We start from the raw sequence: 64,110 nt of genomic DNA, 5'->3' as shown, positions 1-64,110 counted from the left end.
TCATCATAATAACATGGATTTGTGTGGATTTAATACATTTTTCATTTTCATCTCCACACGTGTAAACAGAGGCAAGAACGTGTTAAAAGGGCAAAAGATTGTAGGAAATCAAGTTCATTACCCCTTGGTGATAAAAATCTTAAAAATTTTGCATACAGAACAATCATGGGTTTTGTGTTTTTTTTTAAGATTTATTTATTTTTAGAGATAGAGCCGAATGAGGAGGGGAGGGGCAGAGGGAGAAGGAGAGGGAGAGAGAAGCAGATCTGCACTGAGCTTAGAACCTGATGCAGGGTTCGATCCCCCAACCCTGACATCACAACCTCAGCCAAAATCAAGAGTCAGATGCTTAACCGACTGCACCAGCCAGGTATCCCCAAAGCAGTAGTTTTAAACAGTAACTGGGGGGGGGGGGGTACCTGGGTGGCTCAGCCTGTTAAGGATCTGCTTTCGGCTCAGGTCACGATCCGAGGGTCCTAGGATGGAGCCCCACATCGGGGTCCCTACTTCTCCCTCTGCCCCACCCCCTGCTTGTGCTCTCTCTCTCTCTCTCTCTCTGTCTCTCTTTCTCTCTCTCTCTGTCAAATGAATAAATAAAATCTGTAAAAAAAAAAAAAAACAAAAACAAAAATAAAACCATAAAATGCTTCAAACAGGAATAGGTCATAGAGACCTTTGAGCCAGCAAGGAGACAGAGGACATGAATGTCACCGGTGGCTCCGATGACATGCTGATGACACAGGTGGGCAGCGGCGTCTCCGAGGGATGGAAGAGGAACCAGAGGAAAGACAAGGAAGCTCTAGAACGTCCTCCTGCAGAGCCGCGCGTGCACGGCTGCGCACAGCAGGGGTGTTTGTAGTGAAGACCTGACACATCCCACGTGCCCATCACCGGCCGAGGGTTGCGCCTCCTTGCCTGGAAGAGCAGGTGGGCACCAGGCTGTGCGAGGCCAGTTAGAGGTATTAATGCACCAGGTGTCCTTTGGATGACCGGGGTGCGCCCATCACGGAGCAGCGTGTGTCCCCAGGGAAATGCAAGCCAAATAGTCGCTGGACGCAGAGAACTTAATATAGGGAATTAGCCAAAGAGGCACTACTGGACGACTAAGGAGGCAAAAGGGGAAACTGAGGTCCCAGACCCAACAGCTACGGCCCCTCAGGCTGCAGAGGCAAAGGGGATGAGTAAGAGGTAGCAGAACTCAGGGGTTCGGAGGAGCAGCCCCCACCCTAGGCTTCCGGGGAATGCGACACAGCCCGGGTGTCCCCGGACCTGCTCAGGCTGGAGCTGCCACCAGGTCGCAGGCGCATCTCAGTGGGGAGGCGACACCATCAGCCACGGCAAGTAGACGCCAGTCTCCTGCTGGTACCCGACGGGCAGAGGCTCCGAGGGAGGCGGGGGAGGTGTGTGTCTGCACAGCAGGGTACAGAGGGTGGGTGCGGGGAGACAGACCTGGGGGCACCGGCCCCCGTGGGATTACGGGCCCGTGTGGACACGGAGGAGGGACAGCAGAGTGGCCGGCTGCAGGGCAGGGGGCCGGGTGGCACAGGGCAGCCAGGGAAGCTTGTATGTGTCTGCTCTATGGCATTTGTGGTCCTGCAGATTCTTCTCCAGCACCAGCACGCGGCGGTGCAGTACTTCAAAGCCACAAAAAAGTCCCTTTAAAAAACATTTGTTCCCCAGGATGGGGTAACCCCGTGATGGGAATTAAGGAGCACACTTGTAACGGGCACCGGGCGTTGGATGCAAGTGACAGGTCACTAAATTCCACCCCTGAAACTAACACTACGCTATGCGTTAACGAACTTGAATTTGTTTGCTTATTAATTATTTTTTTTAAAGAAAGTAGGTGCTTTTAAAAAAAATTATTTATTCCTGAGAGACACAGAGAGAGGCAGAGACACAGGCAGAGGGAGAAGCAGGCTCCCCGCGGGGAGCCCCATACAGGACTGGACCCCAGGACCCTGGGATCACCACCCAAGCCCAAGGCAGACGCTCAACCACTGAGCCACCCAGGTGCCCCCAAACTAACTTGAATTTAAATAAAATCTTGAAAGAAAAAGCAAAACCAACACCATTTGTTGCGGAGCTGTGCATGGAACCAGCACATGACATCCAGGCACCCCGAGAAAGCAGCGAAAGCAGACTCACAGCAGCCCCGCCTCTGTGGACAGAGGGTCCAGCCAGCCTGCATGTTCCCCTTCTGGAGACTTCCTTTGGAAACCTGCCCTGAGAGAGCACCCCGGAAGGAACGCACCCTGTCCCCTCCACCCCGAACCCCCACACCCCCACCGCAGCCCCTGGGGTGGCTCAGGCCAGCCTTGCCTCCTCCCTCCTCGCCCTCCAGAACGTGCCTGCTTGGTTGCCTTGGCAACGCGGGGCTGGGAATGGGGTGAGCGGCTCCCTGAAGCCGCCCAGGAGGTGAGGCTGCTGGGCCACTGAGATGCTCCCAGCTCCTGCCTTAGATGCCCAAGCACGGGTGTCCCCCGGGGAGGGGGGGATCCAATTTTATCACCCGGTGGGCCGCGCTGAACCTCTTTATTGACACGCTTCTGCTGCTGGGGATGGAGTCTGTGCCTGCCTTTGTCTTCTGCTTCAGAGGGCTTCCTCCCTCCCTGTCCTCCTCCCTCCCCCTGGCCCTCCCTCCTCCCTCCCTGTCCTCCTCCCTCCTCCCGCCCCTCCTCCGTTCCTTCTCTCTCCTCCTTTCCTCATTCTGTCTCTTGCTCTTCTGTTTTTTTCCCCACAAGAAAAGGCCTGCCTTACCATCCCCGCCGCCCCACAAAAGAACCCCCAGTACCCGTGTTTGACATTCATACGTGGGTCCGCACGTTTCCAGCCTCCGTAATCACGCAGGCATCTTCAGGATGGATCGTTTTCTTGAATAACTCTGAAGCCTCGGCCGCCAGCACGTCAGAGCCGGCAGCTGGCCGTGAACCCTGGGCGCAGACCTCCCCGCAGCTCCTCTGAGCCCCCCGCCCCTGGGCGTCCCGGGTCCCTAAGGACACAGCCTGGGGGGTGGGAGTCCGGGCAAGGCCAGCAGGGCGGAGAACGAGGCCCGCTCGCCAGGTGCCAGGCTGGGAGGTGCGCGGGCTCAAGCCGAGCCCATTCCTCCCGGGAAAGCACCAGTGAAGGAACACAGTGGATGCCTTAGGAGGACAGAGGGGCCTGTGTTCTTTTTTTTTTTTTTTAAGCTTTAATTTATTTATTCATGAGAGACAGAGAGAGAAGCAGAGGCACAGGCAGAGGGAGAAGCAGGCTCCCTGCGGGGAGCCCGATGCGGAACTCGATCCCAGGACCCCGGGGTCACGTCCTGAGCCAAAGGCAGACGCTTAACCGCTGGGGGCCTGTGCTCTAAGTGGGGAGGTCCTGGGGACTCGCCACCAAGGCTGCAGTTTTCCAAATGTCTCTCCCTCCCCCATCCCAGCTCATCAAGTCTGCAAACCCCGAAAATTCTAGTCAGTTGAAGAAATTCCCTATTTACCTTACTCCTTAAAGACCCCTTTGGATGTACACAGCTCCTAAAGAGGCTTCTGCCCTGGGGTGGAACAGACTTCTGAAACCCACCCACCTCGCACCCCGAATTCCAGGGACGCTCCAGACACCTGTCGCACTGTCGGGTGTCAGGGACAGGGTGACGCGGCACGCTGTGGGAAGGCTAAGTGTCTCCCCACGCAAGCCGGGGCCCCTCAGAGTCCAGATGGGCTCTGGCACCCAGCGTGTGTGAGCCCCCGAATATCTAAGGACGATGAGAAATGCCTCCGAACTTGTGGTTTATATTTAAAGTTCAGATGGAACAAAGTAATGCTTTTAACACACACACAAAACGATTACATTATTCACTTGGTAAATACAGAATTGATTTTAAAATATGAGACAAGCCACGCAGTCGGCAGTGTGGCCGAGCGACCGCCTGCAAGTGTGGGGCTGCGGGATGCCTGAGGGCACCCTATGCCCCATCCTGCTGGCCCCCGAGGCAGGCTGTGTGGTCTCGAAGGTGGAGTCCTTTATGCCTCTGAGGTGGGGTCAAAGGCCCTAAGCACCTGCCTGCACCCCTGTTAGGGTCCCTCCCAGCCCCCCCTGTGGCGGGGGGGCTCCGGGTGGAAGGGTCAGCCCTTCAGCCCTTCAGTCCCTTGTCTGGCTGGTGTGATGTCACATTCTGGCTGCGGTTGCCTTCATCCCCGAGGCCGGGCTGCCATGTGCCCTCTGAGCAGAAATACACACAAGGGACAGATTCCGCGCCCGCAGGTGCAGAGCCTGTGAGCACGGACGGGACGGCTCTTCCCACGAACCCCACTCGGCCGGGCCCGCAGGCCCCGCACGCCGCTGTCAGCGCTGGGTCCCGGACTCCTCCCAGGTAGCGGCGGCGGGGCAGTGGCCAGACAGGCCCTGAGGGACCAGGACAGTGAGTCTGTGGAACTAGAGTTCCGCCCTCCTGGCCTAGAACGAGCGGTCGCATCCTCCCACCCTGAGGAGAGTGGGGATCCCCTGAATGCAGCCTCTCGGTCCAGCTGGACGTCACCGACCCCGTGGTGATCCTGGGGCTCGTTGCTTGGCTCATGAAGCGAGGGGACAACCTGCTTTCGGGTCCAGCTGTCTCCCACCTGCTGCCCCCGTCCCGTGGCCCCCCCGACAGTTGTCGGTTTTCAGAGGCCCACTGCAGAACTCCTTCCCTTTGTTTAGGGAACCCCATAGCATGAGGGTGGGTGGGAGTTGGCACCCATATCTCACTGCAGGACCCCGCAAGTCTGGACCCTTGTTCCCCCCCACAATCCCTGGCAGTTCGGGGGTAAGTATGTGACCTGGGCTTGGTCAACCAGTTGTCCCACCCGAGGCTCCCTCCAGCCCACAAAGGGTGCAAACTAGCAAAGCGCCCCTTCCTCTAGATAGCGCAGTCCCGAGCCCGGTGCGTGGCCTAGAGCGTAGTTCTGGAACAGGTGGCATTGAAACCCGGGAGGCAGCAACAGGTCTTCTGCAGCTGGTAGCCTCCAGGGCCCAGTGGTGGGGACAGCATCCCCCATCCAAGCACGGCGATCGCATCTCCTTGCCAGGGCTATGCCCACGGTGTGGATGTGGCTATGGTCTGAGCCCCAGGCCCCTTGGCCCTTACCCCCAACTTCACTCAGCTCGAGTGTCCAGCCACCTTTGATTCTCTGAGACCTTCTAGTAACTTCCAGGTAAGCTCCTTTTTTGACTAAGGCAGCAAGGGTCACTTTCTAGTGTTTGTGCCCAAGAACGGTGGCAGGCGACCCACCAGGCAGACCACGGATCTCTAGCCCGAGCCTCTGCCCACACTGTTCCCCCTGCAGGCAATGCTGTTCCTCCCTTGCCCGGAGCGTGACTACTGCCTCCTTAGGCCTCACTTGTGCTGGAGGCCTCGGCAGACCCCACAGCTCTGGGGGCGGGGAGGGCAGGCTCTCCCAGGAACCCCCCAGGTGCAGCACACACCATGCTCCATCAGGGCACCTGTCTGGCCCAGGTGAGGCCACAAGCTCTCAGGGCAGGGTTAGGGGTAATGGGGGTGGATTTCCACCCTGTCTCGGGGCCTCGGAGGCCCAGCATGTTCCCGATCCAGGATGCGATCCAGGACCCATCTCGGTGCCCCCGGTTGCAGGACCCGACCCAACTGGATGGTCTGTGGCCAGATCCACGCTAGTGTTTTCCTGGCCAGGGGGTGGCGGGGGGACTTCTGGGCAGGACAGACCAGGCGAAAGTTCACTGCACTTTGTCCCCAACTAGGAAGAGGCAGGAGCCTGGTTTGCCTGCAGCACTTCCAACACCGTGACTTCCCTCTGTTGTCAGAATTTGCCTGGTTCCTGCCAGGCTCCTCAACGTGGGCACCTGACTCGGGAACCACCCACCCCCCACCCCAGGCTCAGGAAGCAAACCCTGGAAAGTGAAGGAGGAAAAAGAGAAAAAATAAGTAGAAAACAGTAAAGACCAGAAGAAGTTACGTGCCGTTAGTGGTGTTTGAAACTGCTGTTGTATATTGTCCAATATGTGACTGTTGGGGCCCCAGAGAGGATGCCAACCTTTAAACTACTGTGGGATATTACAGACATCGGCTGACATTGCTTATATTGCAAAAGAAGATGACAACTAACACCAAACAAAATCTTTTAAAAAGGGCAAAAAAAAAAAAAAATAAAGATGCCATACATGGATCAGATTTATTTCATGTTACGTAAACGCACGTGGATTAAATTGCTCCTCAGAAGGGCAAGCTCGGATTAATTTTTTTTCCAAATCCGAAGATATTCTGCTTCTAAGACACACCTAAAAATAAAATGACCCAAGAAAGTTAAAAATAAAAATAAGGCAAAGAGATATATTTGGCGAACGTGAAGGGAGAGGAAGCAGGAATAAAAATGTTCCAAAAGAGGCAAAAGAGGATTCAGGGGAAAAAGCGTTATTAAAAAAAAGGTCAAAAGATACAATTTTACATTTCTGAAAGATTCAGGGTAAACGGGGCTCTGGATCTTTCTCACCCCTTGTGGTCTTGTGGCCCTTGTGGTCTTGCAGACAACTTATTACTTGTCTCTCATATGTATGTTGCAATTCTAACCTCGTTTGGGCATTCAATTTTGCCTTTGAAATAGTTTGCTGGATTCTTTAAAAATAAAACTAAGGGGCACCTGAGGGGCTCAGGTTGGTGAAGCATCGGACTCTTGGTTGCGGCTCAGGTCACCATCTCAGGTCGTAAGACTGAGCCACGTGTCAGGCTCTGCGCTCAGTGCAGAGTCTGCTGGAGATTCTCTTCGGCTTCCCCTCCTGCCTGCACATGCTCTCTTTCTCGAAAATATATCAATAAAATCTTTTTTTTTTTGAATCTTAAAAAAAAATAAAGTTAAATGTTCTGGTCGATTCCATTGTGCCTTTCGAGTTTGTGTCACGCTTAGAAAGGCCTTCCTCACATCAAGTTTCCAAGGATAGAATCCGTGCTTTCTTCTAATAATTGTAGAGTTTAATAGTTTACACATCGATTTCTGATGCATCCGGAATTTATTTTGGTGTGACGAGTAAGGTAAAGCACAGATGAGCAACTGTTCCTATCCCTCCATCGCTGACCCGGGCCGTTGGCTCTCATGCTAAATTCCTATGTGACTTTTACCCTCCTTCTGGAATCTGTGCGTTGCTCATGCATGATGGATCTCTGCGCCTCAATAAATCATAACTCATAAAGCAAAGATTTTAGAAACATAAGGACAATTTTACGGTTATAAAGTCGCCTTTGTGACTATATCTCAAGCTCTTTACCTACAAGGACCATACAGAGGAGCATGTATAAGAAGTGACCACACGCGAGCTACAAAGAGAACATCATGGAATTCCCACGACCAGAAATCCCAGAGTCACATTCTCTGACCACAGTGGGAATGTCCTCGTACAAGGTGAGATCGGTAATCAAGGTCAAACAAAAAAAAACATCTGCTAAGAAAAACTAACTCCGTATATTACACTATTTAGAAAATACACGGAGAGTCCTAACAGGAAAATTACTCTTTTCTGTTTTTTTTTCCTTTCCAGATGAGCTTTACATTTATTTCATCAAGTTCTAAAAAGTGATGATGAAGGCTGTATTAAACCTAAAAATGTATGGGAAGAAGTCACATTTTTTAATGTTCACTGTGCATCCAGTAGGGGATATCTCACTCTGGGGTTTCTCTTCTTTTTTTCTTTTAGGATTTTATTTATTCATGAGAGACACAGAGAGAGAGGCAGAGACACAGGCAGACGGAGAAGCAGGCTCCCTGCAGGAAGCCTGATGCAGGACTCGATCTTGGGACCTCGGGATCACAACCTGAGCCAAAGGCAGACGCTCAACCACTGAGCCACCCAGGTGCCCCTTATTCTGGATTTTCTCCCTTCGAACATATTTTGCATCTCCCAGTAAAGCCTTATAATTTTTTTTTCATGTAGGTCAGTACATTTTATAAAGCTAGCATAACTCCAGCACCAAATGCTTACTCAGGCAATGCAAAAAAGGGAAATTCTATATTCATCACATTCACAAAAATAGAAACAAAAGTCCTAAATAAAAGTCTAGCAAAAAAGAATGAAGTGGTATATAATCCAAACCAACTAGAGCTTATCATGGGAATTTTATCAGAGAGTTTTTTTATGAATAAAGTTAATAGTATCCCCTCCTTGTTGCATCATGTGAAAATAATTGTCATTTCCCCCCCCCCCCACTAAATTTAGGGGATGTATTGGGGTATCTGGCCCTGGGACATATGTATAGTTTAATCTATTTTACCTGTGGGCAACTCAGGGAAATAGTTATTTTCTCCCCAACTCAGGGAAATAGTTATTTTCTCCGGAAAGACTGACCCTCAGGTAAAAAGAAAATAAGGCATCCACGTGGCTGTGGGTTGGAAGAAATCTGACATATTATGAAGCTGCCACTACAGTGAATGCTGTTTCAAATATAAGCTGTGAATGAGAAGGCCCCAGAGAGGAGGTTCTGAATGCCAGGTACCAGGTTGCTATCAGGCTGCTTCTTCCTGGCCACCTGAGTGCTCTCATCCATCAGGGACACCCTGATGCCACCTCTGGACCGCTCCAGATCGAGCTCTGCTGATAGACCAATCTCTCGCTGTCTTTGTCCGCCTCCCCAGTGAGCACAGCTGGACCCTGACAGCCAGGGCCTTGTCAGACCAGATGATGTCTTGGGAGACCTGCCTCTGCTGCCCCTGGTGGTCATGCCTCCCATGGGGACATAGTGAGGTTGGCAGCCACCTAGGCCGAGGCTGGTGTAGACATCATATGAGTCAAAGAAGCCACCTCCCTCACCTGACATGCTCCCTCCCTGTCTGTGTCCACTTTCGCTGCTTCCAGATGCCCCTGATCCAAAGGCCTCCTTCACTGCTGACTGCTGCCTATTTTAGGGGAATTTTCATGCAAGGTCATCAAAGACACTCCCTTTTCTTTGCCGAGCCCCAAGTCATCCACAGGTCCCCTTTTAAAGGCTGAGAAAAAGATTTGGAACCCCAAGAGAATTAGGCAGAGCATTTGTCAACAAAGGCCTTTCGTTTTCTACTGTTTGCTGTGAAGACAACTATGTCCCACACCAATTCCGGATTCTCTACTGGGGAGTTTCCGTCTGTGTTACAGACTTCTCGGGCTGTCGACACAGAACACCGCAGGCTAGGCGTCCTGGACATACATTAGGTGACTGTGGTTTATTTCTCACAGCCCTGGAGGCAAGAAACCTGAGATCAAGGTGCCAGCGGGTTGATGTATGGCAGGGCCAGTCTTCCTGGCTTACAAACGGCCACCTCCTCCCTGTGTCCTCGCATGGACCTTCTGTGTGCACACGAACAGAGAGAGCGCTCCCAGGTGTCTCTTCCTTCTCTTATATGGACACCAGTCCTACCCAATTTGAGCCCTACCCTTACAACCTCATTAAACTTCAATTACCTCCCCACAGGTCCTATCTCCAAATGCTGTCACATGGGGCATTATGGCTTTGATATAGGAATTGGAGTGGGGGGGACACTAGTCCATTACACCATCCTTTGGCTTGTTTGATAAAACTTAACAGAAGTGAGGAGCCTCCCAACACACCAATTCTTGTAGCAGGAGCTTCAGACAGAAAGAGTTTCATTCATGGAAAAAAAAAAATATGTGGCCACCACCAGGTCACTTGTCTCTCATCTACACCCTTTTTATGTATCAGTGCTGGTTTTCATCCATTTTCATACAGCCCAACCTCTCATCTGCGCGTCTCTTATCCACCCTCCTCTGCCAGGCTCTGTGCCCAGAAGGCTGACTTCTAGGGGCCGCCTCACTGGGCTTCCTTGTCCTCTGGCTTCTGATTGGATCCAGCCAAAGGGAGCCCCTGGCCAAGATCCTGGGAGGGCAGGAGGGAGAGGTTGGAGTGTTGGTGCTCCTCTGCTCTTCATACCTGGCGTGGCTCTGCAGGAGCTGGTTGCCCTGTGGCTGCAGCTCCAACCAGAACCCTTTGGAACCCCACATCATAATGGGCTCCCCATCCTCCTGTTTCTGAAAACAGTCCCTTCACCCACCCCTCTTCAGCTGGCTGAGACCATTGCCAGCGGTGCTGGATCTCTGCAAGCTCCTTTACTCTCTTGCCTTTATCTCGCCCCTTTAGGGCCCCCGCTATGCTCAAAACTGCAGCTGGTTAGCACACGGCAGCCTGACCTTGGAGAGGATAATGTCAGAATTCTTGTACACCAGCATCATGTCCCCAGCCCACCCCGATCCATGCACGCTGTCTCTGCCGGGCACAAGCAGAGACCCTCTCTAGGCTCCGGGAGTAGAGGCTGCCTCATAAGGGGAAGTGAAAGTCATGTCACTTACAGGTCATGTCAAGTCAGCGAGGGTACAGGGCCCTTATTCAGGGGCTGGGGCCGGGGTGGCAGTGGACACAGTGGTCCCTCTCTCAGGGTGAGGAAGCAAGACAACAGAAATTCACCCCTCGAGCCAGGCAGCCTCGCTCTAGAATGCCAAGTCCACAGGGAGAGAGAGAGAGAGTGCAGAGGAAACAAAAGTCCCAAATGAGGGGCTTGGCACAATGGCTTGGGCATGGAGGATGGCCCTCTACTGCAACGCTCACACCACCTGCAGGGTGGGGAGCCCGTCCCTCTATTCTCACCCATGGTCCTTCACCAGATCCCCCTCCGCAGAGTGCACAGCAGCCTCGCAGCAACATTCACAGGAGGCTCGATTCAGTGTCTGATCACGGAGGTGAAACTATTTCTTTATATGAGAAATCCATTTTTCAGGAATGGAAATGCATTCCCCTTCCCTTCCTCCTCTTTTTATTTCTTGATTCTTTTACTTTTTTGTTCTGATTACATTTTGCCACCTTCGGCCCCTTCAACCTCTCTTGACGTCTGTTTGGATAGCACTTGGGGGAGCCCGCGGGTGGGAGAAACACCTGAAATGCAGAAACCTGGATCTCTTCCCCATAATTACTATCAGTCCAGCATTCCTGGCCTCTTGGTCAGTCTTCCAGGGAGGTTAAAATAATTTGTACGTCTGAGAACACATTTTACTTGCCTATAACGGCTCCAGCAGCCGCCACACATTTCCTCCCCCGCTGTCATAACAACAGTGCATCTGTTGACAGAGAGATAGATGGAAGGTCTTAAGGCATGGATCGCCCCCATCCTGAGACACCCACAAAGTGTCTTCTCTCCTTTTTTTTAAATCCAATATTTTAATTTATTTTAAACTCCAAGCTTAATTCCTCATATCCATGCACTAAACGGCCATGCCAGTTTACATAGCTCTTCTCTTCTATCTCCTTCCTTTGTCTTGCTGACCGCAGAGTCCAGATTCAGGGCCTCCTTTCCAGCCCCGAAATGCTCATGGTCAGGACCCCTTTGGGAATCTGAAGAAAGATATGGGTTCCCTTTCCAGGAATATGAACCCACAAAACTAAGCTGCCATTCCATCTCAGGGGTTCACGGGACTACGATGAAGTCTCTCCATGGGCCACCTAGGGCCATATTTTGTCGAGCTATAGTCAGATTATAACTTGTATCAGAATCCCTTGAGGTGCTGGTGAGGACAAGCATGTTCATCAAAGCAACTGAAGACCTATTGAATCAGAATCTTTGGGATGGATGCCAGGAATCCATATGTTTAATAAGCAACCGGCCGTCTCTATTCACAAAGAACTATGAGAAGCATTGCTGGGGACCTACCTAACCCCAATGCCTGAATTAATCTGATTATTTCTGGAACTATTACAATTATTTTGCTCCCAACTGACCTCTGCAGGCCAGTGCTACGTCTTATGAGTCAATACATTCATGACCTCCTCTGAGCCTGACCTTAGCTGTAGGTGGAGAAGTTGGATCATCCAATGTTTTGTCCTCATTATTCCCAAGATCAATTACTTTAGTGTATTTTAATGCCAGCTCTTATTGATGAGGTGTTTGCTCTTGAAAAAAAGAACACACCACTTGGACAGCTTTCCTTGGAGCTTTTATATTCAAGCTACAACAGTAAAAAAAAAAAAAAAAAAAAGACAGTCAAGTTTTCATGTGAGATTGTGGAGCTACCAAGACTCGTTTTCATTAAAAGTTAAGTCTTGTTTTCAGTAACACCAAATACCATTACCTTCTAAACCATACTCATCCTATTGCAAGAAGTGGTATTGGTAGATTACTTCAAATGAGAAATTTAACCAGAATATCGAGGAATAAAGAAAACACACTGAAACAGGACTCTTCAGATTTTTTTTTCCCATCAGCCTACCAAAGTAGCAGAACAGAATAAACACATCTTTTAGAGACCTGAGATCTAAAGGTGCTGCTACAAGAGGGGAATTTCTCTCAAGCTCGGTGTTTCACTATAAAAAAACATAGAAAATTTTGCATCCCTCGGTATAACTTCCCTATATTAAAAAATCACAGGTTCCCCCTCAAATTTGCAAGTTAAACAAATAGGGAGCGCTTTCACGTCCCATGAATGTGCTTCGTATTTATTTAGACTTTACACACCTCACACCTCAAGGCACATTGCTCGTGGACCAGTTTAAGAAATTTGGTCTTAAATCCGTTACATTTACGGACATTTAAAATATAATTTCTGTGTACACCTCCTTACCTATTCACCATTATACTTACTTCCACCCAAATTGTGACCTGGACCATAAACCACTATAGCAGCCGTCATTCCCATGATTTTAGTGATGAAGTGACTCCACGGCGGCCCCACCTCTGAGACTAGAGCCAGGCACATTCTTGGCATTCAGCAAATACTTTCTCATGGGTAACAAAACAAATAAACGAATTGCCAATTCACTTTCGGACCATCTGGGTGCTGGCTGACATTCACCGTCAAACCCAACGTGACTCAGAGGCTTTGTTTTAAGCGCATCTAGAATATATCATTAACAATGGCAGGGCTCGCCGAAGCTCTGGTTTTTCCAGCTCAGAGTGGGCTTTATTTCAGCTGTAGCAGGGATAGCCACCACCTTCTGTTCTCTCACATTATAATTGCTTGAGCGACTCAGTTATGGATTCTATTAACATTGCTGTCCCTGATAAGCTATATTCTTCATGGACGTGATAAATTTCTACCCAAGCTGACCTCTTTTGTGCACCGGGGCACTGTTGATGCCAAATGCAGAAAGGCTACTGGAGATCTGTTCGCAAGCAATATTTCTATTAAAACTGGAAATTGGGCAGCCCCGGTGGCTTAGCGGTTTAGCCCCGCCTTCAGCCCAGGGTGTGATCCTGGAGACCCAGGATCGAGTCCCGCATCGGGCTCCCTGCATGGAGCCTGCTTCTCCCTCTGCCTGTGTCTCTGCTGCTGCTGCTCTCTCTCTCTCTCTCTCTCTCTCATGAATAAATAAATAAAATCTTTTTAAAAAATTGGAAATTGCTCAATGGATCCATGCAAGCCCTTCTGTCGCGGGGGCTGCTTGTGGATACAAAGGAAAGCAGCTGATATGGTTCACCCATCCGTTCTCTGAATACGGAGTTAACAATTTTCAGCCACCCGTTCAATAAGCAGGCTTTACCTGGGAGGAGGGACTCTAGGTGAAGATAATGTGCAATCCTTACCTTCTAGGCAACCAGTCTAGTAGGTGAGCCCACTTGAACAATGAACGTGAGATGCTTCTAGAACAGCAACGGTGTACCGACGATAACAGAAGAACTTCGTCTCCTACCTTCTTGCAGAATGGTACTTCTCTCCGCTGTCCACACACCCTTGCTCTTGGCGCTTGTGCCCTCCCGATTTCTAGTTTCGAGCCCTCCTGCCTGCATCACCTCACCCCTCTAGACCTTCTGAAGAGCTGCAGGAGCTCTCTTTTCTCTTCCTGCTGCTGGAGACTACTACACGCTCTTAATTCATTTCTATTTTTCAAAAGATTTGCAATCTGTTTGGTATGAAGGAAACAGATTGGATGCAAGGAACCGTGTAAAGCAAGATGCTAGAGAAACGAGCTCTGAGATATTTTAGGTACCAGTAATGGCAGGGGAGCGTTTACTGAGTACTCGGGCTGGGCTAGGCCTCTCCCAGCATGCCACGTGGGTGACTTCGTGTGCTTCTCACAAGAGCCACGTGAGGAGGACGTCACAGTTATGCCGATGCTACAGTTGAGGTACCATCCAGGACAGAGAGAGCCCCTTCACCGCAGGTGTGAAGGAGCAGTCCACTGGAAAGCGCTGGCTGGCCCCCTGCGAGGCCACTTGGCAGCCACCTTCCTCCTGTGTCTTGTGTGTCTACTCTGCTTCTTGGATCGTTTCCTCACTGAATCCTCAAAACACCTACAGGAAGTAGGAATGATTGTGCACTTTTTGCAGGTGACAAAAACGAGGTGTAGCGTAGTTAGAAAAACTCCCCCACGATCGCAGAGCCATCGGGTAGAAAGAAAGTCAGGATTCCAATGCAGGTGTATCTGTCTCCAGAGCCCGTGCTCCAGAGTACTCTGCACTGGGATTGGGTGTGTGTGCATGTGTGCGCGTGCTCCCATGTGCACCTGCACCTTCATAATTACAGAACCATGCTACAAGCTAATGCAGTTTCTGGCCATCGATAATCCGTGACCCGCACAGTGTGCACCAGGGACATGTCAGGGTGCACTTTCCCCCTGCTTGCTGATCATAGAATTAATGTTCCCTGGGATTCCATCATTGATCTGGAATGCTGACCTGCAAAGGCTTAGTCCATTAAGACGGGGGAGGAAAAAGCCAACTTGTGTCACTTCTCAAATGTTCAGGGCTGGGAAATACTTGGGCTGATCTGAAGCTCATGTCTCATCCCCCAGACTCTCCCTTCTGCCCTCCCTATGTCCCTGTTTAGAAAATAAGATTCTCTGAGTACAAAGGAACCCAATTTTCTTAAGACAGCTACGACTGAAACTAGTTACAAGGCCAAGCAGAATGGAGCAGGGTCATTTCTTCTCACCGTATCTGCTCAAACCCCGAGATGGCCTAGGTTGGAGCTCTTTGAATGACAACATATTTTACTGAAGGGATTTTCAAGGGCCTTTGGGTTCTTCAAAATTTCAAAGGCTTTCACTTCATCCTCACACATCCCCCAAAAAGAAGGTTGGATTGGCGGTCTTCAGGACCACCCTCAAGGTCAATGGCTTCTAGGGGGACTGCCGGGACTCAGCAGGCAGCCGTGCCTGAGGCTGTGGTTTATTACAGCACAAAGATGCAGAGCGATGAGCAAAGGGAGAAGGAGCACGGGGTGACGTCCAGGGGGAGCCAGGTGCAAGCTTCCAAGAGTCCTGGGTCACCCCGAATTCCTCCAGCAACAACTGTGACAACGTGGGTGAAGTCTTCCAGGGACGCTCATCAGACACTCAGCGTCGGGGACTTCACTGGGGGCTGGTCCCGTGGGCACCTTCCAGCCTCCCAGGAGAAGAGCAGGTGTTCAGCCTCAACCATGCTGTCTACACACAGTGTGGGTACAGCCGGCCATGCTCGTCAGTCCTGGGGATGCTGGGGAACCCCCAAAACTCCCAGACACCAGCCAAGGGCCATCTCCCAAGTTGGCCTTCCTTCCTAGGGACAGCAGTCAGACTTGCAGCATTAACTCTCTTGCACAGTGACCATGGCTGCCTTTGCCTCTTAGGTAAGAATCCGGGCCTGTGAGGGCCCCAGGGAAGATCTACACGGCCCGCACTTGACCCTCCCCTTGTGGCAGAGCCATTGCTGAGGGAGACAGAAACAGCCCTGTAATCTCCCCAATGGCGGCTTTATGAAGCCCACACTCATTTTGGCCGGACCTCAGCCAATAGCACACCCCTTTACACACGCCACACACACACACACACGCACACACAGACAGACCACATCACTGACAAAAAACACATCCACATACCATGCACATCTCTCACACACACAAACACACACATACGCACACACTACATATACCGTTCACCACACACACTCATACACACCATAAGCATCACACACCACACATATATATGCACACATACCCACACATCACACACAAAACCCCCACATGCCATGCATATCACACATACACAAAACAAACACACACACATCATACACACAAAAACCTCACATACCATGCATCTCACATACACTCACACACACACACAAGAAACACACACACACCACACACACACATACACACCACCTACAATACACATACCCAATTCAGGTATTGGCATAAAAATTAAGAGCAGAAAAAACATTATTTTTTCATTGTAGATGACTGACTTTCAACTGTTCGGGAAGGTAAGCGCTGTAACAAAATAATCATTTTATAGTCATGTGATCACACTCAGGACTTCATGATTTTTTGCAGATTTCAGTAGACAAAATCAGGAGTCTGTCGGAGAAGGAATTGGAATATGCAAATTCCCTGATGTGGTTGCTCCACATGTGGGGAGCATGAAGGAGACAGAGCACATAAATGGCGCTTATTCTCCCATTGAAAGTGGAGACTATGACCTTTTATTCTCTTATAAGCTGATGGAACCCATATTCAGATGAAATCTGCTGTAACCATTTGCTGAAATAATTACAGACCAGAAGACTGATCCAGCCACTTGTGAAGTGATATTTTAGTGACCCCCAAGCAGAGCACAAAATGACCGGGTAGGGCGATGGGATGAGTGACGTAAGATGATGTGATGGAAGGTAAGACCACAAGAGCTGTTACTAATGTTTCCTATTCTCCAGGTGCAGCAATGGGTCTCTGTGACTTAGGAGACAGGTGCTATTCCATGTCCACTTCACAGATAGGAGGGTAAAAGCTGGCCCTCATCCCACATCATCTTACCGGGCAGACTGGAGCCCAGAGCTCGCCAACTCCCGGGGCAATGGTATTAAAAACAAAGTCAAACATCCCTTTCAGAAAAGCAGGAGACCAAATCAAATATACCTAAAATATGTCCCTACGCCTAAGTCTTCCCAGTAAATGAATAGACCGTTTGGTTGTGACAAATACTTGGAGTTTTCAGGAACAGAGTTTTGCTGTGTTGTGTTGATGAAGTGTCACTCGACAATATCACAGATATTGTCCGTTGGAGGGTCTCTATTCGCATACTAGCTGGACCTATTTTTGAGCAGGCGAAGCTTTAGAGAAGCCTTCCTAAGTAATGACTCGGTGCTGTGACAGCAGGTTGACATAGCAGGATGCTCTCCGTTGGTTTGCACAGCTTCTCCATCACTTTTATGGAGTTACACATGCTCAGGGACCTCAACTCTGGATCATCCTGAGCTTTCCAGCTGTGCCATTGTCCACGAAGCCCATCTGCTTGCCTGCACATGGACTGTGCTTCTGGCTGCATGCACTGGCTTGCAGAAGACCTGTCAGGCCTGGGGAGCAGCAGGCCCAGGAACCTGGTGATCACCTGTCAGTCCCTTCTTTCTGGCTTCTTGCTCCTGACTGAGCTTTCTGTTCGTCTCAAGACCCTCATTAAAGTTTGCCCAATTGTATCAGACAGTTTTGTCCCAAGATTGTTTACAGATGGTCCAAGAACCGAGGGAAGGCTCCAGATCTCTTCCAAGTGGAGTTTGTGTTTCTTCCTGGTGCTGGCTCTGACCCTGCTTCCTGAGGAACCAGAGCAGCGGAAAGTGGATGAGCAAGCATCACAACCCTGGCTCTGGCTTCCTACGTGCCCTGGGAGACAAAAGGAGGATGGCCCTGCAGGTGGCCACACCACCCCAAGCATCCCTGGTGATCCTTGGGCAGGTGAGATGTGGTCCATCACAGGAAGGTCCTGGGAAGTCATTCTTTATAGGACCTGAGGCTCCTTATTCTCATCTGCTGAACTGTCTGCAGTTCTGTAAATGAAGTTGATGATCCCAAGGCTACTCTGACATTTCCTGCTGTCAGACCTTCTGGCCAGGCTGAGGGTCACATCCTCCCTTTGACTCGGAGTGGCTGCCCCACCCAGGTCCTGTATGTGCTGGGTTTTCCTAGACATTTTTTAAAGATTTATTTATTATAGAAAAAGTGCATGCCTGGTAGTGGGGGGAGGGAGGAAAGGAGGGGTAGAGAGAGGAAGACTCTAAAGCAGGCTCTACGCCCAGCACTGAGCCCAATGCGAGGCTCGATTCCCCACAACCGTAAGATCATGACCTGAGCTGAAATCAAGAGTTGGACGCTTAACCGATTGAGCCACCCATGTGGCCCCCTAGACAATTATTACAGAGCATTGCAGATAGTTTCCCATGGGCTTGGTCTTCTATAACCTGGGCTTTATAGGTTGACAAAGTCCTTCTTTGCCATCGTGTTAAGCAGTTTAGAATTGCTTTAATGAGACAAACATTAGGAACTGTGATGTTCTAGTTAACAAAGAATTTCCAATATCATAATTTTCATACTCACCCAGTAATATTCAAAATAGTCATTCAGCTGCACTCCTAAATTGGAGAGGTCATCCCAGGGCATTGTGGGTTACAAGTAGGTGGAAAGTGGGCCTCCGCACCACAGCCAGCTTAAAAGTGCAAGATCTGATGGTGACCAGCACACCTGACTCTCCACCTGCACCTCGTCCTGTCCCCCTTGGTGCTACAGGGCAATGCGCAGTTCCTGAGTGGTATCCTTGACCCAGGACACAACAGGGCTCCCACCACCTGTGAGCTAGGATGATACCATCAAGGTCACTCCTGGTGACCCGTATTCCCTCCTGTATTCCCTCCTGGTGTGGTAGGACTTGCCCTCAGCTCATCTCCAAATGTGTGGCAGCTTCAGGTTCTGGCTGGGAGACAAGCCGACAGGTGAAAGAATAAGAAGAGGGAGACAGGAGGGCCATGGTGAGGTCATCTGGGACCATGATGGGAGACACCTCAGGGGAAATGTCCAGGAAGGGGCTGAGCACAGGGCAGGTAGACGTCCGTGTCTGGGAAAGATTAGTCCCTTCTCTGGAGCAGTGAGACTGTCCATGCATGGGGGGTGGTGGGAAAGGGGACCGAGCAGAGGACCCAGAAAACACGCACGGTTCAGGGGCAAGTGGAAGACGAGGACCCGGTGGGGGAACCTCGGAGTTAAAACAAGCTGGGAGTCAGGGCTGTAATGAGAGGCAGGAAAGCCAAGGTGGAGGGGGTCTTGGCAAAAAAAGAACATGGTCGGGAGTGCTGGATGCCACAGGGATAAAGGAGTAAGCACTGAAGGCGACCCCAGCTTGCGTGGCATTTAGGAAGCGACCTTGGCCAGGGCAGGTTTAGCAAGGGGGGTGGGCGCACAGATTTAGCAGATGGAGTTGAGTGGTGGGGAGAAGCAGAGACGCCTTCAGGAGCAGAAGGAGCAAGGCTGCAGGACAAGAGCTGGAGGGCTATGCAGATGGACACGCAGACAGAGACAGACAGAGAGAGAGGAGGGAAAGAGAGATTTTGGGGCCAACGAGCCTTGAACAGGGCCTCTATTTGAAGAGGATTTGGGAATCTCTATGTTCGTGTGGCCAGTGGAAACTCAGAACTGTAGAGCCAAAAGGAAAGAACAGGTGTCCCTATGCGCAGCCGGCAGGCCTGGCTGAGGGTCGTCTGGGGTCTGCCCCATGGGTCCTCACTGCCTCCTCCTCCATGCAGGCCCTCTTGTGAGCCACTAGATGAGAGCGAATTTCCTTCTATTTGTAGTTCTCCAGACTCGCCTCTTTATACATCCGCTTAACATTAACATGGTATTATCAAAATAAATCTAAGAAATATCAAGTGCTAAGCCTTTGTGGTTACGACACACGGCAACTGAGAGGTGCTATGAGCACACACTATTGGCTGAATTGACGGAAGCTGTATTTCTTGTTGCTATGATCACCCGTAGCCTCCAACGCAGTAAGTCTTCGGGGCAGGCCTTTCAAGCGGGTGCTATGATTTCAAGATTTTAAGTATAATTTTGTATTCCCCACCTGAAGTCTGGGCACAGGGATCCTTGGGGCTCCCAGAAGAAATTCCTGAATTGTCTGTCACCTGGACTTCTTGGGGGCTTTGTCCTCAGCTGCTTGTAGATCACACCTCTGCTGTCACCCAGTGGCCTATCCCCAAGATGTGGTGTGTGAGCCCTTAAGTGAGCTCCTTTGTCTTCTTCCAATGGCTCATGACCACACTGTCCCAAACCACTGGGGAACCCTAGTGCATTCAGAAAGATATGAGGACACAATCACAGACACCAGGGAGCTAACAGCATATCGTAGCTACCTGAGTATCTGTTAGTGATGGCCCCTGTCTGGATGCCACCTGCCCAGAAGCTGTCCCTGAGACTATTCGCCTCACTCCCTGCCCCACCCTGTCCACACCGTCCACCATCCACCTGACCTGTGCTCTGGGCTCACCGCCCTCTTAGAAACTTATGTCACTGGTATTCCTGCAGGGTGATTTGTCTGCATTTATCACTAGTCTATAGACTTCCTGAAAATCGGGACAAGGTTTTATGATGCCATCACCTGACACAAAATGTATGTTCACAAAGTATGTCCTAAACGAATGCATATTGAATTATTTCCCCAAAGAGTGTACTTGCATTTGAAATGATGGGCTGTTCCTTTCCTGCCTTTCACTTGAACTCTCTCCTCTATGGCAGACGTGGCCTATTATATCATTACCCAAGCACACGGGTCCACTGATGGTCTCACAGCCTCACAAGGCCGCAAGGATGTGCAATGGCTGTGAGCCCGGGGTGTCCATCGGGTGGTGTTCTCATTTACCTGTCTGAAAGCCCGCCTTTCCTTTGTTGAGTTGGATATTGAGTGAGATGTTTAGCTGTGCCCCATGACACAGGCCATGGCTCAGTGAGAAGGAAGAGAGGAGGCTCATAAGACTAGGACCTTTGGGACCTCCTGTGACACGTGAGGTAAGGCACATGTGTGGCAACAATGGGAGGAGGAAGATAAGATTCTGGAAAAGTGCAGGCTGCCCAGCCTTGAACAGCAGGTGAGCCATTCTTTGGCTCTAGATACCACCAGAGGCAAGATTAATTCCTCAGATTAACTAAGCATACTAGCACCGGAGAGGAAAAGAAAAGAAAGATGGGAAATGGGATCTCTGAAACACAGAAAAGGTGAAATATAAGTGGTTGATGAGTAGGTAGGAAAACAATAAGAGGCAAAATGAGAAGACACATTTTCTAAAAACATCATCACTTACCTCCCCAGCCAGAGAGTAAATATCCTGCATAAAGGGATCATGTCTTGGGCATATTGTAAATATCTTTTCCCCCATCATCACCCCTACTCAATGCTCAAATGGTCCGGGCATGCTTATGTCCTAAGAGGTATTTATGGATGAAGGAGTGATGGTCAACCTGCTTATGTTAATGGGTGTAGCCACCGTAGCCACCCTGACGCACATCCAATATAAAGCAAGCATTTTATGCTCAGTCCGTACTGACATGTGACAAGCAAGCAAGTGCTCTTCGTGAGAAGTAAAAATATAAAGGCACGTGCATTTAAAGGTAGGCGTTCACTTCAATGCTGACTTCTCAGAGATCATACATTCAGTCCAGATCTGTTGCAAGCCGTCTAAACATAGGATTTAATAGGTAAAAAAAATTTTTTAAGATTTTATTTTTAAGTAATCTCTATACCCAATATGGGGTTCGAACTCACAACCTTCAGATCAAGAGTTGCACGCTTTACCGGCTGAGCCCACCAGTTGCCCCCAAAGTGAATTTTTAATTGCACAGGATGTTTACCAAGAGAATGGCTTCAACAAAAGAGAAAAGAAAAGAAAAAAAAAAACCTCCCAAAATCAGAAGAAGCGGCAATGTCTCTGATTTAATTATAAGAACACACGAGGCAAAGGTGGCTTGGAGAGTCCTTGGACTTTGTTACATCATTCCTGGGTTCTAAGCATTGTTGATGATGTCAGAAGTTTCTAGAATGGGGAAAGTAGACAAAGAACTCTATATTCAGACCCTGGGTAAATCAAACTTGCTGACTAAATTCTTTCTGGGGCCTTTATAGTGCCCTGAAAAAAAAAAAAAAAGTAATGAGTTTACTGAAATTATTGTGGAGAGGGCAAAGGTCAATTTGACATGAGCAGACGTGATCAATACCAGTTATAATGACAGGGTTGATGGTCCCCGCCAGACTCCATTGTTCCCTGAGTGACAATGTTTTACTCCTTTCAGTTCCTCATATGATTTCATTGGGAAGTCAACATTAAAAACGATCTGAAAGAATGATTTCTCCAGGAGAATGTGACTCTCAGAAGAGCATCGGGGCTTGGAGGAGAGAAGAATGTCCTTGGCTACTGCACGCTGTTAGCAAAACAGGGGGCACCTGTGTCTTGGGGGATAAGGACTGACCTGGAAATGCCAGGCATCCTTTAAAAATGTCAGTTGGCCTGTTTCACACGGGAGACTCCATCTAGATATTCATGAGCCACACACAAAACATGAAAGACCAAACTCTTCCTCCTTGCTTGCTCTTCACCTCCCTTTGCTACTCTTGGCGGATCGGTCCATTGGGATACAGAAGTGTGAGAAACCCTTGTGCAAAATCAATTCTGCACTATGCACAGAAACTCTGCTGGGGAGCTACTTCCCCGCCACTTTCATGGGATAAGGTGTTAATGATATGTAGATTAAATGTCATTATGAAAGGTAATTTGCATGCACACACAGTAGAAAGGAGAATTTTTTAATTTTTTTTTAAGTAATAGCACAAAATGTCTCCAGTCTCCTAGGCATGTTTCAGCCCGCTGTTTTATATTCAGAGTTGGCCTAGGAAAAAAAATCATTTGAAAACCTGCAAAGAGGGGCACCTGGGTAGCTCAGCGGGTAAAGCGTCTGGCTCTTGGCTTTGGCTCAGGTCATGGTCTCAGGGTCGCGAGATCAAGCCCCGCAGGGGGCTCTGTGCTCAGCAGGAAGTCTGCTTAAAGATTCTCTCCCTTTGCCCCTTCCCTCCTACTTGTGCTGGTGTGCTCTCTCTATATATATAAAATAAATAAAATAAAGCTTTAAAAAGAAAAGAAAGAAAAAGGAAACCTGCAGAGAACCCGGGACATTGGCAGAATGGCCGCTTCCTGAAAGGTTAAAGATTTGGGGGGAGCTGGACCCCTTCTACACTTGCACCTCTGTGGGAAAACACTTCTAAATGTTAATGTTACATTTAACCTTGCCTGTCTGACCTTGAGGTAGCAGACTAGCAGCTCTAGAGGAAAATGATGCCCTCCATAAATTCTTCCCTGGAAGGGCTCCTTCCCAAGACCTACCGCTCAGTCATGCTTAGAGACGGCTTTTATGGATCTCCTGCAGCTGAACATGAATCACTTATTTATGGATATTTGACATTTGCTGATGTGGTAATTCACTCTCTGGACATTTGTTCTATTTATTTTAATTCTTTCTAGAATGCAGTTCAGAATTTAAGGCTTTTTAAAATCTGCATATGTATGCAGGCATTTTCTCTTTTTGTGCATGCATTCATTAGTTAAATGGGTTTTTTGGACTTTCTTTGTTATGATGAAAATAATATTTTTATGCACATGGAAAGCAAATTCAAATGGTTTAGTAGGTATGCAGGGAAACAGAAGTTTCTTTTTCAACCCACATACTCAGTTCCATTGTCCAGAGATAACCACTACCAGTAGTTTCTTGTGTTCTTGCGTATCTTTTTGGAAAATCCCTAAGCATATCATATATCATATATGTGTATCAATCTAACACACACATTCATACATTTATTATATATACATACATATATAAAAACCTTTTCATTGAGGTGGAGGCATTTGTGTGCTATGCTGTTTTTTACTGGTTGTGGGCAGTATCTGGGGGATCTTGATCATATCAATGTGCACAGATTCATCTCATCATTTTTATTTTTTAAAGATTTATTTGTTTTTTAATGGGGGCACAGGGGTGCAGATGGGGAAGGAGAGAGAGAATCTCCAGCAGACTCCCCACTGATGGTGGAGCCCAATGAGAGGCACCATCTCATGGCTGGAGCTGAAATCAAGAGTCAGACGCTCAACCGAGCCGCCCAGGCACCCCTCATTTTTTTTTAAGAGCTCTGAAGTTTATGACTACATGGAGTTTATTTAGTCATTTTCCTACAGATGGGCATTCCAGTTTCTGGCTAGGACAACCTTTCAGTGAAGGTTCCTGTCTACAAGCTAAAACACCTTGTCCCTATGGCTACAGGTGACTTCAACCCTGGTGTCTTGAGTCATCACTCTGCCCTGAAGTCTAGACCTACTTTTTATATTTGAACTTATGACTTATTTGGCAAGGGAAGGCCTAAGATTTGTTTTTATTTTGTTATTTTGCCCACTTAGCACTAGACACAATTATGACAAAGACATGGTCCGTGAGCAGCAGGCTGGAAATGAAGTTAAGAGATACTAGATAAATAAGCTACAATTCGGTCAGCTTCTTCTATCACAGAAATCAAATTTGTTCTCATTTCTTTGTTTTTGTTTGTCTTTATCTCTTCCTCCCAAGTCATCACAGACTGAGAAGCTGCTGGAGTTTCTGTTTTCCATCAGCCTTGCTTCTCCAGCCCATCATCAATCAGTTAATGGACCTAGGGCTGCATCCGGGTCAAACAGGCCTCCACCAGCAGCTGGGGGTCTAGTCGCAGGACAGGGAGAGGGGCTTCTGACTGGCTGGCTGGTTGTCAGGACAGCTGCTGAGGTGGGAAGAGCAGAGGCTTCTTCTCAGCAAAAGCCCTTTCGTACCTTCTGAACGTTACACTGTGTGTTCACTTCATTCAAAAATACTGAAAAATGAGGGGCGCCTGGGTGGCTCAGTCTGTTGAATATCTAACTCTAATTTTGGCTCAGGTCACGATCTCATGGGTCATGAGATCGAGCCCCACGTTGGGCTTCAGGCTCAGCAGGGGAGTCTGCTTGAGATCCCCTCTCCCCCTCTCTTCCTCTGCCTCTCCCCTTACTCATGCTCTCTCTTTCAAATAAATAAATAAATCTTTTAAAAAATACGCAAATATGATCTATTCAGTCATCTCTTAGTTCTCTCGAACATTGGTTTGTCAAGAGAGAAGGACTAGCTTTCCCATGAGCAACTAAAGGGCTGGATCTTCCATAAAAATTGTGATGTCTTCAAGTAGAAGGAAAACACCGAACTTTTTTTGAAAGGAGAAAGAAGATGAGGAAAAGGAGGAACTAAGCCCACCTCCCAGTGCCTTTATTCTTTGGTCTCACTGTCCTTTCATCTTGTCTTGGTGTCTTTCATTGAGTCTCTTCTCTCCTTAGATTTTTCTCTATTGCTGTGTAGAGGTTGTGTCTCCTCACACTTGCTTTGGATGCCAGAGTTCACTGGAATGTCCTTCTGGGTCATGTTGGGGGTCTAGGTTTGGGTTGGGGGTCTAAATCCCTTCACTTATGATCCTCCCCTATATGGACCAAGCAGTATTGCTTTATTACTCTGGGCGAACATGAATGACCAACTTCCTACCTATTTCTGGAACTCACTGGTAAAAACTGGATTGAAGAAAAGCAGCTCACATTAAGGATTTAAGCAGGACATGCCCTTCACTACTCCTGAGTGCAAGAAGACCAATACCACAGATCTTACCTTCCTTGCGACGGGTGGAGAGGGGGACAGACAGCAAGCAAATCTACTCCTGGATGCAAATCCCTTTATCATCACTAGTAAAGTGGGTCCCAATGAAGCATCAGGTTTGGGCCATCAGATGAGCCACCCTCCTTTCCAAGGTGCACACAGAGTAGATAGAGGTACATGCCTGGGTGAAGACTGCTCTTCCCACATGCGATAATAAAAGTAAACACATCACTCATCAGAGACACGAATAAAGGCAAGTCTCTCAAACAGAGGGAAAACCAACAAATGTGATTTAAAAGTCCTCCTAGTTTTAAGCCCAAGAACCGTCTCTGAAATAGAATGATCTGTACTCTAGTTGACTGGATGTAGGCATGAGCAGATGGGAGGACGAGTTTACCTGTTATCTAGTGCTGGTTTCCAAACTTGCTCCATGATCCTGGTGGAGATACTTAGAGAGAGCTCTGAGTTTGATGGTTTATGTTGAGCTCTTCTGGTTGTGGGCAGTGACAGAGATGGAGAAACTTTGAGAGGTAGGTGGGATCAACTACCGAGACATGAGAGGGCAAGAATGTTCAACCCCAAACACAGGGAGCCACCAATTTTCTGTGGGTTAATGACCAATGGACAAAGTCTAGTGGCCACGATCAGAGAGGTGGAGGGAGTATGGTTTTGCAGCAAAGGATGTGGAAGGTGGGTAATGGGTGGGTGATGTACCTCTGACCCTGTGAGCATCTCTGTCCCAGACAGTCACCAGCACAAATCAGTCCTGGATCTTAGGGGCAACACTGTGGGGCCGTAGAGGGTGAGGGATGCACAGTTGGATGAGGATCAGCCAGGACAGTTGCTTTTTTTTAGAGAAAAAAAATTTAAGAAGGGCGGAGGGATCAAGAAGGTCAGTTGAAAGGCCAGGTAAGAAGGGAACCAAAAGGCCTTTGGTTCCGGGTGCCCTTGGGAAAATAGCCTTGGAGACTGGAGAGGGCAAAATCAAGGAAAGTAAAAGGGATATTCTATGACTAATGGGACGAAATATTGGATTACATAAAGTACAGCATAACTCACGAGGAGGAAATGATATTCGTAAGTAGCTATGCCTCTAACAAAAGCAGCAACGAGCCAAAGAACTCTATTCAGACGCACATGCCATATTCACATAGACGATAGTTCCAGAAGAAGCCAACTTCTTGTATTAAAGGGAAGAGTCATCCTGAGTGACCACAGAGCAGACAAAGGGAGAGCTGGCAATGCACCCCGTCCTCCTTCACCGCAGTTGGGAGAGCCGACAGGGCTTGATCGAAGCACAAAAGCATGATTGTTCCCATCTCTCTTGGGTCTGGCCAGCTAGGTTTTAATTAAATGAAAATAATAGGCATCTCAGTTCACCTGGGGAGAACAGAGAAGGGGGAACGAATGTAATCCAAGTTTCCATCGAATACTTCTCTGTTCATGTTGCAGGGCTCTGATCACCTGGTATTTATTGTTACCCATTTTTTTCTCCTTCACTGTAGCTATGAGAGTAGAAATTTAATTACAGTGATTGAATAATTAAAGGAATCACAAATAACTTTTGCATACCAAGATTTTTCTTCCCCTTCAATTGAAAGGATGTTGGCACTGGTATGAGGAGTCCCTGTCACTGCTAGTAGCCCTGAGCCCCGTCTTCTAAAGCATAGGATCTTAACGTCCTTGATAAAAGTTCACTTAAGATATGAGATTTAGGGATCCCTGGGTGGCGCAGTGGTTTAGCGCCTGCCTTTGGCCCTTTGGCCCAGGGCGCGATCCTGGAGACTCGGGATCGAATCCCACGTCGGGCTCCCGGTGCATGGAGCCTGCTTCTCCCTCTGCCTATGTCTCTGCCTCTCTCTCTCTCTCTCTCTGTGTGACTATCATAAAATAAAAATTAAAAAAAAAAAAAGATATGAGATTTAGGGGGCGCCTGGCTGGCCGGGTTGGAGCGTATGACTCTTGATCCTGGGGTTGTGGGTTTCAGCCCCATGTTGGGTGTAGAGATCACTTAAGAATAAAAATCTGTATTGCAAAAAAGGATATGAGATTTAGGGGTGCCTGGGTGGCTCAGTCTGTAAGGCACAGAGCTCTTGATCTCATAGTCATGAGTTCAAGCCCTATGTTGGGTGTGAGCCTACTTTTTTAAAAAGATATGAAATTTAAGTATTTTTTAAAAAAGATTGTATTTATTTTATCATGAGAGACACGGAGAGGCAGAGACATAGGCAGAGGGAGAAGCAGGGGAGACTGATGCAGGACTGGATTCCAGGACCCCAGGATCACAACCTGAGCCAAAGGCAGATGCTCAACTACTGAGCCACCCAGGTGCTCCATGAAATTTAAGTATTAAGAAGAGATTTAAACAATCTTTTTACTTTTAAAGATTTTATTTATTTACTTGAGAGAGAGAATATGTACTCACCTGCAAGCAGGAGGAGGGACAGCAGGGGAGGGAGAAAGACTCTCAAGCAGACTCCATGCTAAGCATGTAGCCCTACTCAGGGCTTGATCTCATGAACCTGAGATCACGACCTGAGCTGAAACCAAGAGTCAGACACCCAACTGACTGAGCCACCCAGGTGCCCCTAAAACAGTCTTTATATTAGAATCTTACCTGAAAATAATATTGATAGGAACAATTAAGACCTCTAAATTTTCATACCTATCTCAGGCACATAACAGAGATTGACCATTGACCATGAAGGCTGAAATGCAAAAAAAAGAAAAATTTTTAGCTATTTTTTTCCAAAACAGCAAGAACAATAAAATGCTTATAGTAGTGGTTATTGGAAAAATGAGAACCTGCATTGTTTCTGCCTTGTTGTTTCACAGAAATAAAAAAATAAGGCATTTTGAGCTATTTTTTTTTGTGTTGGTTGCTTTACATAAAATCATGAATTTGAATGGACAACAGAGTAGTGCATCCTTCTTATTTCCAGGCTTTGGACCACTTGAATGAAGCAAAAAAGGCTATGGCATCACAGATTCACACTTGTCTCCACCAAAAGTTACAACTGCCCGGTCCACAAAACTCTCCTTGGAGCCAATGTCTTGGAGTCCTTTCCACGCGTAGCCTGTAGGCCAGCATCTCTAGGGATGAGACATTCCCGGGCTGCCGCTCCCCAGGACTTCTGGGACAGTGGGTCGGGGGTCTTGGTGCAGAGACACTGCCACCAGGCAAAGCACTTCAATCCTGGACCACCTGGCTTCGGCTCATTCAGGCCTCGCACCTCTCCCTGCCCAACTGACCTCTTTGATGCTTGACTCCGGGCCCCATCTCTATTTGCCGCTGCCTGTACCTGCGCCCCGAATTGGATGTAAAAATTGATTTCTTTGACTATCTAGTCTCAGCTGGAGTTCCTGGCTGACGATCTCCTCGCTCTTCCATCACTTTATGATTCTTTGGACAGCTCTCCTGGCCATATCCCTTCCCGCTCCGCCCGGTTCCAGTCCGGTCTCCCAGCAGACCACCCCTCCCGATCGACACTGGTCTCACAGACAAGGCCCAACCCCGCACCTGAGAGGTCCTCAAGCTCTGAGCGCCAAGCAGAAGCACTTTCTCAGTTTAATACATAGGGTCCTAAGGGATCAAGTCCCACAGCTCCAGATAGAGAACCAGGTTAGGGAGTCACTTGTGTATTCATTGGCTAGGACGTTTCCTAGGCACTAGGCAAATTTGCCTTTGGAGAGGCCTTCGGCTATTACATGAGAAGCTCGGTAGAGGGCACTCCTGGATTATAGCAGCTAAGCAGGGTGGGTGGTGACCTGAACCCAGGGATCCAATCCGAAAACCCAAGTAATCACACTTATCATATGTGGACGTGTGCATATTCAACTACGGATAGGACGCTCACCCTCACGTGTCATGCCAGTACCCTTACGTAATAATGATGCAATATATTGCTTGTTCCATTCACTCAGGCCACTTGAAAGTTATTTTAATCTATGGCACACTTTATTTTTGAACCCTTAAGGGGGAAAAAAAGTTTTAGGATACAATTTCAAAACGACTGCTAGGCTACTGTATTCTGTATTCTGTTTACTTGAACTAACTTGAGTCCTTTTCTGGGTGGAAAGTCATCTTGATGCACAAGGAAGGGAAAGGAGCTGAGTCGTCAGAGCTGCCAGGGGTGAACTCCTTCTGAGGCAAGACCTAAGCGCACACTGCTTTTCGAGAAAGGTCTTATTCTGATTCAGTAGGGTGAAGAGAGTGGCACACTGCAGCCAGCATTTTCCACCCAGTGAGATACTTATCCCTCGGGTGGTTGTCACCATTCAAACAACTACAGACACTGTAAAACCAGCGTCTTTGCAGTTAGCAAAGGGGACATTTGCTGAGCACTTACTATGCGCCAGGCACTGTGCCAAACCCTTGACATGTATTATTTATTTGTTTCTCATTTAAGTATTTATTGCATGTGTCATGTTAGACACAGTGTAGAGATGAGGAGCTTGAGGACAGCGAGTTGGGGTTGGTATGTGGCTAGAATGTGCTAGAATGTGCAAGGAGGTGCAGAGTGCCTAGCCAGCCTCTCCATGGGGCCCGGGGCCGCTAGTCATGATGCTCTGTCCATGTAGAAGGAGATGCAACGCGGGCCTTGCATTTCTGACACGGTAGTAAACATTACTCTCCTCTACATAATTCCAGTGTTTTTCAACTTAAATCCACATTTAAAGGAAAGTTACTAGTTGCTCCAGCTGAATGACATTTTTATGTGCTAGAAGTTAAATTATCAACTGTAAAATCAACTTATCACCTGGTGAGTGAAATTAGGATGTAGAGTGGTTGCTATTCAGTTACGGTGGGCTGCTGTTTAATGGCTCTGTTCTGGAAGGCTCTGTTCATGTCTATTAATCTGCTCTTTCTACTGGACAACAGACAGCCCTTTACGGCTAACTCCCACCATGGGGTGCTTGTGGTGGGTGCTACTGCCAAGCCCACCATGGGCAGTAATTAATGCGGCATCAAGAAGACACATCAAATGTTTCACTAAAATATTTCCTTCCTGGGATCCCTGGGTGGCGCAGCGGGGATCCCTGGGTGGCGCAGCGGTTTAGCTCCTGCCTTTGGCCCAGGGTGTGATCCTGGAGACCCGGGATCGAATCCCACGTCGGGCTCCCGGTGCATGGAGCCTGCTTCTCCCTCTGCCTGTGTCTCTGCCTCTCTCTCTCTCTCTCTGTGACTATCATAAATAAATAAAAATTAAAAAAAAATACTTAAAAAAATATTTCCTTCCTGCTACCCTTAAAATAAAAGCAAGACCTGACTGGGGGTAAATGCAAGTGACAGGAAGGGGTCTGACATTAAGATCATTTGTAGGAGCCGGATCCAGAGGCTTCCAGTCTGGTCTACCCCTTTCTAAACGCCCAGGTCCTAGGCCTTTGTCTAGGGCTGGCCCCCTCCCCGGCCTTGGCCCTGCCTGTGACACAGAGGCTTCCATTTCCCCTCACTCCAATTTAGGAGACAAAAGAAACAACCTCATGAGAAGGTGACTATCTATGGGACAGACCTTGAAGACAGCCAAGAAAATCACTCCCCAAAACACAAAATCCTATCTTCCCAGGGTTCCCAATAACCAAAGGACATCATTAATTTATAACTACGCTGGTGTCTATTACTTTTGCTTACTCACCACCATTTGCTCTTTTGGGAACAGATGCCTGATTATTCTTCAGGAACCATCCCCTCCCTGCTTCGAGCCCCAGGGCCACATCTATCAGTGTGCTCCACCTCTTGGACACCCGTCTCGACTCCAGGGTGAACTGAACAGGCCAATAGGATGTGTTCCCCAGCCTTTTGCTGCTGTTACTGGGACAGAGATATACCTTTTTCTTCTAGAATCTAAAGTAAGCATGAGAGTCCAGGGGTGCCAGTAGGAAAAAGAATCAATGCAGAAAAAAACAGAGGAGAGATGGAGAGAGGCCTGGTCTAGGACTTCTTTTGAGGTCCTGGACCTAGCCATACCTGAAGACCATCCTAATCATCAACTTTTCAATTATGTCAGTGGATATATTTCCATTTTGTTCAACCCAACGTGAGTTGGATTTCTGCCTTGTGCAACTGAATTCAGGTAGCTTACAACTTCATTTCCTGTTAAAACAGCGTGTGGTTGGAGTGTGGAGTGAGGGACAAGAGGCGGGCCCTTAGGCCCGGGCATGAGTATCATTGGGCTTGGAGCAGGTATCTACCTCTAGGCTCCACCTTGGCAAAGTCCCAGGTGCTGAGGCCTTGTTTCCCTCATCTGACCTTGCAAGTTCATGTGTAGCCTGACATTCCATGCCCAATCCCTGGATCCACTCTGGACGGCCCATGACTGTGATGGCGGCTGCTTGTCCTACCTTCTTCCAGTGTGGTCTTCTCACGTTTTGGTACCAGCAAGCTCATGTATTTTATCATAGCCTGTGAAAGGAAGGTGGTAAAGGAAAACAGTTCTAGAAAATGTTGGTTTTTGGGGCACCTGGCTGGCTCAGTCGGGGGAGCATGGGACTCTTGATGTCTGGGTTGTAAGTTCAAGCCCTACTCTGGGTGTAGAGAGGACTTTAAAAAAATCTTAAAAAAGAAAATAAGGCTTTGGTTTTTATTCACAAATGCTATCATTTTGTGTCCCTCTTGGCCTCATTCCTGTCTTTTCTGCCTAATAAGCTGCAGTTGGAAGGATGCTCTGGGCCATTCAGCCACTGGCTGCCTCTCCAGAGCATCTCTGCCCGGGGTCTGGGCCTTACCCATAATGCACTCTGTCTCCTCTGCTCCCAGAGGATGTGCATTTGTTAGGTGTTTCCAAACCAGAATAAAGTCACTAAATTGGAGTGAGGGGAAATGGAAGCCAGGGAGGGGGCACTGGTGTCTGTAACCCACCGAGCCAGCTACTCCGGGCTACGGACACGTATTGGTTCAGCCCCCAAGTGTGTCTGGGGCCCCAGAGGAAGGGGTGGCTCACCTGTGAGCAGGTGGTTGTCAGGTCTCCAAGCAGAGAGGCGGACAGTGCTTGCGAGGATAAGGCTTGGGGGTGGGGTGGGGGTGGGGGTGGGGTGTCAGCATGGTTGGTGGGAACAAAATCAGGCAGCCAAGGGTGGGGGGGGGCTGCCTGGGAAAGGGGAGTTGTCTAAGTCATTCGGGGTAGGAAGGCATGAGGCCTGGGAGGCAAATGCTGGACCGCTTCCTGGGTACCGTGGCCACCACCAGGCTAGAAAGGTGGGGGGGGGGCTCGTTCGGGGCTCCCTGGGTGGAGGCCTGAGCTGCACGCGCTGCAGGGACCCCGAGCCCCCCCTCACACACACATCCAGGAAAGCCATCAGGGGGCCATGGAGAGCCAGGGCCTCGGGCACCGCAAAGGGCACTGCAAAGGGCACCCTAAGGGGCTCGGTGGGGCGCGGGGTGCAGGCTGCCCCCCCAGCCGGGGGGCCTGCCCTTTCCTCTCCTCTCTCCTGGGCACCCGATGCCCCAGCCGCACCCGCACCCGCACCCGCACCCCCACCCGGGGCTGCAGCCACCCTCTGGACCCGCGCCCGCCCAACGGGAAGCCCCCGACCCCCGCTGCGCGGCCCGGGCTCGGAGGCTGCGGGGCTGTTTTTAGAAGATGCGTCAGCGGCCCTGGGAGGAAGAGCCGGGCCCTGGGCCATTGTCTGGGCGCGGCGCGGGGGGCGGGGGCGGGGGGCGGGGCGCGGGGCGCGGGGCGAGTTCGAACGCTCGGAAGGCGCGAAAGCGGCGCGCGCGGCGGGGAGGCGCCGGGCGGCCCGGGGGCGTGGCCTGGGGAGGGGGCGTGGCCGGGGGCGTGGCCAGGGGCGTGGCCAGGGCGCCCTCCCGCCGCTGCAGGCTGGCGGCGGCGGCGGCGGCGGCGGCGGCGACAGAGCGGGGACTGCGGGGACAGCCAGGCGGCCGCGCCGGCAGCGACTCCCGGGGAAGCCCGCGTCCCGCCTGCGCCTCCGAGGCGCGCCCGGGAGCGGGAGCGGGAGCGGGAGCCGAGGCCGAGCCGGGGGGCCGGGGCGCGGCGGGGGCGCGGCCCGCGGCAGCCGCAGGGCGAGCCCGGGCCGGGGGGGGGCGCCGGGCGCCTGCACCCTGCGCCGCGGCGGCGGGGGCGGCTCCGCGGGAGACAAAAGCCCGCCCGAGGGACGCGATGCGCGGCGTGTGACGGCCCGGGGGCGCCGAGGCGGCGCAGGTGCCCGCGGCGGAGGGCGACAGCGGCGGCCCAGGTGGCCCGGGGGGCGGCGCCCTCCCGTCGCAGCCGCAGTGGCCGGCGCCGCAGCGAGGAGCCATGGGCAACATCTCCTCCAACATCTCGGCCTTCCAGTCCCTGCACATCGTCATGCTGGGCTTGGACTCGGCCGGCAAGACCACGGTGCTCTACCGGCTCAAGTTCAACGAGTTCGTGAACACGGTGCCCACCATCGGCTTCAACACGGAGAAGATCAAGCTGAGCAACGGCACGGCCAAGGGCATCAGCTGCCACTTCTGGGACGTGGGCGGCCAGGAGAAGCTGCGGCCGCTCTGGAAGTCCTACAGCCGCTGCACGGACGGCATCATCTACGTGGTGGACTCGGTGGACGTGGACCGGCTGGAGGAGGCCAAGACCGAGCTGCACAAGGTGACCAAGTTCGCCGAGAACCAGGGCACGCCGCTGCTGGTCATCGCCAACAAGCAGGACCTCCCCAAGTCGCTGCCGGTGGCCGAGATCGAGAAGCAGCTGGCGCTGCACGAGCTCATCCCGGCCACCACCTACCACGTCCAGCCGGCGTGCGCCATCATCGGCGAGGGCCTCACCGAGGGCATGGACAAGCTCTATGAGATGATCCTGAAGCGCAGGAAGTCCCTCAAGCAGAAGAAGAAGCGGTAATGTGCCCGGCGGCGGCGCCGGGGAGCGAGCGGGGAGCGAGCCGGGGATGGATGGATGGATGGATGCATGGATGGATGCATGGATGGATGCATGGATGGATGGATGGATGGATGCATGGGCGGGCGAACGGGAATCTGCGCCCCGCGAACAAAGACAGAGAACCAAAGCTATGCTTCGAATTTTTGAAACGGATTCTGTGCACCCAGACGCAGGACTAGGGACTTAAACTTGGGTGTGTGCACCGACTTGCCAGCCTGCCCTCCACCCGCCCCCACCCCCAGCTCGGGGGACCTTTTGTCTGAATGCCAGAGCTACTAATGGGTGGGGGGCGCTGGGGAGTGGACGGGCCTGGCCTGCTGTCCGCCCTCCCGGCCCAGGTGGAAGGCTCAGATGTCAGAGACAAAAGCCATCTCTTCCTCCGGCAGGGCCAGAAGTTCAGGCTGCCCCGCCCTCGCTGGGGGCTCCCACCTGTGAGTTACCGGAGGTCTGCGGTTCCCAGAACCCCGGGAGTACCTGTTTGGGGGCATGCTGGCTGCGGGAGGCGGCGCTGGGAGGACCTCCGCCCCTTGCATTCGTGGGCTCGGGAAGCTGGATGATTTTATGTCACAGGGCAGGCCCCTGTTGAAATCTCATTTGTCCTGCTCTGGACACAAACGAGGTGGTGGTGGTTTGGGCCATCAGGGGACTGCTTGGAACAATACGGCAGCCCGAGAGCGAGGGGCGCCGCGCTGGCCTCGGCTGGGGAATGGCCGCGAAGATGCCCCTTTCCTGGTGCTTTATGGTGGCTACGGAAGACCAGTTCGGTTTAGAACTGCTTTTCAGCCTGGAATCAGACATCTTCCAGATGGTTTGGACCCTGTCCATGTATAGGTCATTATCACACAAAGAGACCAATAAAAAACAAAAAAAAAAAAAAAAAAGGAAACTATTGGAGGTGGTGGCAAATGATGTATTTACTGTTTGCAGGATAGTTAAAGGTGTTTAAAGGGTAAGGCTCTGGGCGTAAATGCTCGATGGGGTGTGTGTGTAGATACAGGGACCTCCCTCTGTACTGTGTAATCGGCATAAATACCTAGACCCATATGTGTGGAATCTTAAAATCTCTTAGCCTACCGATTGGTTTGTGTGAGCACACCAGCTGCAGATGTGTGCTAAAATGCAAGATGGTTTTTGCAAGGGATGTCTCTTGTAATACTAACCGCCTGACGATGGGTTTTGGTTTTCAGACGTGCTTTAAAAAAAAAAAAAAATTCTACAAATGAATACTCACCTTAGAAATATTCACCTTAGGAAAAAAAGAAAAAAGACTTTGCTCTACCCTTTTAGATCCCTTTACGCTGCAAGTGGCGACATGTTCAAATTTCTAATTTGGTTCATTGTGGCCTATCTGGTTTAAGTATTTCATTAAAAATGTCTCGTTAGAGTATTTGATGTCATGCACCAAAAAATAAAAAAAAAAAAAGATAAAAATAAAACCCCACCTTGTTGCAAAAGCTGACCGCGTTGCATGGATTTGAGAGCTGAGGAAAAGCACAAGGATGAGGTCCTTCCTAATCCATTCTTGTGGGAGCTGGCCTGCGTAGCAAATGCAAACAATGAGTGCTTGAGATAAAAGAAAGCGTGTGATGTAATGATCACCTGTACTCAGGCACTTCACAGTTTACTTGAAAGAGGCTTTGGAAAATAGATAAAGCAAAAGAAGAATAAATACATATTTTTAATAATGTAATTTAAAAATCCTTTATAATCAGGACTGAGTCTTGGTTTGCAGAAGATGTCATTTACCCCAAAACACAGTATCGAAAGGGAAACTTCAACTTAACCGGTTTTTATTTCCTCTTAAAATTCATGTTTACAGGTAGAATTATGTAGATCCACCCCCCTCCCCGCCCACTGTGAGAAATTTCTTTCCAAAGGAGGCCTGTAGAGATTGGGCATGATCATGCTTGAGCATGTGAGTTAGTCAAATTATAAACCCATGCCTATTGTCCATTGCACCCAGAAAGTTCATTTATGAACCAGAGGTAGAAGTCCTGGCTTCCTGCTTGAAACCCAACTCTGCTATGAAATATTTTAAAAGAGGAAACCTAGCCTGTCTTCCTTTTATCTTTTTGTCGGTGTCCTTGGTACCTCTCCAATGCTGGTCTTTTTGTAGGAACTCAGTAGAGAAAATAGAGCTGAAGCAGCGTGAAAGCAGGATTTCGGTTTACATATCGACAGCATAGTCACTGATTTCTAAATGGGCTGGTCCCATCATCTGAAGATTCTGTATAGAGTTATTAAAAAAAAAATCCATCATCCTTTATTTTCTTCACATGTCACAATTTCTTACGCACTTTGACATTTTGGTAGTTCCACACTATTGAGAGAATAATATATTTATTTTGTGACATTGCAGATGCCAAATACTGTCACCATCTCGTGCTAACCATACTTAGGTTCCAGGTCACTGTTCAGATCCTGTCACGCTTTGCCAACGAAGCGAAATGATTTTGGTTTTTGCGTCATCAATACTTAAGGGTGCAGTCAGCTGTTAGTAAGTGTGCAGTGAAATAAAGCCCTGTGGTGTGTCCACTAATAGTTAGGAGTCTCAGTTGATTTGTCTCATGTTTTGACCTTTTGTCTCTGACCAAACAGAGGACGCGCGCATCACGTCACCTTGGAGTGGTCTTGGGGGAGTCCCCTCCTCCGACGTAGCATCAGTGATTTGTTATCCCTCCCGCCCTTTGGAGGATGGATGGGTTTCACACAGAGGAAGTTGGCCTCCCCACGTGAGCTTTTGAAATTGTTTCTCCTAGACACAGGGAGGCCGGTTTTGTTTCAGACCGATTCTCTTCACAGATTCTCTGTCACGGTGTTGGGACTATGTCTCCTGGTTTCAGTTTTCGTTTCTACTGCTGTAATTCTGTCCTGAACATTCTTCTGTTCCTGTTCCCTTTTATATGCATATATGATGCTGTGAACAGAAATAAATTATTTATACAATCAGACGTGTGTGGGGAAGTTGTCTGGATGGTTTTTCGAGTGGCTTCTCTTTCCAGGCCTTCTTTGCTGAGCGGAGGGATGGCTCACGAGATGGGCTCCGGGTCACTAATGGGGCTGGATCTACCTCTGCTTCTCTAGCTCAGGTGTCTAGTTCTGCCCTGAGCATAGGAGTGAGAGGGCCAGATGCCCGTCCCCCTTACAGCGAGCCTGTCCACAATAGTCAGAGATCTTTCGGGAAGATGGCCTCAATGCCCCAGCCAGGCCTCAGCCTCTCAGTCATTAAGAAGGTCATGAGTGGGGCGCCTGGCTGACTGTCCCTACAGCACATGACTCTTGCTTTCAAGGTCATGAGTTCAAGCCCCACACTTGAACTCAGGTGTAGAGCCTACCTGCAAAAAAAAAAAAAAAAAAAAGTAATGATTTTTAATCACTTCAAAGATATTACAAGATTGTGTAAAATTGGAAGTGTGCTCGATATAACAACAGTAGTAGTCACAGTGCTGCTCACGGTCTTGGCTTCCTCTGCTCAGATTTGGGCTGAACCACCAGAAGGAATACAAGACTTGAGTCCTCCGACATGGTAGGTGCAGTAAAACCATCACGCTTTGTATGTGCTGTTGGGAAGAGGCCCACTTTCCAAAGAAAAAGTGATTGGGGCCGAATCAGGAGCTCCCCGGTAGGTTCAGTGCACATGCACTCATGGAGATAGTAAGTGCTGGCTGGGTCTCAGGTCTGGAGAGAAAAAGATGTGGTTCCAAATTCCAACTCAACTGCTTAGAGGGCCCCATGATTTTCCTCAAAAATCCTTGGCCTCAATTTCCCCATCTGTAAAATGGGATCATCACAGTTGCTGGGGAGGAGTACACAATAGTAGGGGGAAGTGTCCGCGAGGACCTGGCCCAGAGCAAGGGCTCAGCAGGTTTTCCTTGGAATGTGGGCTGCGAGGCATAATTCAACCTTCCCGCAGGTCTTTAACTTAGGTCCCTGCAATCTCCCTTTTACCCATCCCCCTTGGGGTCCTGAAACCTCAGCTGCAGATCCCAGGCCCAGGCCAGAGTGGGGTCACAGGCCAGCAGCTGTACAATCTCTGACCATCCCGGCATGTGGTCTCCTTCCAGAGCTGTGCGGGGCTGAGTGAGGGGTCACATGGAGCTCCGCAGACTACTGGGTCCATGGGTCCTGCACCCCATTCCTCCAGGCTCTGAGCGCCCCCAGAGGGAGGCATAGGTCTTTGATGGCCAGTGCCCCAAAACACATCGAGCATAGAACAGGTGCTCAGTAACTATTGCCTGGATGACTGAATTCTTGTCATTGAGGTTCAGTCAGACTTTTTTTTTAAAAAGATTTTATTTATTTGTTCATGAGAGACACAGAGATGCAGAGACACAGAGGGAGAAGCAGGCTCCTGGCAGGGAATCCAATGCAGGACTCGATCCCGGGACCCCGGGATCACGATCTGAGCCGAAGGCAGATGCTCAACTACTGAGCCACCCAGGTGCCCTCAGTTGTGAACTTTAAAATGGGCGTTCTACAAAATGACCAATGATTTCTCACGAAATGTTTTCATTGAGATGAACATGGACAAAATATTAATATCTTCTTCAAGATCACGTCGTGAGATGAATCGCTGCTGTGACTTTGTAGAAGGCCGTTGATACTTCTACACGTCATAAAACATTTATGAACCTGGTGGGTTTTATTTTAAAAATGAGCAAGGCTTGATTTTATCATTCCTGTTGCTGTAGCGGCTAACGTTTAGGAGCCAGATGACATCAGAATGGGCACAGATGCCATTTCTAAGTCCTGAAACCTGAAAAAGTCTTGAAAAACCATTTGGGGACCAGCGCTCCCCAGATACCTAAAAATACTAGCAATTGGGAGCAGCAAAGACTGAAGCCCTTATTTTATGGTACAACCTTAACGGAGACATTCCCTAGGAGCCAGGTGACACTCAGTACCCGGGCGATGGGGTTCATCTAGTTGATGTTTTCCAGAAGAGTCACCATTGCTCTGACCTTTACCGGCAGAGGAGGCCAATTTTCATCCTAAGTAAACCGCTGTATTTCCCCCAAGCTGACGTCACCCCCAAGGTTTTAGTTCTAGGATTGGTTTTAGTTTTAGGATTGGTTAAGTTCTTACGATGGATGGTGGGCCTCTTGGCTTGTGGCCTCGGGCCTGTCTGCTGTGTCGGCCGACCTGAGGGCTTTCCTGTTCTGTCCTCGGACTCCGGCACCTTGTCCACGGTCACTTATCCTTACGCAGCCTCTCCTGCCAGCTCTCCCCGCTTCGCTGAGACCTTTTAAGAAGGGAATTCGCACAAGACGGTGCAGCACTTTATACATTTGTTCTGCACAACCTCTGATGGAGAATGGGGCCGCTTCCATTTAGAGGGGATCGCAGACTGAGGGCTTCTGAGAAAGTGGCGTGTGGCTTCTTGGCCAAGATTAGAAGATGTGAGAATAAAAGAGCTGTGTGGTTTAACCCCAGCGCGGGTTTCAGAACATGAAATGGCTTTCTTCGAACGGCCCGACCTCCTGTGCCACTGGGCATTAACTTCTCCTAATGAGAGCATCACAGCAGGTGCATTCTCCTCAGAGCGTGACAGCAAGCCACGGAAGAGAGATAGGGACCAGATTATTTTCCCGGTTGCATTTATACGTAGGTTTGAGGGGACCTGCATCTCTTTGCTATTTATCAACTAAAATTTCTTCAACATAGTCACGTGAAGTATTTCTATTTCTGTTCCCCAGCAGTCCTGCATCATCCTGGTGACAATGGCCATCGCCAGCCTTCACTGAGTTCTGGCGGTGTCCTGGGCTCCGTGGCCACACTAAGGCCTTGATCTGCTTGTTGTTCTTTTTTCTCCCAGGAGCCCCAACAGATCAATCTATTAATCAAATAAATGAATCACTTGGTTGTATCCAGATGAGGAGACCTAGGTGAAGAGATTAGAGAATGCCCTCTGAGCCCCGATGGGAGCCCCAGATCCCCAAGACCCAGAGGCTAAGCTCCCGGGGGTCCCAAGTCCCAGAGCGGGAAGGCCAGCTGTTAAAGGAAGCCGGGACTCTGACTCCAGGGAGCAGAGGACGGAGGCTGGTGTCCTGCCTGCAGCACCACCCTTCTGCACCCTCCTGCCAGGGAGGACCCCGTCTCCACCCTGGGGCCCAAGACTCCTGCCCACCACCACTGACCTACCTGACCTCAAGCCCAGAGCCTTGCCTTCCCTCCCTCAAGAGCACCATCTAGGGCCTAGGAAAACATAAGCCCTCTGCTACCTTGTTCCATCCTTGAAGAATTTTATTCCCAGTATTTCTTTTCAAGAGACTGGACGGCGGGGGGCAACGCATCCCCAGTTCACACAGGGCTTTTACGTGCTCCGAGGTGGGGACATGGGGTATCAGCCTCCCTGCTTTGGGAGGTGGTCTCGACATCCCACTCTCTCTGGGGGTCCCGCAGCGAGGCTGGGGGACTCCGGCCCTGCCCATCCCTCAGGTATTTCCAGAGATAAAATGAGATACTAGCTGGGAAAGCACCTGCACAAGGCAGGTCTCGATGTGCGCAGAGTTGGCACAGCTTGCCTGGACTGGGGCCCTTTGTCTGCTGTGCCAGCCCCGGCTTGCAGGGACAGGGTGCTCCTCCTGTTGTGAGGGACAAGCTCGACTGCCCCCGTGTTCCCTCTTCACGTTCACCGAGGAGAAAACTTCCACCTCGGGAGCAAACCAAAGGAGGCTTCCTGGAGGAAAGCATCTCTCCTTGTGAGGTCCTGGGCATCGCCACTTTGGTGCGAGAGTCCATGAAGTGACTCTTGAGGAAAACGAGCCTCCTTATCTCTATCCTTTTGCAGGCTTCGCCTTCTCATGGCCACACATGATTGTTATCACTCCTTAAACACTAACTCCCCGTGCAATTAATTTCAAGTGCTCGTGTCTCACAACAGCTGGGACGATTTCAATGTATAATTTAAAAGTCATCTTGCTAAGTAATGACAACTGCAACAGCTTATTTCCTAAATATATGTTTGAGTCCACTCTTACACAGATGAACCTTGGCACGGCCGTGTAATTGCCGTGTGCTGGGTTGTCAGACGCATCATGTAAAAAATGCTGGTAAAAATACCTGCAAAGTGGGGGCTCCTGGCTGGCTCGGTCGGTAGGGCGCGCGACTCTTGATCTCAGGGTTATGAGTTCAAGCCCCACGTTGGGTGTGGAGCCTACTTCAAAAGATATGTATTTGCATATATACATATATATGCAAATAACGGTGACGCCTGTTATGCTGGGAACACTCCACGAGGCAGACGTGCCAGGAAGACTTGGAATGTGATTCTTATCCTCAGATGACTGACATTCTAGGTGGCAAATCAGGGCTGAAGTGTCAAGTGTCAAGCTGCGGACCCCACGTGTGGCGCCCCAACCTCGACACCCATCAAATACTTCGTGGCGTGGCTGGCATAGCTCCTTAGCGTCTATACCCGCTCAGGCATCCGGGGCTGGAGATCATCGAGGTGCTGATGGCGTGAGCCTCAGAATCCCCTCCTTACCTCGCGCTGGTTGTCTCTCCAAGGTTGGCCCCTGATGAGCCGAAAAGCGTTGTGTAATCTCTCTTGGAATCAGTTTGCTGCCACCGAGCTAGGAATTTCTTGCAGAGGTTTTGAAAATGACCACCTGCCCTGGAAATTCGCTCTGTGCCTTAACTCTGCTCTTCTTGACCCTGTCTGAGTAAGCCACCGGGAGGATGGAATCAAGGGGTGCAGAGTCTGATCGAGGTAAAAATCCTCTGAAGCAGACACTGTGGGTAACCCACACAAATCCACGCCTCTGTCACCTTTCTTGCTGGAAAAAAAAACAAAACAAAACTAGTTTTGCTTGGGAGCATTCTCTGCCTGGTGACTACGTGCTCAGGGAACACAACTCTATCCTCTGCTTAAGGGGAGATTGGTCTGAGCCGTAAAACAAACCCATTCTTCTTGCCCGTGATTTGTTTAGGAAGGCTCATGGGACTGAAGAGGGAGTAAGTGGATGGGCTTTGGAAAATCTCCCTATGTTTTAAAATTGGCCACAGGGATCACGTAGCTTCCCTTTACTGTCTCTGAATTCCAGTGAATAAAGACGTGATGCCTGGAGTGGCTGCAGCCATCCTGATGCCATGACGAGAGCCAGCTCACATACTCAGGATGGCCGGAGGGAGATAAGAAAGGAACCTGGGTCTCTGATGACATCACTGAGCTGCCAAAATAACCAACCCTGGGACAGCCTGAGCTCAGGACTTGCAGTTATGTGAGAAAATAAAATGTGCTTTCATTGAGACTTCAGTTCCTTGGAGCTAGAAGTTCTCAACTGATAAGCCCCCTCGGGCACCACCACTAACCCTTCATTGTACAAAACATCAAGGGTTCCCCCCGACAGTTGTTGTGCGAGGGGGCCGCTGTCCCCTCCTCTCTGCCAACAGATCACAGGCAGATTGAGACCCGCCTTGACCGGCCCTGGCTCACTCAGGTCCTCCTGGCCGGGAGGATGGGGCCCACCTTGGGGGTAAGTCCAAATAAGCCACTGAGAACACCATTACCTGTGAAGCCCTTCCCCGGTGCTCATTTTCTGAAAAGAATCGATTCAGATAATATTAATTGCAACCATGCGTGGAGTGTTTGCTTTATGCTAGACTACGAATTAAGCACTTTACAGACTCACTTTGTGTCATCCTCTCTGAAAGGCCCTGAGGTAGGTCTGTTCATCCTGCCCGTACTGATTGCCTACCCTCAACACACAGACAGACAGGCGGGGAGCTAGATGGATAATCACGATGGCAATTACTGAGCATTTCTGGAGTGCCAAGCACCGAGCCGAGGATCCTGGGGAGATACCCTACTTGTACCTCATAATAAATGTTATGGGATCGAGACTATTGTAGCATTACACTCATTACACAGACTTGGAAACAGTCGGGGCGGCCAACTTCAGAACCTGTGTGCCCGACCTCGAGGCAGCCCTTCTTAGCCTGGAACTAGGAGCTGGTACGCGGAGAATGTTCCAGAATATCATTGAAATCAATGAGCTTGTAGCTGTGGGAGCGTCCCCACTGCTGCAGCTCAGAAAGTTGGCATGAGAGTGCTCCAGGCCAGTGTCTCTCTCACCGGATGTGCTCGTCACCCATCTGGGGTTCTTGTTATATCACAGGTCCTGATTTATTGGGACTGGGTGGGGGGATCCTGAGAGTCTGCTTTTCTAGTGAGTTCCCGATGATGTCATGCTGCTGTTCCCTGAACCCACGTGTCGGAGCCATGCATTCTTTAGGAGCTCCCCAGCCTTGGCTTGGTGTCACGCTAGGGCCCCAGCAGGCTCCGCCTGAACCACATTCTCAGGTCCCTCTAGAGCATTGGCTCTCCACCAGGGCCAATTTTGGCTTCCAAAAAACAATGGTGATGTCCTGAGACATCTTTTGTTGTCACAACTGGCATACTATATATAATACAGATTTTTCTCAATTACTTCTTGACTGTCTATCTCCCCCTACATATAAGCCTCCTGTTGCTGCTGTAACAAATGACCAAAGCAACTCAGATATATTATCCTACTGTTCTAAATCCAGAAGTCCTAAAATCAAGGGATCAGCAAAGGCTGCATTCCTTCTGGAGAGCCTAGGGGAAAACCTATCCCTTGCCTCGTCCGGCTTCCAGAGGCCATCTGCACTCCAGGACACATGATCGCTTTCATTGTCAAAGCTGGCAGCAAGGCATCTTCAACTCTCCCCCTGAGTATGACCCTCCTGCCTCTCTTGTGATGACCTTGCAATGACCCTGGGTCCACCCAGATGAACCAGCATAACCTCTGATCTCAAGATCCTTCACTTACTCACATGCATAAAATCCCTTTTGCCACGTAGGTTAACATCTTCCCAAGTCTCACTTCTAAGCCCTGAAGCCAAGAACAGTCCCTTGTATTTAGAAATGATAATTTGAAGGGGCACCTGGGTGGCTCAGGTGTTTAAGCATCTGCCTTCAGCTCAGGTCATGATCCCAGAGTCCTGGGATCGAGCCTTGCATCAGGCTCCTTGCTCCGTGGGGAGCTTGCTTCTCTCTCTGCCCCTTCCCACTGAGTGCTCTCTCTCCTTCTCTCAAATAAATAAATAAATATATTTTTTTTTAAATTTAGAAATAATAATTTGTTGAAGGATGAATGACTCTTGGTTTTCAGAAAAAAAGTAATAAGAAAATTAGAAGCAATAGAAGACACCCTCCTCCCCATAAAAATGTAAATAAAGGAAATAGGTTCTCTTGTAACAGATTGTAAAGTCATTTTATGGTGGCTGAAAATCAGGACATAAGAAGTAAAGTCTTTTTTTTTTTTTAAGATTTTTATTTGTTTATTTGACAGAGATGGAGAGAGAGAGCACAAAGAGGGGGAGCGGGGAGGGGGGAGAAACAGACTGCACACTGAGCAGGGAGCCCGACCTGGGGCTCGAACTGGAATCATGATCCGAGCCAAAGGCAGAGACTTAACAGACTGAGCCACTCAGGCGCCCCATAATAAGTAAAGTTAAGGAGACCGAATAGTGTCTGGGCCAGGGTTGGATTCGGGTGATGCAGTCGTGAAGAGGAGCAGGGATGGTGCCCACCTGAAGGGCTCAGATCAGCTGAGAAAGCCTGCAAACAAGACAGGAAGACAGTGGCCACACGTCCCTGGCACCTTCCATAGGTGGTGTGGCTGCCGATGGCTGTCACGGGCAGGAGACACCAATAAACGTGGCAGGTGTAGCTCTAATTGCAAACTCATCCATGGCCATTTGGTTTGCACGCTGTTGTGTTGGTTTCGGGGGGCTGCCATAACAAAAGGCCACACACAGAGTGGCTTAAACAAGAGAAATATATTGTCTCAGTTCACAAGGCCCCAAGTCTGAGATCGAGGTGTGGGCAGGGCTGGTTCCTTCCGTAGCTGTGAGACTAGAATCTGTTCCAGTCCTCTGGCCTAGCCTCTGCTGGTGTGTGGCCATCTTATCATTCTTGTAGTCTGCGGCAGTGTGACACCAATCTTCAGGCTTTTTCCCCTTTTTTGTGTGTGTATCTCTGTGTTCAAATTTCCCCTTTTTATTAAAACACAATTATAGTAGATCCAGACCTATTCTAATGAGCCCATCTCAGCTCAATCAACTGCAAAGACTCTATTTGCAAATAAGGTCACATTCATGGGGGGATACAAGTCAACCCATTAAAAGGGGGCCCCTGGCTGGCTCAGTTGGTGGAGCACGCGACTCTCGATCTCGGGGTTGTGAGTTCAAGTCCCCCTTTGGGAACGGAAATTACTTTAAATAAAGTCTTAAAAAAAATAGTCAATCCGTAATGATCAGTTTGAGCGCACTGAGGTAACATGGGCCTGGATTTTTGAGTTTCAACAGGTGCGAGACACCGAGGAAACCATGAACTATGGGAAATCCACCAAGAAACGGTCGTGTTGGTGGCAGTCACCTGTGCCCACCCTCTTCATCTGGCCTTGTGCCCGCTCTCCACTCACCCTTCGGTGTTCACGGGAGCTCCCATCTTGTCAATATTACACAACGTTTTAAATCTGAGTTTCAAGGCACACATAAGTGCTGAAATGCTATCCTGATGTTGGCATATGTGTCTGGACTCAGAAAAATAAGCCAGCTAACCTGGGAGTCTTGAAACAAGACCCATCTCATGGCTAGGACAAACTCGGAGATCCACATGTCACCATCGCGGGTTATTTTTCCTTAAAACGAGACATATGGTGTGCATTCAGGAAAACGTCAGGAGAGAGAGCCTGGTGTAACTGCCGAGCAGGGGACAGTTACAGAATCAGACGTGGAGATTCAGGCTGTGGTGCAGGCATTTCACTGCTGTGTGACCCGGAGGCAGTTTCTTAACTCCTCTGAGGCTCAACAGGTGAACACCAGATCATTCCATTTCAGGAACTTGTTAGCTCCCGGACACATCTTGTAGATCCATGGTTGGCAGGGAAGTGACTGCCAATGGCTGTGGGGTTTCTTTCTGGGTGATGGAAATATTCTGGAATTGGACAGTGGTGAGAGTCATACATACAACACTGTGAGTGTACTAAAAATCACCGGATTCCCTACTTTAAAACCATGAATTTCATATTGCATGACTTAAATCTCAATTTTTTTAATGGGGAAAATAAAAACCCAGATGTAAAGCTTATCTAACAAGTGGCTGGTATCATATTCAATAAGGATCCTTATTAACACATTTATTTCTATTCAGCTCGATGAAATGAGAAATTCTATCAGTTTATATTTTCGTACCCAGCAGAGTGCGATGCTTCGACCACTACATTTGAACAGTCAAGGAAAATGATGTCCCGAGCAGATTTAATTAAGTTATTAAGGAGGACTCTGTTTGAGCTTGTGTTATCCGCCGTCACCACCGCAGCTGGGCTCTCCAGGGCTACACTCACATTTGAGGTTCCCTTTGGTAGAAACTCGAGGGTTCAGCAGGTCTGGGAAGAAAGAACCAGCCAGATCTATTGACCAACAAGGTCTAACCTCTCTTCCTTCCTTTTTAAGGCCTTAGGTTTTCACACCACCAGGAACTGGAATTGATTCCATGTCAGTGTTTCAATATTGCTCTTTACTACTTTGCGACACATTAGTTTCACAGTAACTTAGGGCTCTTGTCCTAATTGCAGGCTCTTGGCCACAGGAAAGAGAATACCCTCCGCATTGGTGACTATGACAGTGACGATGACCTTCTTGTAGCCCTAGGAGGGCCTCGCATTATCATTCCATCAGGGACTCAGTGTCCCTGCAAGAGGGATGCTGACCCTTGGTTTCTGAATTCTCCGCCACACACACAGGCCTTTGTGTCTTGATCTTCTTGAAGATCTTAACCTGAAGATTTTGTCTTAACTCTTGTCTGCCTGGTACCCCTGTAAGAGTTGATCCACCTCCTTCAAGTTAGCTATGAATCTGCCGTCAAATTGCTCTGGAATCAACACATTCTATAGATGACTGCTTCTCGCACGACGGTGTACGCGGGACACATCCGGGGGCTTGCTGAAACGCGATCTCACTCGTTAGGTCTCTAGGTGGAACTCCAACTTCTGCAGCTCAGCAAGCTCTCTCCTGGTGCTGCTGCTGCTGATCCACAGACACACTCTGAGTAGCAAGGAATAAAGCCACGATCTCCAATCGAAGGGAAGTGGAATGTAACACAGGAGACCCTCTGCCGCTTGTGGCTGCTGGATCCAGCGGAGATGGTGAGCAACAGAAGACAGTGCCTGTTTGTGCCCGGAGAGAACCTGAAAGATGCTCTTATCTGCATGAAGTGAATATTGTCATTGGCCTCGGCCGGCACAGGGTGCCAGAACGGACACAGTGACGCCAGCTGTTCGCTCACATGGCCCAGATGCTCACCAGACATGATGTGTGGGCTGAAGCTCAATCTGTCACATTTCTAGGACAGCTATCAGTAGCCATGACCTTCTTGGGGTCCAAGAGGTCCTGGATAATTTATAGAAACTTAAGATAGTGGAACAGGCTTTGCATAGCTGCTGGCTGCATGGCCGTGGGCCCTGCAACATCTCAAGAGCCCCTGACAGCTTGTGCCTACTGCCTACTGCGAACTCCCTCCTGGCTCCTAAGTCCCACTGAGGCAGAGTCTCCATGCCCCCTGCACTCTTGGTGCACTTGGATTAGGATGGTGCCATGGCACTGATGCTGCCAATGTAACCTGAGGGAAAATGAGGCTGTCTGTGTCCCTACAAGGCCGACGACAATGAGTCCAAGATACCTGAGGTGCTGATGGGACTAGCCCAGAAAGCTAAGTCAACTCTTCCAGAAGAATCTAGCTGCCCCCTCCAGTAGCACCCGTGACATGAGCCAGACATGAACCTGTCTTACACCACTAAGATTTCAGAGTTCACTTACTGAATAGCCAAGCTTGATAATATACCCCCGCCCCCACTGCCACAAGAACCCACAGCATACAGCAAGCAGCTGGTTATTGGGAGAGTTGATGGCAATGAAGGTACACACGGAAAATGCCCTCTGGTTTTTAGTTTATTCTCAGGGGTCTTGTTCAATCACTTTGATTTCGTACTTTCCGTAACAGAGCGCACCTGCCTGTTGGCACCCAGGATCCTCCCAGGTGCTCTTAGCCTTTTGGCGTCAAGGGAAATGCCTCTCAAAAAGTCAGCACCAGGTGAATACCAGATTTCCCTGGCAGGTCTATATAATTATACCCCAGCTGCAAAATGACCTTAAGATTAAAGAGAGTGCTGGATGTTAGTGGGCAGTAAACGCGTGTCCTGGGAGGTGGATCAGCTTCCTTCGGCTACCGTAACAAATTACCACAAGCTGGGGAGCTTAAAACCAGGTGTTTATTCTCCCACAGCAAAAGAGATCAGAACTCTGAAATCAAGGTGTTCTTAAAGTTGGTTCCTTCTGGAAGGTCTGTGGGAGAAACTGTCCCACTCCTCTCTCTGAGCTTCTGGTGGCTTCCAACAAGCCGTGCATTCCTTCCATCACTTGAGTCTCTTCCTCTGCTGTTGCCTGGCCTTCTCGTCTATGTGTCTTTCAACCTGTCTTTTCCCTTGTAAGGACATCTGTCACTGAATTCAGGATCTATCCCAATCAAGATGGTCTCATCTCAAAATGATTGATCTGTTCCTTTGAACTTGGCCCCTGAATATGGCAGCTTTTCCTGAGTTCTGTCTAGAAAATCACCATGACCAGTGGCCTCTGTTACCATAAAATCAGCATCCCTACCTCTCCCCATCTCAGTCACCTGTGGTCACTGAGATGAAGCTACACTGCCCTTCAGAGAAGTCAAGTATCCTTAAAAGAAAGCTTCTTAAGGCCTCTGGTCCCACCAACCTAAAGAGAACAAAAATGCTTTAAGTACCAGGCAGAAGCACAGTTTTCAATTACCTAGGAGACCACAGGTAGTTGGTACCTGGCCGAACTCAGGGCCATCTCCTTTGGTCTGTGCAATTCCCTGTGTGTGTCAAGGCATGTACAACAAGAGATTCCTCTCAACCTATGAGTCTGGCAGCTTGGTAAAGCTCAGACAATCATGGTGCTGTATAGACTCTGCACCAGGGTTCCTCCTCAAAACTACATTCTTGTGAAATCCACACCAATATTGTCATCTTGCCCCACAATGTAACTGTTGGTCATGGAGCTCCTGGACTGATACCCCATGCGGGACCAGCAGAAGGATGTCCATAGGCTAGGTCACTATGGTGCTCCCAGCAAGGACTTCCCTCGTGGGATGGTTGTAGGGAGGGAGAGGGAGATGTGCCAAGGTCACGAGACTGAACTGTGCAATCCTGTTATGTGCATGCTCAGGGTTTGCTTTCTGCTGCTCCAAACAGAAATGAACACCCCAAGAGTGGAAGTGTTCGCAAATGGATGATCGTAAGTTGGGTATTAGAGAATGATGCATATGTTAGGGTGAAACTAGAGTGGATTAGTTCAAGGATCCTTCCCAATCTACAATTCACCACCTCTCTACTGCTCCATTATGTCAGTTCTCCAACTTGGGCAAATTGGCCAGGACACTGCCTTTGATTTTAACTTACAGGGTAACCCTGCTTATACTCAAGTTTTGAAATAAAATGAGTTGTACCCCCTAATCTGGTTACCTGAATGATTTCTGTTTTGTTTTTTTTTTTTTTTAAATTTTTATTTTTATTTATGATAGTCACAGAGAGAGAGAGAGGAGGCAGAGACACAGGCAGAGGGAGAAGCAGGCTCCGTGCACCGGGAACCCGACATGGGATTCGATCCCGGGTATCGGGATCGGGCCCTGGGCCAAAGGCAGGCGCCAAACCGCTGCGCCACCCAGGGATCCCCCTGATTTCTGTTTTTGTGTGTAGCACGGGATTCTTCAAATCTTTAAGCCATCAATTATGTGTCCTGATTCCAGGCTAGAATATAATCAATACTTACTTATTAGGGCAAGTGTCTACCCGCAGCTTGCTGAGCCTAGCAAGTAAAATATTTATGACCTGACAAACCTGTTTTAACTACTCTCTATCATTACTTTACTACAGCCAACCATCAATGGCTCAAATCTAAAGCTGATTTGTTTTGAGTACAACTTGCAGAATCCATATTCCAATAAGTCTGAAGGTACTTAGAATCTGGGAATCAAAATTCACATGAAAAGATACATATTCTTTACCAATTGTTCATTTTTAACTGTCTTGGGCAAATGCCATTTTAATACAAATTTCTTCGACATCTACCTTGGGCCGAGGAATCGGCTGCAGTGATGATGGATGGGCAGTGTTCTTCCCTGAAGGAACCCCTTCTAGGGGAGGATGTAGACAGATCGTCAGCACAGCCCCCACAGGTGCCCAGAGCACTGCTCAAGCTCCATCAGAGCCTGAGCCACATCTCTCAGAGGTTTCTTCTGTCTGCCTCCCCCTCCAGCCTGTGGTTCCTCATGAACAGAATCTCTCTTGTCCTTGTGACCTCCATACTTAGCTCATGGCTGGGCAAAGAGTAGGCTCTCACTCCGTTTCCTTGCACTCAGAGGAAGTTCAGAATCATGGAAGGGCATCAGTGGCTAGGTGTCGACTCCTGGGTCTTCCTGGTCCTTGCCCTTCCCAGCATCATCAAAAGCTCTTGTGTGCACTTGGCCCACCTCATTCCACCAACAACACGGACCATCATGGAGACATAGTTGCTTCTGTGCCCGTCTCCCCTGGAGCTGCTAGAGGTCAGGGGTTGGCCCTCATTTCTCTGGTGTGCTCAGCACCCATAACATGCTTTTATCTTCTATTGCTACTGCACAGTGTTTTGGTGGAGCAAAGCCACCAGGAGGAGGCATGGGGGTGGGGGTGGGGAGGAGCAGAAGCAAACTTCCCATTGGGAGGGCGGGATGGAGGGATGAAAGGGGGCACAGGCAGAGTTGGGGTTCCCTAAACTCCTGGGATGCAGATAGCCAAAGTAATGGGATCTATGGGAGGAGGCCCTGCTGGCCCTCCAGCCAGGCCCCTTCACTCCCTGGTGGGGCTCAGGAAATGCATGCATATTGTTGCTACTGCCCAGACAGCTCTTTTTCTTTAGCTTTCCCTCTGATCTTGACCCTTCTGACCCTCCGGACCCTCCCGACCCTCTTGACCCAGCCTCAAGTGCCCTCATGCTGTAGGGCTCAGCACTCACCTCAGCTGCAGCTTCCTGTTCCTTGTGGGCTCAGACTCTCTCTGAGCAGGCTTGGAAAGGCCACATGCACAAGGACAGGGTCTGCTTTATTCCTTTAGTCTCCTGACTGTGGCTAACACTCACTGGTACAGATGAGCAAACGCTTCCAGCTCACAGGTGAGGAAACTGAGTCAGAGCACAAGATATAGTGACTTCTCTTGGGCCACACAGCCAAAGAGGCAGAGGAATAAGCATGACTTACATTCTTGGGTATTAGGCCCTCTATAAATTTCTACATATCATCCAATTTACCCCTTCAACCCGGATGAAGGTACAACTGTAATCATCCTCCATTTGTAGCCAAAGACGCTGAGACTCAAGGAATGTGACAATTGGTGCCAATGCCCCCTTGCTTCCTGGTCCTCCTAGCCCAACAGGAACCACCTGCTGGTAGGGAACAGCTCCCTGTTTCTCCCTCTTCAAGGTGTCCTCTGGCCATGAGAGCAGGCTCAGCCTGCATGCCAGCGGGATAGGGCACTAGGGTCTGCTCTTGGAGGGTCAGTGTTGAGAAATGACGGGCTTCCTTGCCTGTTAGTGGGATGGTCTGAGGAGTGTTTATCACCCAACCTTTCTTCTCAGAGTGACAATCTGCTCATGGCACATCCTTCCCCAACTTTCTCCCCCACCAATGACCCCACTCCCTCATGGTTCTTCTGGGATCACTTCCAAATCTACTTACACCTACAACCCCGGAAGCCCAAACTAATACAGAGAGAGGGGGGCAGTCACTTGCTCAAGATCGTACAAGCAAGTGGTGAGGTCAGAATGTAGATCCAAGCACCTTCTTTACCATCATGCTGCACCAGCACCCACCTCCTGGCTCCAGATCACTGCTGGTCGGCGAGTAGTCACCCCTGAAGATGCCGCCTCCCTAGTTCCCAGAGCCTGTGACTATGTTATGTTATATGGAAAAGGGTAGAATTAAAGTTACTAATCTTGGAAGTCATCTTGGATTATCCAAGCGATCCAACAAACTCAGAAGGGGGCTTGCAAGTGGAAGAGGGAGGCAGAATGGGGACATTAGGAAAATATGACCCCAGAAGACAGATAGAGAGGGGGGCAGTGTTCCTGGCCTGAAGATGGAGGAAGGGGCCATGAACCAAAGAATGCAGGTGACCTCTGAGAGCTGGAAAAGGCAAGAAAATAGGTCCCCTCCTGGAGCCTTCAGGAAGGAAGGCTGCCCTGTCAACTCCTTGATTCCAGCTGAGTGAGGATGTCTGACCTACAGAAAGTAAACTAATAGACTTGTGTTGTTGAAGCCACTCTAGTTGTTAGAGTGTTATAGCTACAGCAGTGGTGGGAAGCGAATACAACCACTTAAAGTAGTTAGCACCCCATGCCCAACTGTGCTCTACGGACAAGGCTTGCATTTATTTTTATTGTCATGACTTATGCATCAATTCTACCGCAAAAGAGCTTAAAAATGTCTGTGGCACTGGGTGCCCTGATTTTGTTCTGAAAGCATGGGCTTTGCACTTTCAGGCATTTTTTAAGCCAGACTCATAGAATGCTTTGCAGACAGTGGCAGAGGGGAGCTGTACGGGATTACCTGAGGGCTGAATCCACCTGAATCTGGTTTGACGAGTTCGATGCCTCACGTCTGCCTTCTGTGTACACTCTCATAGAAACCGCAGAGATATCGTTGCCCTGATACCATCAGCTCTCAATGGCACGGTGAGGAAGCCCGTAAATAATACACCTCCCGTGGGCAGGAAGGCTCCCACCTGTGCCTTTGGCAAGTGTTCGGGGTGCAGCCAACAATTATGAGAAGGGGAAAGACAAAGCAAGATGCCACTCATCAAGGAACAGATTTTTAATAATACGTTAGAAGGATCCTTGCTAGAGGATAGTGGCTAATGTGAGTTTGTGCTTGGCTAATCATCTGGGGACCCGAAAAGCGACGCTTTTGAACAATAAACTTTAGAGAGTAGATCCAAATGGAGAACACCTCACTTACACAGGGAAACTTAAGGAAGCTAAAAAGTGGAGCATAGAGGTGAGCCCAGGAGCATCTTCCCAGGCAAACAACTGGTACCATCAGTCAAAAGAATGATGAACTGAATGCCTCTCTCTGAGCTCCTCCCAGGGGGAGGGGAGTAGGAACCTGTTAGAGGAAAGTGTCATGTGGGGAATGGGGTGGGAGAAACTCTTCAGGAAGGAAGGGAAGGTTCTCACTGGGCTGGGATGCCTAGAAACAGATTCCATTCAATTAAACAGAACTGTAATGAGCATCCACTGTCTGCCCGACCTTGTACTTGGTATTTGAGATAGAAGGATGAATCAGGCACAGACACCAATGCCCGACGGCCTGGAGGAGGCTACAGACAGAAAAACAAAGACATTACAAGACAGTATCCTATGAGAAGCTTCTGGAAGTGGACAGAGGGGCTGGCGGAGCTCAAAGGCTGGCACTGTTAGATTCGGGTATCCTGGAAGACTCCCTGCAAGAGGTGCTGTGGGAGCCGCTGGCCAGAAGAAATCCCCAGTCAGTCCATTGCTGCACCTGGCTGACCTCCCCATCTCTTTTTAGGCTTCAGTTCTCTCCATGATGATACAAACTCTGTCCCTTTCTCCTTTCACTGGGGCAACCTGCCTCCCTTCCACTCTGTCTGGGTCAATGGCAAGTGTGGGGTTATCAGGTGATCTGTCAACAGAGTTCTGCATCCGCCTTGGGCATCCAGGGTGGTGACGCCTATTGGGTAGAACCAGGCTTGGGTCTCAGGGTTTTACCAGAAGGACCCATCGGAATGGCAGCTATGCAGAGATATAAACCAGAACAGGGGGCTGTGGTGAAAGCCTGGCCTGGAAGCCCAACCATGGGGGAAGGGGCTAACTGAAGGCTGCTTCACGGTCTATGTGAAAGACACAGGTGTAAAAAAGGACTCAGCCACAGGCCTGTGGACAAGGGTCTTGCTGTGAGGTCATACCCATCTGACCAAAGTTCCTGCATACTGCGGCCCTGATGTCATCAGTCTGTCCCGGTCAGCTGGGCTACCAGAACAAAACACCACAAACTAGGGTGGGGTTAAGCCAAAGAAATGTATTCCTCATAGTTCTGGAGGCTGGAAGTCCTTGATCAGGGTGCCCACAAGGTTGGAGAGAGTGGGGAGGGGGGAGTCCTCTTCCTGGCTTGCAGATGTGTCCCCACATGGTGGAGGGAGAGAGAGAGATTGTGAGCTTTCTGGTGTCTGGTGTCTACTTACCAGGGTTCTAAACCCATCATGAAGGCTTTAACCTTGTGAGCCCATCTGAACCTAATTACCTCCCAAAGGTCCCATCCCCGATTAGCATCCCATGGGGGTTAGGGCTTCCACATATGAACTTGGGGGGCCCCATTCAGGCCAGGTCACCCTGCAAAGTGGTGGAGGCAAATGGCTGAAATCACACATGTTCTAATCACCGACTCTGGAGAAGAGGTGGGATCCTAGGCTTGTCTGCCAATGGCCCACCCAATGGAGATGACTCGTAGAAGCTCAGGGGTTGTCTGCATGGCTTCCAAGCTCTGGGATGCACACATGCAGCCTGGGGAAGCCAGAGGGGAGCTTGCATTGGGCCCCTTGCGGTGCATGAACTGAAGTCGAGGGGCCGATCCTTAGCCCTACGGGCTCCGTAACTCCATCTCTTCAGGGACCCAGAACCGATCGAAACCTTGATGCCAATGAACTTGTTTGTAAGAAGAAGCACAGCTGTCAAGTGAATTGGAAACTCCCCTCAGCCTGACCAGTGAATTCCCTCGTGTGCTGTTCACAGAGTGAGAGATCGAAGCAAGGTGCTCCCCCAGATATATGCCCCTCAGAAATATGAGACCCTCTGGGAAGGCAGCGACTTCCTCCTGCCTGGTCCCTCTCCGTGATTCTGTGTCTGCTCTGATCTCTCAGTATTGATTTTAAAATTTAATTCTAAAATGGGAAACCTTCATTTCCAATTTCTAGTGGAGCCCAGCAAGGGCAATTCTACTCCAGCCTTGGCTCGGCTCGCACACACACACTTGTATACGAAGTAGAGGAGCTTACATTCCTGCTATTTCCATCATAAATTTAAAATCACCATTAAAATTTATGGCCTGTAATGAATAGCTTTAAGTCTGTTTATTTTTTTAAAAGTTTTTAAAAAGCTGAAGTCTTAAGTTTTCTAAAAGGTGCATTTTCCTTCAAAATCTGATCAGAATTTGGGATTTTTTTCAAAGAGATTTTATTTCTTTGATGGAGAGAGGGAGAGAAGAGAGAGCATAAGTCATGGGAAGGGGCAGAGGGAGAGGGAGGCGCAGACTCCCCACTGAACAGGGAGCCCAATGTGGGATTCAATCCCAGGACTCCAGGATCATGACCTGAGCTGAAGGCCAACACTTAAAAAAGTGAGCCAACCAGGTACCCGAATTGGGGATTTCTAAACAAGCCGCAAACCTAACTAAAAGCAATGAAAAAAAAAGTTTGTGTGTGGTGGGGAGGGAGGGATGTTCATATACACAGTGGTTCTAGGCAATAAGAGTGACCTTTCTTGAAGTTGAAATTGCTAAGGTTTTTTTTTCCCTTCATCTTTCATAACTAGAGGGTTCCTGGACCATCAGTCCCTACGTGAGGTGTTTGGTGGTGGTTCCAGCAAATTCTGCAGACTGAGAAGACTTGAGTAGGAATGAGATAGGATCTGAGTTTTGAGGTAGCTGCCTTAACCCCATATCTGCACTCTATGAGATTGGCTCACTCTCACCCAATTCCTTCTAGAATGACCAACCCAGCAATAGGAGGGGTCCTATGCATGGACAGGCACTGGCAGACGGTACTCATCAATATAGTCCTGAAGGCAGGATTGATTTATTTCTCATAAAACTTGGAGTGTCGGTGCGGAGGTGCAGGCTGCTTCAGGCTGTGTGCAGAAGCTTGCAGAACTGGCTTGTCGTGATGAACTCCCAGAGGAACTTAGCCAATTAAAGGAAAGAAGAAAGTCTAAGGGAATTTAGGATGTACTGAGGCTCACACTTGTGGATAAACAAGCTAATCAAGTTTCCTGAGTCTTTGATGATCTTTTGCAGAGCCTGGAACACTTAGATGTGGCGGGAGGAACAGGGGTTTGGGAGAGAGACGGTCCCCGCATCCCATCTCAGCCCCTCGGGGGCACGCTGGTTCGGCAGTGAAGTGGTCTATGTGTGCCAAGATCGGGGCCTTGTCATACTTAATACTTAACCTCCTAGTCCTGCCTAGTGGATTCAACAGCATGTTCTGTAGGTGGATTAGTAAATGATGAATGAATGAATGACCCAGGACTAGCAAACTAGAGTCTTGTCTTGCAAATTAGTGTGGATTTGCAATGCAAAGAGAGGAAAGTGGCTTGACTTCAAACTGGTTCTAAGGTGTCCTTAGGGCACCTGGGTGGCTCAGCCGGTTGGGCTTCCGACTCTTGATTTTGGCTCAGGTCATGATCTCAGGGACATGGGATCAAGCCCTAGGGCCTCTGCATGCAGCAGGGAGTCTGCTTGAGATTCTCTCTCCGTCTCCCTCTGCCCCTGCTCTCTTTCTCCTTCTCTAAAAACAAAAACAAAACAACAAGACTAGCTCTAAGGTGTCCTGATTGGGCCAGGATAGTTTTTAAGGTTAATAAAAGTAAGACTGAAAAATATCCAGAGTGACTTGTTGCCTTCTAGCATTGAACAGCTAGGTTGTAGTCTAGACCTCGTAACTTGGATTTTTGGGCAGAACTTTATTATGGTCTTCCCACATTAGTCCTTTTACGGGGGTCACAGCATCATGTGATGAGGTGAAGGGAAGTATTCCCCTTAGTTTTACAAATGAGAAACTCAGGTGCTCTCATGCCCATGGTTACAAAATTAAAAAACACCGGAGCCAGTTCCTGACTTCACGTACAGTTCATTGCCCACTACTCTGAGCTTCGGAGCGGCTGTTGGAAACTCAGCTGTGTCAGATCTGATTCTTGCCGGGGCGTTCTTTCTTCAAAAGAGTGCAGTTCACCAACAGACTGTATTTTATGGGTTCTTCTGAATGAGAGAAAGGAGCAAACAACCTGCTCTAGAATTTATTTTCTCTAATCTGAGCTAATATGGCTTTTAATCTTTGTTTTTCTTTGTTCATGCTTACTATGATTACTAATTTATCTGTTTTTCTTTCTTTCTTTCTTTCTTTCTTTCTTTCTTTCTTTCTTTCTTTCTTTCTTTCTCTTTCTTTCTTTCTTTCTTTCTTTTTCTTTTTTTTTTTTGTAACTAAGCTCTCTACCCAATAGGGGGCTTGAACTCATGACCCCAAGATCAAGAGTCTCATGCTCTACTGACCAAGCCAGCCAGGCGCCCCCTGGATAAGTTTTTAAACGAAAGTTTTAATGAAACTAAAAGACAAAAGGAACATTTAGTCACTGATTAGGAGCAGAAGCTTCACTGAATTATTCTTTGTTCTACCCTCCATTTAGAATACCCTTCCTGTTTCTAGCGTTTCTTTTACCAGTCAGCTCATTCTGTTTTCACCATGCATTATCCTTCCTAATTTCCCATTCCTTCTGTAAAAGTGCCTTCATAGCTTTGAACATACTAATTTTTGTGGGTTTTTGTTGTTGTTGTTGTTTTCAGATAATTCCATTATATCCAGGTCTTGAATCTTTTCTGGGGGCATTATCCATGCAGGATCAATTTACATGCTACAGGTGCATCTTAGGGATTGCTGCACTACAGAGACAATATCAACTCAGACCCACTTTTTTCCTTTTCAGGGCCCCAGACCGAGACACGTTGGTTGGTAGAGTTTTTTTTTGCATCTTCTTCATTAAGGGGGCTAAGTTTCAAAATCTCAGCTTTATGCAAGGTCTGAATTCTAACTTCTACCCCAAACCTCCTCTCCTGTCTTCACCAGGTGTGAACAAAGGGTCGGGGCAGGAGGGTGTGTTTCTGGGTGGATTAACTTCCTACTCCCACCCCTCGTAACTGTGGCTGCAAATCACACTGTATTGATCTTTCGTTCCCTCTTGGCTTCTAGCATCTGAGGGTCTCTGCACCTGGTTTGTTAATTCAGTTATGTATTTTAAATAAACTTTGTCATATTTTATCTAACATTTTTTAGGTATTTGCAGCTGGAGGCATTTCACATTAGTTGACTCTGTCAAGTAGTCCATACCAGAAGTCCCGTCTCTGGGGTTTATTAAAATCAAGATAACTAGCTCTCCTGGATGTTAGCTCGCTGTCAAAGTTGGATTCAGTATCAATCATGCAGAAAAGGTCCTGTTTAATCATAGTTTATGGACCAGCTTAGGTTCTTCATTCAGCTTACTTGATTCCTCAAAACAAAGTTCCAATATTGAAATAATTGCATGTCACTCTGTGTCCACTGCTTTCTCTCCCCAGGGATTTCCAGGAAACCTGAGAGGAATGAATCTTACACACATTAGACAGATGTTTGGGAGATCCAGAATATGCTTGCTTTCATTCAAAGTCTAAGAAATATGGAGAAATGGATTCTGTATTGAGAAGTCATGGAGTCAGGTAGTAGACCCACCTCTGCTGCCAACTGGATACACATTTCTCTTTCTCTCTCTCCAAAGTTTCTCATCTGCAAAATAAAGACATTGGACAAAATGCCTTATAAGCTCCTGCTAGCTCTTAAGTAATTTGTGGAGGTTTGGAGCCGGTAAGTTGAGGGTAGAGGTACATGCAGCTTGGAAGCTATGCAGAGGCTCTGATGGGCTTAAGCTGCCAAGGAGGGGGGAGCACCAGGCTTATTCCTGTTCCTCACACCGGGGTGGACATACTAGCTCCCTCTCTCCTTCTTGGCCCTTGCCTCCTTCCTTTGCAGCTCTCTTGGGGTCCATCTACCCTCTTGGTGGTTTCTATTTTTTCTGTCATAGGAAATATACCAGCTTTTCCTTTTTCTCCATCCTGTCTTCTCTCTCTTCTGGCTCTGTCTCCTACCGGGCTCTTTCCAGTGGCCATGCACTACATTCACAGAGATGATGTGTGTCTACACAGAGTTCCTCACATTGCTGCCAAAGCCCCCTCCAGCCCCCCATACTGACCTGCCTTCGATGATAGCACTGTGCTTCCTGAGAACGTCAATTGATCCAACCTCATCGTTGTCCAAATTCTAGTTGCATTTCTTGTGCAACGTCTCATATGCAAGTTGCATGCATTCAACAAACAGCTTTTGGGTTAAGTCAGCCACTGTACTGGACACAGAGATTAAATAAAGAATAAAGAAGGCAGAAGCCTGAGGCTTGGGGTAGAAAAGAAGCAGGAAAGGGAGACCATTCTGGCTCCTGCTAAATGGTAAGTGCTCTGTAAGGACACGAGTAGGCCGATGACGTAGTGAACGGCAGGGCGGCTGCTTTGAGGAGTGGGGAGGAGTGTTGAGAGCAGTGCCAGGGCTTCAGTACCAGTGGGGACTCGAAGAGAGAGAGAGGCGGGTACATCTTCAGGCCTGTGAGCAACCCCCAATGTGTGTGGGGGCCAAGAAAGAGCCTGGGGGAGAGTGGTCATGGTGAGTCTGAGCCAGACAGGCCCTCTCCATTCCTCTCCTTAGTCCTTCATCGGAATCTGCTCTAGACTCCTCCAACTCATGTCTCTGACTCAAACTTGCTCCGCTGTACCCCACCTCCATTGCTCTGCCAGTCTTTGTCTTAAACACTACGTTTTCATGTGACTTTTCTCTTCCAGGTCTTTTTCTTTCTTTAGTGAGGTGTAACTGACATGTAACATTGTCTATGTTGCGCCTGGCTAATCCAGGAATACACTTTGATATTCGTGTATATTGTGATTCGATATTTGTATATATCTTGAAATGATTGCCACAAGTCTAGTTAACATCATCACCCCTCATAGCTACAAATTTTCTTTTATTGCTCCGTATGTCTTCGTTTTCCCTCTCTAATGGAATATAAGGACCTCCAGAGCAGGTGACGGGTCTTGGATTTTCTCTGGACTTCCAACCTGTCTATCCTGGTGCCAGTTTCTATTTAAAATATGCTTTCCTCAACCAAATGTAATATGTCCACACTATGCAGTACATTCAGCAATAAAAAAGAATGACGCATGCGACAACTTGACCAGCCTCAAGAACATCATGCTAAATGAAATAAAAAGGCAGAAAACAACACTGCAGGGTACATTTTTCCCACTTCTATAAAATGTCTAGGAAAGACAAATCTCCAGGGAGGGAGGCAGATGAGCAGTTCACCAGGAGGGAGGGGTGAACATGGAAATTGTAGAAATTGACTGGGAGGGGGTAAGAGGAAATTTTCTGAGGGATGAAAATGTTCTAAAACAGAATTTTGCTGATGGCTACAGTTCCATAAATCTAAGTATTATTAAATTGTGTACTCATGTATATGCAAAATATTAAATATTTTATGATATGTAAATTATATATCAATAAAGCTAGGCAAATGTACACACACACATATTGGCTGACTTAGAAATTGAAATAAGCAACAGTTGACATTGAATCTGAAGGAAAGAAAAAGTAGTAAGTCTTTGCAACCAGCTTTGCCAAAGGGCAGAAACATTCTGATTTCAGGTAATGGAACAGACCAGGTTGTAGGTGTAAAAACTCCCTGAAGGAGAATAAAGGCAATTGATCCATTACAGAGAATTAAAATGCCTGTTATGTAGGGTGAGGACCATAACGCCTCGATTCTGTAATCACCCAACAGGCTTCAACCTGCAATTCAGCGTTGGACTGACATCTCGTAGGGTAAGATCTTTCCTCAGGCAAATTCCATCAAACACAACAGATAAATTCATCCTCATCCTGATACAAATAATTTTCTTGTGGAAATGGATTTGAAGAGCTGGTTTTCTTAAGGCTGACACATCCTTGTATCTGGGGTTTGAATTTTAGACACATTAATTAAGTTTCCCATTCTGTCCCTTTGGAACAGACCCCTTTGTCCGCAGGCAGATGAAAAACAGCATAAAAGCAACACCAAGGAACGGTCTGCTTAGTCTTTAGTGTCCCCCCCCCCTCCACCTGCCCTCACTGTGTACCAGGGAGCAGAAGCAGAACCCAACAAAAAGTACTCAATCCACGCAAGGGGATCAATGGGGGCACAAAGGAAACCAGCATAAGGCAAGAACCCTGCTCTCCAGGAAGTTACCAGAACCCAGTGCATTTGAAGAAAATAGCATGAACTCATTCAAGGATTTCAAATCCATCTTCCCTGTAAACTCTTAGGAGGTTCACCCAACATAGGGACAACCAGGATCCTGCCATCTTGAGGTTGACTGTACCATTGTCCCCTCATAAGTGCTGATAGGATGCAGCTACCCCATGGTTGGCATCCTCTATGGGAAGTGAGTAAGACACTGGAGTTGGTGCAGTTCAGCCCATCACGAGTTCCCTGGTTTAGCCATGAATAAGAGTCCTGAAATGACATGAAGGGGAAGGAAGCTAGAGCCATGGGGCTCAGGCCCCATGAGATGGCAGGGTCACCCACAAGACTGCCATGTGGGGACACCTGTTGAGGAGAGGAAGGCTGTGAGCGGGAAGGCCATAAAGTGCCCAGAGGTTACACCATATGAGGCAGCAACACGTTTTGTCAGAGGGCAGTGCCACGAGGTAAACCAGCCAGCCCTCAGTGTTGTGGTAAAGCTGGACATCCCGTGAGTCATTTCAACCTAGATGGGGAGCAAATACATTCATCGTTTTGTTCATAACCCAGAAAGAGCCTATGTGGAAGAGACCGAGGCTCACTCTTGGGAATTTCTATCTTGACGAGTTTGTGGGCTGTTGCCCTAAAGTCAAAGAGCATAATAAATCAGATGGGAAGGATGAGCCCAAATGTCTCCATGCTTGTCAGAGAGAAGCATGCATGGTGATTAGACAGCAACGTGGTCTTTCATCTTTCAGTTCTGTTCAGATCTTTGGGAAGTAAAAGTCAACTAGAGAAAAAAATTTTAAAAAATATGTGTATACGCCTTAGAAGGGCAAAAGTATAAATCCTCTGAAGTATGATTTTTGTCCTCCCTATTTTAACAATTACACTTATGAAATATAAAACCAAGACCAAGTGTTTTCACTGTTTTTGCTTTTTTAAAATACAAGGAAACATCAGGATATGAAGAAAGAATTTCAACACACTGCTTTTCCATTCCTTCACCCAACCATGCAGACCTCCCTCTGAGTCCAGCACTGGAAAAAAAAAAAAAAAAAGATGAGTCCATCGGGTGCTCTCATGATATTTGAAGTGCCTGCCCAGGACCCTTCCCAAGGCTTATATGTCACCCCTCCTAACCTAGGCTTGAATTTCCACCTGTTCTCCTTAGGAGCCACCCTGTCCACCCTCCCCGCTCCGGTTTTAAGGTTCAAATGGCCTCATGACATGCAAGCCCACAGAGGTTCAGGCCAAAGACTCATTCTGTGACACAGAGACGGTTGTCTCTACTCCCCGGGGCCCACTGGTTGTTGTTGAGAAAGAGGTCAAGCCAATAAAATGATTTTTAAGGTAAACTCCTCTTCATTCTTTATTGCTAAAGGGCTCCTTTCATTGATTTCACCTCCTGCTTAAAGGGAGGTGTCAGGGCTCCTACTGGGATGCACAGGCAAAGGCATGGGACTGTCACTGCAGCTGGGCCATACTTGCAGGAGGAAAAGGCTAGCACAGTCCCCAGACATGAGCCCCCAACACACTCTTCCTATAACCCCTCAATTAAGCAAAGTTCTTACCTTTGGACTGTGGGTCCCAGGCTTTGCCCCACTTTTCCATGGGGTGTCCCTTTGTCCCTTGCACCTGTTTAAGTCCTCACACACTAGCCTGCCGGCGCCTACCAAATACTACTTGCTTGACATGCTCATTGCTGAGGCCAACACTTAAAAAGGACGAGCTAGGAGTCCTGTGGGCACACATTTCTGAAATGCCACAGTGACACAATTAGACACGTTTCTTCATTGCAAGACTAGGCTCAGGAGCCTTGTATTTGCTCATCTCTTTTCAAATCCCCAGTGGAACTCTGCTGGGGCTCTCCCCAAACACACTTGGCCCCAACCCCTTCTGCTTCTCCTGGGGTCTCTCGAGATCCACATCCTTCGCTGTACTTTGGAAAGTCTGCTTTGCAGGAGTCTGCAAGTCAGATAATCGACAAGAAGCAAAGCCAAATGCATTGTGTGTCAGGTGGCAATCCACTCAAAAATATTATTTTTATTGTTTTAGATTTTATTTATTTATTCATGAGAGACACAGAGAGAGAGAGAGAGAGAGAGGCAGAGACACAGGCAGAGGGAGATGCAGGCTCCATGCAGGGAGCCCAATGCAGGACTTGATCCTGGGATCCCAGGATCAAGCCATGAGCCCGAGGCAGACCCTCAACCGCTGAGCCACCCAGGCGTCCCCGCTTAAAAATATTATTAAAGCCAAATGTTTTGTACTAAGTCTTTGACACCTGGTATCAACTTTATGTTTATAGGACACCTGGATTCACCACAGCCACATTTCAGATGCTCAGGAGTCACCTGCGGCCAGTGGACGGGGCGGGGCCAGATGACTCAGATAAGAAGGTGCTCTGGTCTGGACCCTTGGGAGGGAGACAACACAGAGGGCTTTTGTGACCTTTTATTGAAGCACAAGCTCCTGTCCCCCACCCCCTTCCCCACTAATCCTGTTCTACTACATTTCCTCCACCCCTACTTGCCTCAAAGGAATCTTAGAAGAAGAAGGAAAAAAAGCTTCTATTGATGCATCCATCCATCCATCCATCCAT

General features: G+C 48.8%; 1 protein-coding gene and 1 long non-coding RNA gene across 4 annotated transcripts; one reads left to right on the top strand and one right to left on the bottom strand.

The window, feature by feature from the left end:
- Positions 1 to 6,109: 6,109 nt before the first annotated feature.
- LOC144296259 (uncharacterized) lies at positions 6,110 to 20,745 on the bottom strand. Of its 3 annotated transcripts, XR_013363421.1 has the most exons (6): positions 20,606 to 20,745; positions 19,811 to 20,030; positions 11,799 to 11,964; positions 11,020 to 11,079; positions 8,788 to 8,963; positions 6,110 to 6,270 (listed from the first exon to the last, which is right to left on the bottom strand). It is a non-coding gene; the product is annotated as an uncharacterized LOC144296259 (long non-coding RNA). The 3 variants fall into 3 exon arrangements; XR_013363420.1 differs by lacking the exon at positions 11,020 to 11,079; XR_013363422.1 differs by lacking the exons at positions 11,020 to 11,079; positions 11,799 to 11,964.
- Positions 20,746 to 33,508: 12,763 nt separating this feature from the next.
- Positions 33,509 to 37,247, top strand: ARL4C (ARF like GTPase 4C). The gene has a single exon (XM_077869318.1). The coding sequence runs from the start codon at positions 33,681 to 33,683 to the stop codon at positions 34,257 to 34,259; it is 579 nt and encodes a 192-aa protein (XP_077725444.1). The 5' UTR covers positions 33,509 to 33,680; the 3' UTR covers positions 34,260 to 37,247.
- Positions 37,248 to 64,110: the final 26,863 nt, after the last annotated feature.

Source organism: Canis aureus, chromosome 24, assembly GCF_053574225.1.
Source record: "Canis aureus isolate CA01 chromosome 24, VMU_Caureus_v.1.0, whole genome shotgun sequence".
Classification (NCBI taxonomy): Eukaryota; Metazoa; Chordata; class Mammalia; order Carnivora; family Canidae; genus Canis; species Canis aureus.
This window is presented reverse-complemented; position numbering and strand designations above follow the sequence as displayed.

Coding starts and splice junctions, on each gene's coding strand:
- ARL4C (XM_077869318.1), top strand. CDS start 33,681: ATGGGCAACATCTCCTCCAACATCTCGGCCTTCCAGTCCCTGCACATC.